We start from the raw sequence: 63,047 nt of genomic DNA on the forward strand, positions 1-63,047 counted from the left end.
GCCTTGAGGAACACCATAAGTGACTGCAGTGGTTTCTGAGGGTTTATCATTAGTGAGTATGAACTGAGATCGACCTAGTAAATATGACCTGAACCAGTTAAGTGCAGTTCCTTTAATGCCAATGACATGTTCCAGTCTCCGTAGAAGGATATGGTGGTCAATGGTATCAAAAGCTGCACTAAGATCTCATAAGACCAGCACAGAGACCAGCCCCTCATCTGATGCTAGTAGGAGGTCATTGGTAACTCTGCCGAGTGCTGTGTCTGTGCTATGATGAATCCTGAAACCTGACTGGAAATCCTCTTATAGGCTGTTTCTATGGAGAAAGTCACACAGCTGTTGAGCAACTGCTTTCTCCAGAATTTTGGAGAGAAAGGGAAGATTTGATATTGGTCTGTAGTTGGCCAAAACTTCTGGATCCAGGGTTGCTTTTTTGAGAAGAGGTCTAATTACTGCCACTTTAAAGGACTGTGGGACGTAACCAGATAACAGCAACACACTGATCATATCTAAGAGGGAGGGGCTAATGAGGGGTAGAGAGTCCTTAAGTAGCTTGGTTGGGATGGGGTCTAGAGGAGAGGTGGATGGTTTAGAGGAGGAAATGATTGTACTGAGCTCATCAAGGCTAACGGTAGAAAAACTGTCAAAAGTGTACGTCTGGTCCTCCAGCAGCCTCTAAGGCTTCTGAGGCTGTAGGTGCCATGTTGTCAGCTGATGGCAGGAGGAGGTGAATTTTCTCTCTAAGAAGGACAATTTTGTCATTAAAGAAGTCCATGAAATCTTTGCTGCTCAGGGAAACAGGAATGCTTGGTTCAGTAGAGCTGTGGCTCTCTGTCAGTCTGGCTACAGTCCTGAAGAGGAACCTGGGGTTGTTCTTGTGTTCCTCTATTAGTGTCGAGTAGTAGGCTGCTCTCGCTATACGAAGAGCTTTCTTATAACTTTTAAGGCTGTCTTGCCAGATGATGTGAGACTCCTCCAGTTTGGAGGAGCGCCATATTCTCTCTAACTTCTGGGTTTTTTGTTTAAGCTGTCTGGTTTCTGAATTGTACCAAGGTGCTTGTTTCCTTGGATTTATAGATTTAGTTTTTAGTGGGGCAAATGAGTCCAAAGTTGATCCTAAGGTGCCTGTTGCACTATCAATAAAATTATCAATTTGGAAGGGACTAAGGTTGACAACAATGTCCTCTGTAACAATTGGACGTGCGTGGGGTCTCTCTGGGTACTCCGGCTTCCTCCCACCGTCCAAAGACGTGCAATTTGGGGACGAGGCTGATTGATTCTCTAAATTGACCGTAGGTATGAATGTGAGTGTTAATGGTTGTTCGTCTCTCTATGTTGGCCCTGCGATGGACTGGTGACCTGTCCAGGGTGAACCCCGCCTCTTGCCCGTAGCTGCTGGGATAGGCTCCAGCCTCCCTGCGACCCTTACTAGTAAGGAATAAGCAGAAGATGACGATGGATGGATGTAAACTCTTTCTTTCTTGCACCAACTAATAAAACAGAAGTTACAAAAATCATTATGAACATGAAAAGCTCCCATACAGAAGGTGTGGATGGTATTTGTAGTAAAATTATAAAAGCTATTGTTAATGAAATTGTCGATCCCCTCGTCTACTGTATGAATCTCTCTCTGCATGTGGAGTGGTACCCAGAATGACAAAAATAGTAAAAATTATCCCGATATTCAAGTCTGGAGACAAAAATAATATGAACAATTACAGACCCATATCAATATCACCCACTCTCTCCAAAGTATGAGAAAAAATAGTGTATTGTAGACTTAGTGATTACTTAAAAAAATTGAATATACTCATCCCATCACAATAGGGCTTTAGAGAGAAGAGCACAACCAGAATGGCTATTTTAGATCTTGTTGAAAAAATTAATGATGCTATTGATAAAGGCGAGTGTGGTATTGGTGTTTTTCTTGATTTCTCTAAGGCATTCGATACCATCGACTTTGAAATTCTTTTAGGCAAATTGCAGCATTATTGTGTCAGAGGAATTGCACAGAAATGGTTCAGAAGTTAAATGTATGACAGGGAGCAATATGTAAATGTCAACAATAGTAAATCTCGACGTAGGGTTATTAATCATGGAGTACCACAAGGTTCGATATTAGGACCGCTTCTTTTTATCTGATATGTAAATGACTTCGAGATTTCTTCTAATATCCTGCATAAAGTCAGTTTTGCAGATGATACGAACTCATTTTTTTCTCACAAAAACATGGAAGATCTCCAAAACATCATGAATGAAGAACTGACCAAGGTGGACTCCTGGTTGAAATGTCATAGACTACCTCTAAATATCTGTCAAAATTGTATTTCGCTCAGATAGAAACCGAAATAATATTGAAAGTACACGAATTGAGATGAATGGTAGAGCTATCGAGAGAGTTGAATTTATAAAATGTTTGGGAATTTATGTAGATGAATTTCTAAATTTTGGGAAACGTATCGATGAACTGACAAAGAGATTATCCAAATATGTAGGCTTATTGTCTAAGCTGAGACATTTTCTTCCACTCGAAGCTCTCTTAACATTATATCGGTCTCTATTTGAGACACATTTAAATCATTGTAATTTTTTGTGGTGCAATACCTCTCCCAGCTATGCTGAGAAACTGAAGATTGTACTAAAGAAAGTTATTCGAGTGATATCATGGAGTAATTTAATGCTCCCACTGACCCTCTTTTCTATAGTTATAAACTTCTGAAGCTTAAAGAGTGTAACATTTTTCATAATGCCTGTGTAATGTATAATGTTGTATTTAGATTAAATGACAGACTCAACCAGCTTATTCCGATTTCTTATCCCACTCATAAACACAACAAAAGGAAAAAACAACTTTTGAAGGGAAAGAAAAGGAAACTGAAATGTACGAGTTTGAGTGTAACCTGTAAAGATCCAACAATCTGGAATGAGAGTGATAGCACGATAAAGGAGTCTGCACCTCTGTCTATTTTTAAAAGGAGGTTGAAACAGGATTTATTATCTAATTATGTATAATGCTATTAAATTATATCATATACTAAAACTGTGAATAATGGTTGAGGATCTAAATGGTTGGTTTCTCTCGTTTGAATGAAAGTACGTATGTTTCTTTTTATATGCCGGTATCTGATGTAGTATATCTGATGCAGTATATCGGATTGTATCAGGTGTAGTATCTGATGTAGTATATCTGATTGTATCAGGTGTAGTATCTGATGTAGTATATCTGATTGTATCTGTGTAGTATATCTGATTGTATCAGGTGTAGTATCTGATGTAGTATATCTGATTGTATCTGTGTAGTATATCTGATTGTATCAGGTGTAGTATCTGATGTAGTATATCTGATGTAGTATATCGGATTGTATCAGGTGTAGTATCTGATGTAGTATATCTGATTGTATCAGGTGTAGTATCTGATGTAGTATATCTGATTGTATCTGTGTAGTATCTGATGTAGTATATCTGATTGTATCTGGTGTAGTATCTGATGAAGTATATCTGATACTATCTGGTGTAGTATATCTGAATGTAACTGGTGTAGTATCTGATGAAGTATATCTGATTGTATCTGGTGTAGTATATCTGATTGTATCTGGTGTAGTATCTGATGTAGTATATCTGATTGTATCTGGTGTAGTATCTGATGTAGTATATCTGATTGTATCTAGTGTAGTATCTGATGTAGTATATCTGATTGTATCTGTGTAGTATCTGATGTAGTATATCTGATTGTATCTGTGTAGTATCTGATGTAGTATATCTGATTCTATCTGGTGTAGTATCTGATGAAGTATATCTGATTCTATCTGGTGTAGTAAATCTGATTGTAACTGGTGTAGTATCTGATGAAGTATATCTGATTGTATCTGGTGTAGTATATCTGATTGTATCTGGTGTAGTATCTGATGTAGTATATCGGATTGTATCTGGTGTAGTATCTGATGAAGTATATCTGATTGTATCTGGTGTAGTATATCTGATTGTAACTGGTGTAGTATCTGATGAAGTATATCTGATTGTATCTGGTGTAGTATATCTGATTGTATCTGGTGTAGTATCTGATGTAGAGTATATCTGATTGTATCTGGTGTAGTATCTGATGTAGTAAATCTGATTGTATCTGGTGTAGTATCTGATGTAGTAAATCTGATTGTAACTGGTGTAGTATCTGATGTAGTATATCTGATTGTATCTGGTGTAGTATCTGATGTAGTATATCTGATTGTATCTGGTGTAGTATATCTGATTGTATCTGGTGTAGTATCTGATGTAGTAAATCTGATTGTATCTGGTGTAGTATCTGGTGTAGTATATCTGATTGTATCTGGTGTAGTATCTGATGTAGTAAATCTGATTGTATCTGGTGTAGTATCTGATGTAGTAAATCTGATTGTATCTAGTGTAGTATCTGATGTAGAATATCTAACCGTCTCTGTATCTGGGCTCTGGGCTACGACTGCTTATTGTTGTGCTTGATGTTCTGTGTTTTGGCCCCCCATCATGAGCTTTAAATAGCTTCTGGGGAGACCCATTTTTACAAAATGTACTTTAAAAATTTTTTGATGTCAATTGCATTTGTATTTTAATAGACTTGTAAAATAAACTGAACTGAACTGAAAGGGAGGAGGTCATGGGAGCTGAAGGTTGATAACACTACCAGTCACACCATATCTAACCCTGTATCTGAGTCTTTCTCATTTTTTAAAGTGATTTCAACCTTTTTTCGGTGCTCCATGAACACGGTAGACTAAGGAGAAGTTAAACAGCTTGGTTATTAATTGAGCAGTTGGGCTGCAATGCATTTCACAGGCTCATTTTAGAAATTTAAACTGAGTAGATGCTGGGTTAATTAAGCGAGGGCCTTGTACATAATGATAGATGTTGACATTTATTGGCTTATTAATGGTGAAGATGTTATGGTTGGTGAGTGTGACCCAAGTGCACAGCGACGAGGAGACCTAAGTTCAGGTGAAGCCTGTGGGCGTATTTATTGAAAGTCTTTTTAAGAAAGGAATTGGGGTTGGCTCAGCTGAGCTTGGCTATCCAGAGACATACATGTTGACAGGTGAAGCTCTGGCACGGAACAACGTGCAGACTGGGCTTTGTAGTGGCAGCAGTTGATTGGAGAATAGAAGCCAGGTTGGGAAATTAGCTGAACCTCTCTACATACGGCTCTGACCTTTGACATCTGCTTGTGCCCCCTGGTGCCAAAGCGAAGGAACAGCAGCAACATCCACACAAATCCCAACACAAAACACAGCCTGCAGCACAAATAAGCACAGGTATTACATGTAGATATTTATCCCAGTCCACTATAGATTGTTGAATTGGAATTTTATAATATTATATCGAAATTCTGGTTTCCAGTTCTGGAATGTTGGATCTACATGTCGTGTCTGAGGAGTGTAAAAAAGATGTGTCAACATGCAGTTGGTGAGACTGGTCTGATGTTCAGCCAGAGAACAGAAATAGAACATCATCCATCATGCAGGAGGACTTTCACACACATTTCCTGTTTTTTCTTGGATGGGTTTTGTTTCTATGGAAGGGGCGGTGAGGCTCAGAGTCAGAGTGACAATGGAGCAACCGAAGGGTCGCTGGTTCACTCCTCACTTCCCCAGTGACCGTGCCCAAGTGTCCTTGACTAAGATACTGAACCCCTAATTGATGGACAGACCGGCGACCCGTCCAGGGTGAACCCCACCTCTCACCCAATGTCAGCTGGGAAAGGCTCCACCCCCCCACCCCCGCGACCTTTAATGAATGCGATCTAGAATAAGGATGGATGAATGTTTCTATGGAGATTTTGTTGGAGGCATGTGCATCAGAGTGATTGTTTTCTGCTTCTCATGGGTATATTTATTTCCAACACCCATAGCAACAGAGGGAGGACATGTCTAACAATTCCCAGTCATAGACATAGACATACGATACCTTTTTTTTTTTTTTTTTTTGCATGACTTGTGGCCAAATGTTTGATCCATAATTACTCGGCATGCTGTGGCAGTCTGCAAGAGGAAATTTTCCTGGTGATATTTCAACATTCAGATGACAGGACCTCCCTGCAGAGGAATGCTGTTTGTACTGGACTGCATGTTTGGGTACAGCTGATGAGTTTACAGCAGCCCCTGGTTTACAATAAGATACAGTTGTATGTTTGCATAGAACCTTTACAGCTGCTTTGTTCATCAACGTTCACGGTTGTTATTACTCCCGCGTAGGGAAGCTCGTGTTAGATATGCAAGGAATTCAGAGAGGAACAAAAGTCTTTTTAACCTATCAAACTCGTTCAAATCTTGTGCATAGAGGATGGGCTGCGGGTCAAATTAAATTATCGGATCAATTTTTAAAAAAATATAATTAGTCATAATTAAAAGGAATGTGGACAGCGTGAATATCAGCAGCATGACGAATGCTTCAGTGCAGCAGAGAGCTGATGTCATCTCCTGATTGGTTCCATATTTTCGATTTAGAAGATTAAAACATTTTGTACTTTTCAAACACAGCATGCAGACGAAAGGAGTTCCATGCAACATTGACAACCTTTTAATAAGGTACAATTCTACTGATATGTCCTGCTATGTATAATCTTTTTGATTATGTGCTTGTTTTCATTGGCATCTTAGAAAATATATTGCAATAAATAAAGTAATACAAATGTGCCGCTCTTGGAAATTAAATTCTGTAACACTGTCCTCTGTTGTTGTTTTAAGGGAAGATGTAGAGTGTCTCTGGTAAAGCTGCTGGGGAGACTGTCCAACTGGAGAACACCGCTGTGTGTTAAACCAGGGACTTTCAGCCCTGTGGCGACGACAGGCCCTTCTTTGCTCAACTGGGTCAGCCCCCCCCCCCAGCACCAAAGACCAATACAGGGATTGATCACCAACTTTATTTATTGTACATTGTTGAATGAATGAATTTATTAACTTTCAAGACGATTCTACATCTGCTACAAAGGAGAGGAAAACACAAAGCATTCACAAGATCATGAATTAAAATCTGCCAAAGTTAACACTAAGCCAGTCCAACGCTGTGAATGAGTTAACTGCAGTAATAATAATAATAATAATAAAAGTCATTTCACTTTAAATTCAGTCCTCCAGTCCTGGATGAAGCTGGAGAATTCTTCCTGACCAGCCCAGAGTTAAAGACGTCGCTCAGAAACTGATGGACTGGCATGTAACTGCGCAGAAAAGCTGCAGAGATAATAGCAGCCCGTTAGCTCCCGCACAGCATGCTAACATGAGCTTGTTTTGGCTAACGGTCAGGCAGTCAAAGAGAGCCAGGAACCAGACATCACTGCAGAAATCATTGACAGTGATCATGAAAGCAATGAGGAAACTTCATGACTGAACAACTTCCGACCAATGAAGTCAGTCGTGACACTCGGGTTTATAGGTATCTATGCACATGGAGCTCAAGGCAGGAGTCCCTGTATCAGGACAAATCTGAACACTTGTGATAGCACTGAGAACATGGATGCCCAAACAAGGGAACTGATCAATGAGTTTAAAAAAAAATGTGACTTGTGTCTGGATGCGATAACAAAGAATGAGAGGGCCAACGAAGAAGGGACCAGTAAAAATTGTGCAGACAGCCTCAAAAAAAGAGCGTCGACACTTGAGAAGAGGCTAGAGCAGGTCGTAGAGAGCATCAATAAGGAGAAGCAGAGAAGTAGACTAGAGAGGAATACTTGGGAGGTTGAAAAGACTAACTTGACCTGTCAGATTCTTGGACTTAAAGAGAGGGTCGGACAGATCGGTTGGCCCCCAAAAACACTGTGGGAATCATTCCACAACAACTCAGGAGCTTTAGTGGGTGGGTTTGTGATAGGCGTCGTAGTAGCATGTTTGACCTACTGATGCACTGACGTACAGTCAGAGAGGACTCCACATTAGATGCTGCGCAGGCACATTTATACTTGGCCTCTCAGTCAGTCAGTGACAGGACATGCTGCCCTTGGTGTCAAGCCAAAAATAAACTCACTAGAACACATCAGGTTACTGTGAGCAACTGTGTACCAGCCTGAACTACAGTACTTCAGCTGTACGGGCCAGTTTGTTTTTGTCTCAAATCAAAGTAAAAATGGATTTCTGAGCATACGGCTGATTAAGGAAGACAAAGGTTTACTGGACGATGCCCTGGAGAGTTTGTACATGGAGATTTCCAACCATCAGCTTCAAGCTAAATATATGTGGCTGGCTCTTTTTGCATTCTCGAGTCAAAAACCAAGGAAAGTGTTCCTGAAAATTCTTTTTTTTTTTTTTTTACTAACTGCGCAGAAAAGCTGCAGAGATAATAGCAGCCCGTTAGCTCACGCACAGCATGCTAACATGAGCTTGTTTTGGCTAACGGTCAGGCAGTCAAAGAGAGCCAGGAACCAGACATCACTGCAGAAATCATTGACAGTGATCATGAAAGCAATGAGGAAACTTCATGACTGAACAACTTCCGACCAATGAAGTCAGTCGTGAAACTCGGGTTTTTAGGTATCTATGCACATGGAGCTCAAGGCAGGAGTCCCTGTATCAGGACAAATCTGAACACTTGTGATAGCACTGAGAACATGGATGCCCAAACAAGGGAACTGATCAATGAGTTTAAAGAAAAATGTGACTTGTGTCTGGATGCGATAACAAAGAATGAGAGGGCCAACGAAGAAGGGACCAGTAAAAATTGTGCAGACAGCCTCAAAAAAAGAGCGTCGACACTTGAGAAGAGGCTAGAGCAGGTCGTAGAGAGCATCAATAAGGAGAAGCAGAGAAGTAGACTAGAGAGGAATACTTGGGAGGTTGAAAAGACTGGCCCTTTTTTGCATTCTGGAGTCAAAAACCCAGGAAAAATGTTCCTGAAAATCCTTTTATTTAAATTTTTTTTTTTTACTAATTATTAAGAATGTATTTCCTCAATTATCTTTTGAGGCTGCTTGCACTCGGTCGAGTTTTAAGATTTGGTGAGCTGCATACATGAAACTACATCCAACAATTGTCCATGAACAGATCCCACACATCCTTCAACAGCGGTGACGAAAACCCCCCTTTTAACATCCAGCAGATCCAGGCTCAACGGGGACGGACGTCTGCTTTGACCAGTGGGAGGAGAGGGGGATGAGGAGAGCAGAGCAGAGAAAAAGACAGAAAATAGAGAAAGACAGATATACGGAAGGAAAGAGAGGGACAGAGATAAAGAGAGAGAAAGGGAAGAGAATAATGGACGGACGGGGACGTCTATCAATCAATTCCAGCATAATATGAGCAAATTAAATGGTAGCAAACAGAATGCTGACAGTCAGTACTGATAATACTGATATAAATACTACTAGTACTCCTACTAGTACTGGTGCTCAGGGTGGCAGCTTGAGCCCCTTCAGGTCTGTAGCCTCCTCCACTGTGAGGTTGTATTACCTGTAGCTCACTGCCACCACCCAGTGGCTACATCAGAAACTGCAGAAGTACAGCAAACAAAAGTGAAGAACCACTACCTGTGGCACTCGTGGAGCCGTCCTGGCTCTTCACATGTTGCGCAACATCAGTTTTCTGGATGAGTTGCTGAAGAGCTCAAGTATTCTGGCTCGTATGCCCTTCACAACAGTTGTCACAGCAGTGTGACTGATTTAAAAAGGATTACACAGTGAGTGAAACCAGTAAAGCTGAGGTGAAGATCCGAAAAGACGGATGCATGCTTCATCATCACGAAGGCTTCTTATTTCAGTCACAGGAGAAATCCAGACCACGAAGTTCCCAGGAGTCAAAATCAGAGTGAATGAAGTCAATAGTCCTTTAGTAAGAGTGCAGCTCTTTAAAGATTCACCTTTATAGATATTTATTCCATGTGAAGTCATTGTACATGAATATGGTAGAACATATTTATACACTCTAATGTCTCTGCATGGGCAGGATTAATAAAACTGATTATGACACAAATCATAACAACATGTTAGAAATGTGTTGAAATCAGAAGACAGTCATATTGGGGGTAAATACGACCACTAGTCCTCTTTTTTTCTTGGTTGTCTTTGTCTATCATAATAAAATCCTACATCCTCACGTCACCAGATATTTCTCACTTCTCCCTCCTGTTTTTAAATTTCCTGGAAGATGTTAAATGGACAATGCAAAATTTGAATTAGACCCGCAAAGGAAAAACCATCACTTCAAACAGGCTTCCTGGTCATTTCCTGACAGCTTCCACTGGCGTTGACCATGAACAAAGCCTCCGTTCACCTGTACTGTATCTGAAGCTGGACATTGAACTTTTTTTGTTGTGTGAATGACAGCTGACCAATCAGTCGCTGTGCTGGTTTGAGCGCTGTGTGGACAAAGATCCAGACAAACCCTGTTTGCTGAGTGACTTGTTGGACTCAAAGCTCAGATCCCTGACTGCTGATTACCTCAACCTAGTGAGTGACGTTGGAAAGCGGAAAAGAAAAATCCACGGACAAAACCCCCCCCCCCCCCCAACAAAATCACAAAAGCATAACTAATTAAAGGTTCTGAACGACCCATAGATGGTCCCCTTGTCCTGATTCATAATTCAACTTGTGAGTTTAGAGGGCCAGAGAAGACTCGGCACGCTGTTGCTGGTGCACGCCTGCAGCAACCTGTAACCCCTCTCCTGGTGTCCGAGTGTCCCTCTCCCTGAAGGAGGCACAAGTGGCTCCTTAGAGAATTCCCTTCCAGAGGCTCCGATGGTCAGGGGGACACCAGGAGCGCTCCTGTTGCCTGTTTCCTCTCAGCATTTAAAGCTCGGACACACCACCCTGTTATTGCTCCACCCACCTCAGCCAGAGACACCAACGACGCCCGTGTGGAGAACGATCATCAGTTGCAGCCACGCCAGACACGTGAGCACTCACTGGAAATTTGGGGTTGTACCCTCTTGGGGCACTTTAGACCAGAACTGTATACATCGTCAGCACATCCTCCCAAATTCCAGTGAATGTTAAATTTTACAAAAGCGAACGTCTCTCCGCTGTTTTTCAGTTATTTGTTCAGTTAGTTTGACCCCTGTCATGGTGTCGTCATCGTTGTCCTCCCACACGTTTTCAGTCTCAACCTCTGATAATCTGACTGCAGTGTGAAGCTGAGATTCAGTCACACCACCCAAGAAAATCAGGTCTGAGCACCAAACCCAAACGGAGCATCGCCAACTGCGGCGTGACGCAGTAAAAGTGGAACAAATCTGATGTGACGAGATCAGAGTCCATGTGACTTGTGCTGCTGACACTGTGATGAACAGCCTGATGTGGGTCGGAGCTGCTTGGGCCTGCTGTGTGAACGCCGACCACAACACCAACCGAACTGATCACACAACAGGAAATGTGAGGGACAGAACACAAGGGCTCGGTTTCGGGGAGGATCATTCAGGGTGAACCCGAAGACGCGTGAACAAACACAGACTGAGAGGTCCGGACCGAAAAAGACTTCATCCTTCTACTCGCCTCCTCTTCTCCCTCCCTCCCTGAGAGTGAATGAGCTGGATGAATATGGAGCACGAGAACTGACACGCGACAAGAGACAGAACCCAAACATGTCCCCCAGTTCACAGCAGTTTCTGGTGTCTCAAGAAATTTAATGGGAATTACGAAACTTCAATAATCCTTCCGGCACTCAGGGGGTCAATGTTTGGGTCGCCTGCAGGTCCTGAGACACCGTCAGGAAAAGAAATTCAATTTTAAAAAAAGAATTGAAGGTTGATGCAACATATAATTGTTAAAGTTAAAAAATACCCCCCCAAAAAAACCTGAAATAAATATTCACAATATGATACTGTCTGCCAAACTTGAACTACACTTCCCAGCTGTGGTTGTGCTAGAAAGGGGTTTGGTAACTGAGGATAAAGTCTGCTTGGCTGCAGTTTCCCTTTCCTCGTGATCCAAACTACTGGTTTCCAGTTCTCCAACTTCCACACATATAAAATATTCCATTTGATAAATGTGTGTGTTATGAGGCTGCGCAGAAGTCAGACTCTGGTCGCCTGAAAAACATCAGTAAATTCAGTTGTTGTTGTTGTTTTTGTCCTCACCATTTCCTGGAAGTAGGGATGGACTTTGGATCGTCAGATAACCACATGATTGAAATGGTAAATTATTTCAAGCGGTGTGACAGTTTATCTCACTGGCGCACACACCCACTCTTATTTGTGTATCTGGAGGAAGTGGTCCGGCTGGCCAGCGCAGACAGAGGGGGTCTTTATGGGCCGTGAGTGGAGCGTGAGAGTCAGTCGGGGATTTTAAGGAGAAAATGCCTTTTTTTTTTGGAGTATTGTTCCACAGGGTGCCGTCAGTCTGCAGCACACCGGCGATTTTGCTACACGAATCCTGTCAGACAAACAAGTTTGGTTCTGCACTGTGAGATTTCCAGCAAAAAAAAAAAAAAGAAAAGTAAAGAAAAGTAAAGAAATCAAAAACCTCTCAGCTTTTTGTCTTGTAAAAGTATTCTGTCTCCCTTGAGAGGGTAATCCCTGCCCAGGAGGCGTGGTCCGGGTCTCATGTGAGCACTTTACTGTAATTTGAAGGTTGAGTGTGAGATTTTCCTCAAGCTGACAGCTGTTTCTTTGGTTTTTAGGACTTTTAATATTTGGAAGTGGCTCCGCAAAAGATTCTACAACTGACCCACGACCCGCGTCTTCGTCTTGGAGCAGATTAGTGTTTGCAAACTCCATGTGATGGCCTTTTTACTCCTGCAACAATTCGTATATAACAGACAAGAGCAGGGGCAGGAGGAACCCCTGGAGTGAGCCCAGGGACGACAGCCTCTTCCAGGGTAGAGCTCCAATGCCCCCTCCTTCTTTACTGCTGCATTAGGGGGGCTGAGACCCATGCTATTTAGCTTAGCATAATGAATGGTAGTGGGTGGGAGGTGTTAGCATACCTTGTAATTTGGACACAAAAGTATAAAGGTTGCTTTTCTATTTTTTTTTTTGCAACCGATGTTGCCTTTGAGCAAAGTGGAAATTTTCTGTCTTTAGTGAATTCCAGTGACTTCCCCCACAGACACGAGCATTCTGTCACTTCAGGGGAGAAACAAAAGTTTGGTGTCTTGTTCTTGTACGAGAACCTGCTGGGTGAGTGACAAAGAAATAAAACAATCAAAATGGATTTTTAATGACTGGCAACTCCTCTGAATGAGCGCGTTACCTCAAAGAAGTCCCTTGCCGAGCTTAAATCGCAGAATATCAGTTCCCTTTTTCTTTGCCGAACAGGTACATGTGGATTTCCTAAGTGAATGACGACAAACCCCCCCCCCCCCCAAATAACTGGCACGTTCTCTTAAGTTAAAGGAGATGAATTTAGAGAAGTAGAATTTAAAGACTGTTTGACTCACAGCAGGAGGATGAGAGCAGCATTTTGAGAGGATCCCAGCACATTAGAAGAGTCTCGTCTGCGTCACGTGTGCACCAAGTGTAGCAAACTCATCATGTATTTCATGTATGCAGTATTTATATTCAAGATTTTGTACTCCATCTTATATATTCTAGAGGCCTTCAATCCGTGGAATTCCCTTAGAATCAGGTCCTAATTTTTGCTTAAACTTCATTTAATTATGGTACATGGTCAGGCTTTTTGTAAGATTTATGAAGTTTCGTAGTTCAGAAGTAGTACTTTAGCATACATTATGTCAACATGTATCCATATGTACTGCTGCTTATACTCCCTCTGAAAAAGTAGGCAGCAAATACTTGTCTTTGTTTCCTGGACAAGTCTGGAAGTCTCCTCCTCTCCGGGGTATCAGGTTGTCAAGCCTTGTAGTTTCAGGTCTTTACAGCTCACGGCCTTTTGTTGTGTGTTTGGGTGATACTTCTGACACCGACACAACAACTAAACACATCCCAAGTAAACCAGTCCAACCAGAACAGGAGGGCCATGTTCCCTCCTGAGGGGCAGCAGCCACTTTCTGATGACCTCGCACGCTCCATGGTGGGACAGCCCCCCTCAGCCCCTGATGGACTGCAACCACAAACGGGCCAGAGCGCATCTCTTCAAGATTCTTTCACATATCACTCTGACTTTCATGTCACAGTCCTGTCGGCACCGTCTGTGACCTCTGAACTTTAAAGCCTCCAAGTCACAAACAGGAGGCATCTTGTGCCCCGCAGCTCATTTATGGAATTAAAATATTTGTGTTTGTATCTGGATGTAATTTGGATTTTTTTTTTTTAAATGAGGAAGAAGATTAGGTGGCTCACAAACTCATGGGGTCTGGCACAGAAATCTGGCGTGGTGAAAAATTTGAAGGCGTGACGGCAAGCTAACGTTCGTCCAGTAGTATTCATAGCGCTAAGCTAACTAAGGGCTAACAGTGGGTATCTTTTTTGCAATAGGATACTAAATAAATGGCTATTTACCAAAATATGTACACTTTTACTGGCTTCACTCCACTGAGAACTCTTAAATAGCGACTGACTATTGAAATACAAGCTTCTTTATTTCTTTATCCACTTTCCTAGTGTCAGAAAGAGTGTGGCAGAGGAGTGAGGAAGTTGCAAAGAAACTCTCTCTCCAGGCTACAGGAGGAGCCAACAATGATTGATAACTCCTGGTAGCAAGCTGGGCGGGGCTTGACTCCAGTGGGTGGGGTCAGATACATTTGGCAGGAAGTAAACATCTAAACAAATACAAATCAAGCCGGAGTACCGAAGAGAACCCACGCAGGCACAGGGAGAACATGCAGACTCCACACAGAAAGACCCCGGGCCTGGACTCCAACCTGGAACCTTCTTGCTGTGAGGTGACAGTGCTGACCACTGCACCGTTGAAAAAAAAGACACAATTTTAAAAGTGAAGAGTATTTACACAACATCCTTTCAATACCTTGACTGGCCCATTCAGGGTTCATGCACATTTTTGTCCCTGAGTTTTGGCGCCTTGGAGGAGGACAGCGCATCCTCTGAAACATCAGTTTACACATGAAAAATCCTCCGAGAGTCTGTGCCAAGACTTAGAGATGAGGACGGAAGATAATTTAGATCCGTCAGAGCTCGTGGTTCGATGCAGTAGAATCAGGTCTTACAGTAAATCAGTATTAATCCAAGAAGAGCGTTCACTCAGAGCCACACACGCTCTGATGTGCAGCGAACCGGGAGGAAAATGTCCAGTTCTTCACCTCCTTTCTATCCTCCCTCTTTCTCCCCTTCAACCCTCTCCTTCAAGCTCCCACCTACAGCCCCATGTTTCCCTCCACCCTCCCTTCTCCGCTCCCTCCCACCTCCCTTAAACCCCCTCTGCCTTCCCTCCTCACTTTGAAGTGAGGAGTCCTGCACTTGCTTTCGTCTACTTTTTCTCCCTCTCCTTCCATTCCTCCTTTCTTTCCTCCTCAAACTTACCTTCCTCATTACTTCGTCCATCTCCTTCAAACTCCCCTGGTAGTTCAACTTTCAGCTGATTTCAGTCTGGGTTTTCCAGGTTGGATTCCTAACTTAAACTGCTTCTCCTGCTTTTTTCTCTCTTCCTCTGTTGCTTCTGCAGTCTGAGGGCAAATACATGCAGGTGTTGTCCTCCAGCTGCACCTTCTACTCATTCAGGTGTCCTTGTGCCTCTCGTGCTACAAGTAAAAGTTAATTTTTTAAACACTCTGCTTTCACTTTCCTTCAGCTCCTCACAGCTTTGCACTGGCCAGGCACAGATTACAGGCTTTGATCAAAACAAAAAACCCCCAAAAAACACCAATGATCGGCGGAAGGGTCACGCTCGTGACCTCCTGCTCCTGGGTACTGGAGTACACAAGCGTCTTGTAGGATGTGTACTTTTACTTTGATACAAACACTTACTTTTACTGTTGTCAATTTTTGAATTAACTTTGACCAGACTGCTTTTTTTTAAAAAAAAAAGTGTGTATTTCTTCTTGTACTTATGTAAAGAACACCTTAATAGCCTGCATGTGTGGAGGGGGCTCGTCCTCATTTGTTTCCAACATCGGCTCACGAACCGTGTTTTACTCTACAAACGTCAGTTTTTAGACGGACCGAGGAGGCGCCCCCTCCGGTATTGTTCGGCCGGTGATAACGGGACATGTTCTTTAATAAGAGAAGTGCACCTCTTGTGTGTGAGAGAGCTCCTCATGTTACACAACTAAAGGTAGGACAATGATTCGTTCAGCGGGAGCTCCGTCTCTTCCCCCGTTGGCTGCATTGTACACGTCAGCAGTCAATAAGTCGTGCTGAAGAAGATGTAATATCGCCTCTTCCTGGTGTGAGCGCGCTGTCACGTTCCACGCAGCGGGGGTAAGTCACGTTAAGCTCTCAAACTTTACGTTTACACGCAAAAAAGTGGCTCACGCAGTTCGCTTTGCTCCCCCCCCACAGGTGCTAAAAAAAAGAGAACGGGCGGCCGCGGCGAACGTTTGAGGGGAAATGACACGAGTCGTGAGCGGAGACGCGGTGCAGTGAGGTGGTGCTGCTGGTGGAGGTGGAGGTGCTGGGGGACAGGCAGCCATCAAGGAACTATTGACACTTGGTTTCAGGACACGCGACGGTGGCTCGCGCTGAAAGGGACGACTTTGTTTCGCAGCACGAGGGAGGTTTTTTTGTTGTTGTTTTTTTTTCCCTTGGCAAACATTTTCAAATGAAGACGCGCGAGGTGATGTGACGGTTGTCCACTAAAAAAAAAAAAGAAAAAAAGTTAGTTTTTTTAATTTATTTTTGACAAAATGAGGTTCCGGCTGCTTAAAAGGAACTTTCTGGCGCTGCTCGCTGTTTCCTTTGTAGTTTTGACTCTCTTGTTGTCAACGCGAGTGTTGGTGGTTTCCGATAACGCCACCGGTGTCGCGAGCAGCCAGGGCACACACTCCGGTGACTCGGTGAAGTTCGACTTCAGTTCGCTGCCGCAGCTGACCCAGTCTGTTTACAACGCCAACTACAAGCAGTGCATTCTCAACGAGGACCGGTTCCCAGGGGAGCCCCAGCTGGTGCTGCTTGTGCAGGTCCACAACAGGCCCGAATACCTCAAACTGCTCATCAAGTCTTTAGAAAAAGCCGCCGAGGTCCACAGCTTCCTCCTCATCTTCAGCCATGACTATTTTTCAGAGGAAATCAACAGCATTGTGCAAGGGATAACTTTCTGCAAGGTACTGCAGATTTATTTCCCTTTCAGCACTCAGCTGTATCCCAGTGAGTTTCCTGGGCAGGATCCGCGAGACTGCCCCCGAGACATGTCCAAGGACAACGCTGTCAAAACAGGATGCCTGAACGCAGAACACCCCGACTCCTACGGGCACTACAGGGAGGCCTCAGTCACTCAGGCCAAACATCACTGGTGGTGGAAGCTGCACTTTGTGTGGGAGCGGGTGCAGGCCATGCAGGGCTACAGCGGCTTTGTCATCTTCCTGGAGGAGGACAACTACATCTTAGCTGACTTTTTCCATTTCTATAAATCAATGATGGAGTTCAGGAAGAACAGCTGCCCGGATTGTGACTTGCTGGCTTTGGGAAACCACAAGGTTTTGACTGATTTCAACAGACTGTCCAACAAGGTGTTGACCACTGGGTGGATGTCCACTAAGCACAACATAGGTATGGCCATCTCCAAGGAGGTGTACTACAAACTGATGGGGTGCAGCAACGACTTCTGTACCTATGACGATTACAACTGGGACTGGACTTTGCAGCACCTCTCAGGAACCTGCATACCAAAGACCCTCAAAGTGCTGGCGGCTCAGGGCTCCAGGGTTCTTCACACGGGAGACTGCGGGCTGCACCACAAGGAGAGCTGCAGGCCAGAATGGGCCTCACTGAAGGTCGACGAGGGCCTTCAAATGGTCAAGGACAGCCTCTTTCCTCCCTCTCTTGTCCTGAATGGAGCAGAAGCAGTGGAACACAAGGCACATGTGAAGAACGGAGGATGGGGGGATGTTCGAGACCACATTTTATGCAATAATTATGTTAAACGTCTATAAAGTGTGTCTCTCTCTGTCTGATGCTGGTCGATGTTCTGCAGAGGGACGAGCCATCCACGCGCTCTCTCCAGGTCGTCACTGTGAGTGTGTTTCTCCTCCAGCGAGGTCTTCCGCCTGGCACAACGGAATCAAGTTTGACCACGAACATCTGCAATTCAGCTTGATTTGACATCTTCCTCTCTCAACAACCCCCAACTGCACATTTACCAAAGACTTGTTTGTAGGTAACAATTCCGGTCGCAGGCATTTGTTTACCTTTGGGTGTCTTCCGGCATGACGGCGATGGCGAGTGACATCAGTGGGATCACGGGAATTAGAGAATGCATCTCCTCAACTGACAGCTCTGTACAGAATATTCATGATGAATGTAGCTTGCTAGGGTGACCTGCGCTCACGGTTTGTGCTGCTTTAAAGAAACTTTGGGTGCTTAGGGTACGATTTCAAGCACAACTCGAGGGGGACGCGCACTGCACAAACCTTTTAATCAAAATGTGGATGACAATCTGATAAAACGAGACAGCTGTGTTTTGTGGTGCACCTAATAGAACTATGTGGCAGATGGTTTATGCTCATATTACATTATGTGATATTTACTTTTTGTACATACTGAAAAACACATGAAAATACTGTATTTGGAAAAAGTGAAGATTTTCTTTTATTTGCAAAATGTTGCGAAGCCAACGTGTCCTGTATGTACCGGACGTTGCCCTCATCATGAGCAACAAATGAGGAAGGGACTTGAGCAGAACTGCTGATATCAAACAGTCCTGCAGTGATATCTTGAAAAGAGTAGCTCATATCTGCTGACACGATAACGTTCCTTACACAGAACATGAGTTACTGAGCGAAATCTTCAGTTTCCACGTGTAACAACCAGGGTCCCTGACAAGGTGGGATCAGTTTCTCCCACCGTTTGTGTCTGATTGCAACAATGAATGCTGCCATGATTTATTGACGTGCTTGTTTGCACTCCTAAAAAGTGACCTTTTGGAATCTTCCACGAGTTTTTTTTTTTTTTTTTGCTCTGCAAACATCAGTGTGTGATTCTGCGTTCCTGTAGCTGCACATTTTTTTTTTGTTTCCTTTGAATTTGTTTTTGGAACATAACATCAATTTGAGAATGCAAATAATGGTGTTTGGGTTTTATTACCAAGGAAAGATGTTGCTTTTTTGGGTTTTTCATTCAGTCGTACGTGAAGCATTGAAGCTGCATTGTAAAACCCGGCGACGCTGTTGTTGCTTTCAAGCGGACCTGAAGTGCCTTGTGATATTTTCTCTGTGCCTAAACCTGTTTTCAGGATGATTTTTAAAAGTGAACCGACAACACGGTTACCAACTAAGTACTTATTACTATTTACCAAAGCTGGAACTTCCTTTTAGAATTCCTTTGGTAGTGTCATTGTTGAATAGACATTGAATGTGAATTTTAATTTCACAAAAGTCTCGTGTAGTTATGTAAAAGTGTTGCATCACTGCAATGTTTTGCTCGTCATCGATGTCAGTGACTTCAGATTAAGGGTTCGCTGATACTGGTGTCCGATTGTGCATTCCCATAATGTGCCTTATGGATGGACGTGGTGAGGATGTTCGTCGTGAATGTTGAAGTGAAATCTCTGCTTTGTTGAAAAGCTTTCACGGCTGTTTAGGTAGCATTTGAAGGTTACGTCGGTCTTCACTGAGACATCCATGGTAAAAGTGATGCGTGTGCATGCTGCTGTGACGGATGGTTGAGAATGAGCTCGTTTTTTTCCTTTTATTTCTTTAAGTTCAATTCACATGAAAGCTGTTTATTGTTCGAAGTTTGCCAAATGAAAAAGTAAAATAAACTCTTTATTTTCAGTACTTCTGCAGACCAGTGATTAAAAAAATATCTGCAATCATTACTTTACATGTTCCAGTTATTTCACACCTCCAGAATGTACTGACATGCAAATACGTATCTTAAAGGCTTCTGCGAGCGACTCATGACATCATGTACTATTTTGTTCAAAATGTTTAGTGTCAAGTAGCCTACAGTATGTACAATTAATTTCACACTTCCTGAGGTTTAATACCTGAGGTTAGCTGATACAGACATTTAAAATCAATCCACACGCCATATTAAACAAATACTGACATTAGATTTTCATGTCCTATAGTGTCATTGTTTTCAGGAGCAACACGATTAACAGGATGGCCTGCAGTATTAAATGGTTTTGTTTTGTTGTCTCAGGAACCATCCGTATTCCACGCTGCAGGTTATTAACGCATCAGCATGATAGCTGAAGCTACACTAAAAAGCTAACTTGGCTCAGAGTGTAAGTGGCTTTTCTGTCTGCCTGATACGAATGTGAATATCAGCCGTGTCAAAGGCCTGTTGAGCGACTGGAGCTCGAACAAAAGAGCCAGGGGAGACATATGGGGAATTTTCCGAGTACCGGTCATGTGACTGACTTCTAGGTTCCCATTGGCCACCGTTACGTTCGTCTTTATTTCCGGAAGTAACTTGTCAGACTTGACGGAAGGAGTATCAAATCTCAAAAACTCGGCGTCGTAAAGGCTGGTAAACATTCTAACTCATTATATGTGTCAGCTTTGTAATGATATTTGTGTAGTTTCATGATAAGTGAGTTGTCATGTCGCTCCGATGAATTGTGTGCTTAGATGTAGCCATGGTTAGCTGTTAGCTGTTTCCCTCTGTTGCTTACGTAACGGACTTTCTCTCACAATAGAAACACAAATGAATTAATAATAATCAGTTTTAACCGTAGTGATGTTTTATGGATTTGTCAGTAAGAAGACAAAGGTCAACCAGTGTGTTGTTACAGTGCTAACAGCGACTTGTAGCGGTAGCGTTAGCCAAGCTGACACATTAGCTAGCTAACGCTGCTCTGTAAACACTGTCATTAGCAGATATCTTTCTATTAGTAAACCACATCTCTCGAAGTTAATTCTAATGGGTCTGAATCGGTTTAACGCGCTTGTCATACTGTGTCTCGCCACCTCCTCAGACGTGACCTCATCCGCAGGATGGCACATTGGTTTCACAGAAACCCCCTGAAGGCAACAGCTCCTGTTTCCTTTAATTTCTATGGAGTGGCAGGGAGCCCCGCTGCCAATAAGATATGCAAGTATGTTTGCTATCCTCGTTATTGGCTTTATCACACCGTATAACAGTGTTATCAGACTGAACTGTGACTCTTGCTTTGATTACACTCAAAATTGCATTCAGTTCAGTTACCTGATGGCTGTCCTTTGCTTTCCAGCAAGACGGCCATGCAGTGGTGTCTGTAATGATCACTTTAAAAGTACTTTATGGATTAACATATTTCATAAACGATCTGATCACACGCAGTGACTTGAGGACCACCAGGGCAAGACTGCTGGAAATGTTCACTGATGTCACCTGCAACCCAGAGATCATGAAAAATGCCACAGATGCATATTTCTCCCTCCTACAAGGTTGGTTTCAACTCGCTCACAAGCTCAGCCCCACCAATTACGTGAGGATGTTTCTCATTGTTGTCAATCAGGCTCATCTGGCATATTTGCACAGATCTTATCCTGGTATTCATAAACACAAGGACTTAAGGTGCAATGAAATTCCTTCACAGTGCCATCATGTTGTTTATCCACATTAATGGCTGTAAACGGTTCTCCTTGCGTACCCCTCTAATATTACCTTTTTAGTTTGCAACTAACTGCCCGCTTCTTTCTTTAAATTTTGTTTTGGTTCATGATGCACCAGGCTTTATCACATCCTTGGATGGAACCACACAGGAGAACAAGATGAGGTTCATCCAGAACTTCAAGTGGACTGACACTTTACAAGGAAACACTCCCAGGTACAAACACTTGTTGTGGCTGCCCACTTTGGCTGTTGAACCATGCTGGACAGTTTCAGATGTTCTTCTGCTGTGTAGTCGTGTGCTGGATATTTATGATTATTATCAGTAACGTAAAAAGAAAAAGCAGCATCTTGGCCACAGGCCTGAGACAACAACATGCCTATTTTTGGAGAAGAAAACCTCGTGTTGTAGGGATGAGGCGGCTCAGATGAGGTCACTTTATCGGACAACACGGAAGTTAGCATCTCCATTGGTTCCTTTGGCCAGAAACGAATGAAATCTTTACTTTGGACTCTTGATCGTTGTCAAAAATAAGCTGTGTGACAAAGGTGTATGAGGCAGTTTTTTTTCAGCAAGGTAATCATCACAAATGAATGCCACTTCCAAGATTTTTTGATTTTCAACTGAAATGTTAGGAAATCACGCCTCTTTTGGCGCAGTGACGTCAGTTGTCTGGTTGAGCCACACGTTTGTACCTGCTGCTTTTAAGACAGACACTGAAATTCACAAGCATGCTATAAACTGACATTCAGTGCTGTAGATCAAAAAGTCCCAAGAAGTCAATCTGGTGTTAAACACAGACCTTATTGAAGGTGTTTATATTCAGTAAGATGCAAGTGCAACGAGAAAAAACTAAGAATATATGTTTAACCTGAAAAAGACATTAAAATTCAACCGAAGCAAGGCAAGGCAATTTTATTTGTAGAGCCCATTTTCACCACCAGTTTGTCTCCAGGCTTCATGGCATCATAACAACATCCTCTGCCCTTAGACCCTCACATCGACTGAGGAGAAACTCCATAGAAAACCTTTAACAGGGAAAAATCTGAGAAACCTCAGGGTGAGCAACAGAGGAGGATCCCTCACCCAGGACGGACAGACGTGCAGGAGATGTTGGTACAGAGAAGAAAACAGTTTACAATGCAAAATGTGGGAAACACGGAAATGTTAACAGTTGAAGAAGGAAGCTTCTGGTAGGGGAGGCAGGGAGAGCAAGCCAGCTTGATGGGGGACTGGATGGTAGACTGGTTCATGGAAGGGGAGCGCAGGCCGGTGTAACAGTAGGGAATAAGAGGGGGGGGGGGCGATGCAGGCGGCGGTTGGGGCTCTGGTGGATCTGTGGAAACACAGAGAGACTGCGAGACACCAAGGCCAAACTACAAAGTGCAACAAGTAGTGGTAATGACAGTTCCAAAAATGTGCAGGGAGGAGAGGAGAGGAGAGGAGAGGAGGGAAGGGCTCCATGTAGCCTGATGTGTCCCCCAGCAGTCTAAGCCTGTAGCAGCATAGCTATCAATGGTTCAGAGCTACCTGAACCAGTCCTAACTGAAGGCTCTGTCATAGAGGAAGGTCTTAAGCCTGGACTTAAACGTAGTTAAAGTGTCTGCCTCTCTGACCCATGGAGAGATGCTGGTTCCACAGTAGAGGAGCCCGGTAACTAAAGGCTCTACCTCCCAGTCTGTTTTTATTGATACTGGGAATCACTAACAGACCTGCATTCTGGGAGCGGAGTGCTCTGGTCGGACAGTAGGGACTAATGAGCTCTTTCAAATAGGATGGAGCTTTATCATGGAGAGCCTGATGAGTCAGCAGAAGCAGACCATTAATAACGCAAACTCAGTCAGGGTTTCCTCGTAACACAGCAACCTGAGAGCAGGCAAGGGCCTGGGAAGGAAACGGTTTCAATGCATCCTGGTTGTTGTAGGCGAAGGGAATAAGACATACGAGGTGTTATTGATATGGAATAATAAACTAATATGCAATGCACTGATCAAATGGCAAACGATCCTGATGCATCAATTTAGATGACTCGTCCTCCATCAGTGCCAGCTTCTTGCTTTCCAAACTGTCGTTCACTTTGGGGAAAAAAGCACCAACTTTTAAAAAGTTTATTCACTGAGAATGTTTCCACTTACGGCTCACGCATTTTTACATTTAGTCATAAATGATCAAATTTACTTTTTGTTTCTAAGTTCATAGAAATGAGTAATTCACAGTCTATACTTGTTAATCAGTGCTTGACTCCAGGGTCGAGGGTGAGGTCACCAGTGTAAAGGCCCTCTGTCAGCAAAGACCCGCAAAAGCCAACCCTTCAACTCAACTGTGTTTCATCAATGTTCCAACAGTGTAAAGTAATGTACCCTGCTGTGCGCCGCACCTGCTGTGACATGATGTGCAAACACAGAACTGGCTCCAAAAAAAAAGTGTGACATTTCATTGTTTTGTTTTCGACCACAGTCTCAACTATCGCACTGAATCTCGCTGCAGCTGTTTTATTTTTTGAAATCATCAGATCCTTTCCTGGAAGAGAAAATGTAGAATCACTTAATGATGAATGTGTGCCTTAGACCCCGATGTGTCGGAGAAATATTTTCTTTCTTTCTATCTACCACCAGACTGCCAAGTTTTTGGAAAAGACCATCTTTCTAACAGTGATGATGTCTGCGACAGCCTTAGCTGTCCAGGAACAACTCTCAAATTCTACTGCTCAGGCAAAATGGGCCTGCAGGGGATGAAGGCAGCAACTCTCAAAAGGGAGGAAAAATCCAACTTAATCCCAGCTAACATTAGCAGGACTGGCTACAATGCATGGTGGTCTTGATTGTCTGATGTAGCCGTACGCAACACTTTGGTATTTCCAGTTGTGAAGTCGATCAGCAGCACAAAACAGCTGATTCATCGTGCAGTGAGGGAGTCAACATTCCGTCCACACCCAGCAGCGACACATTACTTCCAGTCCTGTTACTGTGTCATCAGAAGTGCTGGTAGACAAAAGAAGGTCTGGAAAAAGAACTTTTGCTGGAACTGTAGAATCACAACACGCGTCGTCTTTTCCACTATTTGAGGAGGTCCCAGCTCCATGTGGCGCTCCGTACTGAGCACCTGATTCAGGCCTTGTGTTGAAGGGGTTTGTTTAACCTGCTTCTGCTCTCATCTCAGTGCCCAGCAAGATGCCGTCTTTGAACTGGTGTCCATGGCCTTCAATGTCGCCCTCTGGTACACCAAGTTTGCATCACGACTAGCCGGCAAGGAAAAGTGCGTACTTCTGTTGGACTTAATGGTCGTTAAAAACGTTGCCCACAGTGCTGCGTTCTTCATTCTGGCTGTCATGTTTTAACAGCATATCAGAGGCCGAAGCCAAAGATGTTCACCGAAGCCTGAAGGTTGCTGCTGGAATATTCAAAAACCTGAAGGTGGGGTGATGCAAATTCCCTCTCTTACCTCTAGTGTCGGTGCATACTGACTATTGATTATTCTTAAATGATCAGAATTAGTTTCACAGATTAAGAACTTGTACTGTAACCCTAAAATGCAGCAATGTTCTAAAAACTATAGAAGCTGACACTGTGAACACCTCGTTCCTTTACTTCCCTCGAAGCCTGGGGGAAAAATAGATTCATGGCGAATGATTACCTTTAGGTATTTTTCTACAGGAAGTCCACATTCCCCGTCTCATCACCCCCGCTGAGAAAGGCCGAGACCTGGAGCCCAGAGTGATTGATGCTTACATCATCCAGTGCCAGGCAGAAGCGCAGGAAGGTACCAGAGCCACAAGCTTGTGTTCTGCACGAGTCATCAGAAAGCATCCGACCTGCGTGCAGTTTCCCTCTCTGCTGCTAGAACTGCTCTTTTGTCCTGTTCAGTAAGATTTTCTCCTGTGAGGATAAGTGCGGTCTTACAGCTACAGTGTAGAGCAGAACGCTACATCGTTCGCTCCTGTGTTCTCGGTTATTGGAGTTTGGTTGTAAATGATTGTGAATAATTGTGAGTGTCACACGACCCCTGTGAGATGACTCGCCTCACTTCTAGGATTTGATGCAACTGATCTGAAAAGATGCGTTAAGTCTTGAGGAGCTGCAGGATTATTCAGCAACGTGGCTCAGTTCATGAGACTTAACCATAGGAGTCCCTGCTAAAGAGCTTTAGGACTCAGCCGTGTGTGATGACTGCTCCATTTCCCTCCCGTTGTTCGCAGTGACAATCGCCAGAGCAATTGAACTGAAGCACAACGCCACAATCGTCGCAGCGTTGGCGTTTGAGACGGCAAATTTCTACCAGAAAGCTGGTGAGTCTTCCTCTAGCAGGACTTTTCAGAGGCTTCCAGTTCCTGTTACAGTTAGCAGTGCTGTCCTTGATTGAATGCTCTTTTTGTGATCGTAGGACATTAATCACACACTGTCTCTGTGTAACAAATCAGTAATGGTGGTTTTGTGTGTCCAGACCACACACTGAACACCTTGGAGCCAGAGTGCAGCAGCAAGTGGAGGAAGTATCTGCAGCTGAAGCTCCACTTTTACATGGCTTATGTAAGTTCAAACTCTTTCCTTGACGAAGAAGAAGGACAGTGCGTGTCCCTCTACCACTCTCCTCAGTCTCCCTCTCAAGTCCGTGTGTTGTGTCTGCAGGCGTACTGCTATCATGGACAGACACTACTGGCGAGTGACAAGTGCGGTGAGGCCATAAGATCCCTCCAGGAAGCACAGAAGTGTATGTATTTAAAGGAACACTCATCTGCATCTTTTTCATCAACTCAAGTATCCTGAATAATTCAACCGTCTGACTGCAGGCATTCTTCTCCGTTTGTGCTTTGATTTTCAGTTTTGTTTTAACGTTTGTCACCCAGGTGTGTTATCACAGTGTATGAAATCATTCTGACTCTCAGAGAAAAAGCTAGTCCACAAGGTGGTTCATTAGTTCTGGTTGTAGTTTAGCTCTTGAGATTTCTCACGTATGCCGCGCTCCACAGCTGTTTCCTGTCTGATTGTCTCTTTTATTGCTGCGGTATTTTTGCCAGTTTAACCCATATTTGTCTACTCATACTCAGCTTCCTTACTCTACTGTCTGCCTCGCCTTTGTGCTAACACGAGGATATCTTTGTTTAGGTTATTCCCGGGCTGAGGAGCTGTGTAAAGAGTACCGTCAGACCAAAGGCCCGGGCACCACAGCCAAACCGTCGGAGCAGCTGTTCTTCCTTAAACTGGGCGGCCTGATTAAAAACACACTGGAGAAGTGCCAGAGAGAAAATGGCTTCATGTGAGTCGGCCGGGACAAACTGTACACAAGTGCATTGTTATTAGCTTGAGGACTAAAAAATGTGAGTGACTGAGGACAAAGACAAAGACTTAGCTGATGGCTCAGTGGATGACGGATTACAAATGTGGAAGGGATAAAACCGGACAACGAGAATTCCATGATCAGGAATTAATGCATGTCAGTGTGGCTTAGTCCATGAACTCCTCATTACGGACACCTCAAAGGGCATAATCCTGGTTATACCATGGCTGTTCACCAAAGAATGAAATTATAAAACCAACAGTTTAGATTTTAATGCATTATTCAGTCAAAATCTAAAGTATTTCACAAGCCATAAGTCTGCCTCCATAGTAATACCAGAGGGTCTGACTAATGCCTGGAAAATTCTTTCCTATCCTGTACTGCTCTCATGCCGTGATGTTCAGTACGCCAGTAAATAGGAGGAACCATAGATACGACCTAGCAACCGGAGATCAGTCCAATCTGCTCTTGTAGCTTGTAGAGCAGTGGCTCAGTCACGAGTAGGAACCTTAACACCGAGCTGGAAAAACTCAACGTTAAGAACACAGCACGTGGCAGCTGGTGAGTTCCTGTCGCCATCATGTGGTGTTGAGAGGACGATGCACCGAAGGAGCACCTGATGACGTCACGTCCAGCTGCATTCCAGTTTGAAACGTTGTTTAATTCTCCAGGCAGGGAGAAAGAGACGTCTCATTTTAGTAATCACATGTTGTTGCCATACATTGTAAATGTAGCCTCTGTCTGGACTGAGCAGCAAATGTTTCCATCTCATCCCTGGGCTCATTCTGTGTCGGACACTACATTACAGGCACCACACGCGTGGGAACCAGGCCTAAATCGACACTCAGTGTGTGTGCAGCTGTCTGTGTCTGTTTGGGAGTGATACAGGTGAAGTTGTTGCCTTGCTTAGTGTCTGCATCAGTTGTGTGGTAACATTTACGGCTGGTTATTACCAGGAAGTGGCTAACTATATTCGCTAAAGTAACTTGGCCGTCTTATGCAGCCTGCTCAAGGTGGAAGTCCTGCGCCAGACGGTTCTTGAGCAACAGCAAGGCTGGTGACACCTTCATTTTTAACTCCTCCCTCTTCGATTTCATCACCTTCCTCAGATACTTCCACAAAGTCCCAGCTGAGGCCCCCCTGCTGGAGTTGAAGGCCAGCTACGGCCTGGCTGAGCCAGTCCCCTTCGAGCTGCCGCCCCCCAGTGAGCAGTGCACCGCTGAAGTCTACGCGACCTTTGACCTGACCAAGGGAGCAAAAAACGACAAGGTCATGCATCACCTGGGACTGTTTCAGCATACAGTGAATGATAATTCCACAAACGCGTCACCTTAGACAGAAGCTGTATTTGCAATAACCCATTCATCGTCGTGCTCTTGTCTGACCTGCAGGCCAAATCTAAAGATGAGGAGGTGAAGCCAGTGAAGGAGCCCGATCTGAAGCCTCAGAAGGACACAGGCTGCGTCGTCTCCTAAATCTTCAGCGTCCATTCTATTGATGGGTTTCGCCCGTGTAAACCTCCATAGGGAAATGTGTTTCTTTATTATTGTTTTTTTTTTTTTTTTACCATATTAATCCATTGTGTATTTCATTCATGCTGAAAAGTGTCGTGTATTGGGTATGACATCATCGCAGCTATGCCAGGTAAACATGTTCACAGATCACCGTCAGAATCTGACTGTCAGCCTCGCTGATGGGAGCTGTGGACACGTCCTGACATGAAGACCTCAAATGTTTGACATTGACAGAAACGGGATGGACGGTTCTGTCACGCGGTTGCTTCGAGCTCCTCGCAGAGTGGTGATAAGTGAGCCTTGTGAGTGACGTTGCTCTGTTAATGGTGCCTTTGGCTGCTGTGTGAAACGCTGCACTCTGACCCCTCACCAGGAAGAGTGTGAAGGGTGCTCAGCCTTCCTGTGGAGCTCTGGTCTGCACGGACGACGGACACCACGGATACAGCGGCACTTAACGTACAAAAGTACAGCTGAAACATGTCCAACTGTCCTTAGTATATTCAGTAACCTCTTACAGGGTACAATGGTTAGTTCATGCTTATTTATTGTTGAATATTGTCGAATAAACCCTAGTTAAGCATAACTAACAATTAATCCATGCTCTTTGTGACCCTTCAGTAGCCCTGGCCTGCCCAGCTCTTCATCCATGTATGCTGTAGCCTGTAAACATGCACACCAGTGGTGGATTATCACTGGGCCCTTCACTAATGCTTAACTAAGCATTAACTAACCATTGTAAAAGTACCCCTAATGTAGAGTAGGACCACATGTTCCCACAAATCAGCCTTTATTCAATCAGATACTTTCTAGTCAAATGTACTTCAAATGTACTACGGATGAATAGAAACGTAAATCCAGAGTGAGCAGAGAAAATGAAGTGTTGCTGGTGTATTTTGATTGGTTTTAGCAGTTTACAATCACTGTTCCGTTCAGATCACATGCTGAAGTCCTTTTTTAACGACCGTTTTCTACTGGTTGATACCTTACTTTTAATAGTAGTTGTTAATTTATTCCTTTTATTATGTCATATTTAAGTTACAAGCACCTGAGATGGTAAAAGTGACTCTAAGCATTTGTTCTTGCTGATTGTTCTGATGCTGCGGGTGCGTGCCAGCAGCCTGTGGAGGCACCGTGGTGGTAGCCCTGTCCTGATTGCGCACTGATGTACCTGAGGTGGGAGGGGCTTATGGCTTAATGTTTTGATATGTTGATGAAGAACTGGTCGCAGGCGTCACTCACACTGTCAGCTTGTGTCAGTTGCTAGAAACCTGTATAAACTGTATCATACGGCTCATTCATGTCTCGAGTGTATTTGCTTCAGCCGAGCAGCAGACGAGTTCAGATTCTGACTAAATTCTTGACAGAGCGTAAAGTAATCCTTGCTCATGACCTTTAGCAGAGGGCTGAAGCCTGACTCAAGGCTTGTTTGTCAACAGGGTGTGACGCATCATCACCGCCGCATCATGAAAACGCTCCTGTAGCACTTCCTCCTTCCTCTAATGTGTCCTTTATGTAACACGCATCACTGAAATTAAATTGCACAAAAACTGCCCCTTCTTGTTTCTGTGTCCTATTCTACTTTTTTTTTTTGATCTGAGTGTGGTAATCACACGCAACAGAAAGAGTGTGGTTTCCTCTAGCATCTGGGGTCAAACTCATGAAACAATGCTGACGATAAAACTCACAATACCTCAGAATATGCAAGTTCTCAGAAAGCCTGGGGGTTCTTCCTGCCTCTTCAAAATGATATATCCTGAGGGGATTGTTCATGAATGCAGATTTCCTCTTAAATTTCAACAAGGATGTAACTGCAAAATTAAGAGGAAATTTGTTCTTGAGATAGTTTTTTGTGAGTCCGGCTCCAGCTTTCTTCAGAATAAAAGGCATCGAGCGCGTTCTTTAAAGAGTTTGTGTTGCTCTTCTTCTCTTTCCCGTGGCTTAATTCAAGTACGGTTTAAATTCTAGTCACCGATTAAGAAATGCAGAGGGAATTAATGTCTGGATGTCTGTAAACTTTGTCGTTTGCTTTTGAATTTTTCAATCCTGTCACAAACAACTTGAGCTGAAGTTAGATATCTTTTTCCTGGCAACATAATCATGAGTTCAAAGCAGAATATTGCAAACATTGGGACGGGGAGTTTAGAGCGTGTGCACACAGATCTGGCCCAGCCCCTCGAGCCTGAGAGTGACTCCAGCTGAGATAAGGTTTGCACTTGTGAGCTCGGCGGCGTCTCGGGTTTCAAGACTGATCCTGTATCCTGCAGTTGTTTTCCTCCACAAAGGACAGTCAGCGTGAAGAGACAAACACTCCAGCTGGGACATGAGAAAGAATGCTATGCTGCTCTGGAGCCGCTGAGAGAGACGTTTAGTTTCTGGAAAATGAACGACAGGCACCAGGAAGTAAGTTAGTGTTGCAACCCTGAAGGTGAAGCAGCTAGCTTAGCTTGTGTCCAGTAACACTGCTTAATTTTTGACAGCTGTGTTTCGATGAAAAATCTCTTAAACTGAAAAGCAAGGGGGGGGGGGGGTTACTTATAATGTAGCAAACAAAAGAGGATCCATCATGTAAAAGCTCTCTGATATGTCAGGAAACAGAGTTTGGGTGTCCGGTGCAGTCCAAACAGAAGAAGATCATCCACTTCTCCAGCGGTGAAACTCTGACAGAGGACGACAGCGAGGAGGAGGAGGAGGAGGAGCAGGAGTCATCAAACTCAGTTCCCTTCAGGGACCCTGCACCGAGAGTGGGATATTATGTCATAAAATGTCAGCAATGCCTGCCTCAACGTACATCACAACTACCTCTTTCCTTCATTCCACAAGGCTCGGTTCTCATTCAAGAACGTGGCGGCTGTACTGGGGAGGCTGTCGCTGCTAAGTAAGAAACAGCCACAGGTGACCTCTGTGTGAAAGGTCAGCTGGTGAGACACTCACTCTGGTGGTTTTTGTTTCCACATTCAGCTTGCGATTTTATCGGCGAGAGACTCGCTTGTGCACTTGGACTCACAGCAGCCAAATACCAGTATGCCATTGATCAACACCAGCGTGACCAGCAGGTATGAAAATCTAACTAACTGCTACACCTGACGGTCAACTTGCCATGCACCAGTAAACCAACTGGGATAAAAAGCTGCCAGGTTTAATGGTTAAAGGTTTAATCTTTGGACTTCCTCTTTCTCTCTAGACAACAAGCAGCCAAACCACAAACAGCTTGAAGGGAAGGCAAGGCGAGTCAGCCCATCTCTCTCTGGGGGTGGAGGGGAGTCTTTATGGGGCCATGGGACAGAGGAGATGTCCTGCTGATTGCCCGCAGCCCTGTGATGAGACACAACCGAGCAGAGATGAGGGACGTGTTAACAGAAGCTATCAAGCAGATGAGGATTACCAGCGTTAGAATGGAATGTGATGGAACGTCGCAGCCCTGAGGCAGACTGTGTAACCCTGGGGGAGCTGGTCTACGGGTAGAACAACAAGGACATGCCGTGTTTTTGTCCTTTGTCCCCAGAGTCAGACAAGAAGCTAGATACCCTTCTCTCCCCTGCGCTGCACGAGGGAGCATCTATGCTAGTTAGCTTAGCATAATGAATGGTAGTGGATGGAAAGTGTTAGCGCTGCTCCATCAAAAGTCTTAAAATACTTTTCTGAACAGTCTTTGCCTGCACATTCATGGAACCAGGGTAATAAGGTAATAACAAATACTCTGTTTTCAGTGTCAGGCCCTTGGGCTGAACTACTTTCCTGACTCAGATCATTGATTTGATTGCACAACTTAAGATTCTGGCCAACAAAAGAAAACACGTGTCGATGGCTAGACGAGCCTGATCATGGCCGACTTGGACCCGTGCACAACTGGTGTTCAGATCCAACCAGATGTGATCCCATCACAAGTGGTCAGCAGCAGTCAGGATCTGAATTCCAGGTGGGCACAGGGCCTTCGTTAGAGGATGAGGAGGATTACTGCTGGCAAAGAATCATCCTCAACTGGATATTGGATATTTATGAACCAGCATACACAGAGGATGACCCAAAATATCAGCGTGCTCCTTTAATGTTACATCAGAAGTGAGCGAGGCAATACATCACAAACTGAGGTATTTGAGTTTGCGGTTAACGTTGGAAACCTTGCAAATTTCCAGTGGTGGTCATGTAATAAAATTTAATTGTATCACCAAAAGCTAGTGGGAAACTGTTTTATAAGGCTTATGCTGCTGTTCAGGATTGACGTCATACTGGAGTGACAATAAAATCTTCAACGACATCCTGAAATAGTGTCTTGCTCTGTAATTGTAATATTTTTTATCATGAAAACATAAAAACGATTCGACGAGGATGGGATTCGAACCCACGCGTGCAGAGCACAATGGATTAGCAGTCCATCGCCTTAACCACTCGGCCACCTCGTCTGGATGCCACATACACAACATTTAACTATATATCAATTTGAAAGAGAAGGTTTTATGCCGGTGAGCAGAAACGATGAATCTCTCGCATTACCAACACGGCTTGACGTGTGGATAAATTTAGCCAAGAAAACAATAAGTCCGCCTGCATTTGGTAGAAAATGTAACGTACCGTCGCCGGTGGCAGTTCACCAGCGTGCACGGAAGACCCGCCGTGTTGTTTACGTTAACGTTTAATCTCGTGTTTTTCCGTATATTTGTACTGTAGTTTTAGAAATGTGACTCTGCTACATTCCGAGTTTAAATCCTTTCGCGGCAGGAACAAGTAATGTAGCGTTATCCTCCACCGACCAAAGATAAACGTTGCAAAGAAAAGTCGTAGTTTGCGTGGAAATGTTCCTCCTGCTTCATTCGAAGCACGCTTCGTAACTTCGCGAGTGGTTCCAGGGTTCTCTACTCGATGTTCTATCGTGTTCCCTACATCCAGTCGTGTTCTCACGCTTCTATCAGAAACTCCTCGCGTGAGTCGATGGTGGCTGAACAAAGCCAGTGCTGGCTATTTGTCGCCATCTAGCGGTTGAATCGTGTTACTGAAGAGAAACTTTTTACAACTGTGGCTCTCAAGCTGGTCACCATGCCTGTACCTGCCAGTCTGTTTCCTCTATTATGACGAATTATTCTTTCAAAGATAAAACACACAAACAGCCCACTAGGGCTGCCCTATAATTTGAATCAGGATTAGTGGTAACAATATAGTTACAGATTAGTGATGATGGTAATCTGTGGTTAGCACCGTCGCCTTAGGTCCTCCAACCCTTCTGTGGGGTGTTTACCTGCGTAGGTTCTGTCCAGCGCTCTTGAGGCAGAATAAGGGCGCTGCCCCCCATGGATACCAGGACGGACTGAGACTACTACAGTCCTGGATGAAGAGGAACCACTTGTGTTTTCAATCCAGTTACAAGAGGACATCAGGCACATCCTGTCTCAAAAAGATGCAGAAAAACTAGTCCATGCCTTTGTCACTTCCAGGCTGGATTACTGCAATTCCCTCCTATCAGACTGCACCAGTAGGTCCCTAAAGACTCTCCAGCTGGTCCAAAATGCTGCTGCCCGCGTGCTCACGAGAACTAGTAGAAGAGACCATGTCTCTCCTGTACTGGCGTCTCTGCATGGCTCCCTGTCAAATTCAGAACAGAATTCAAAATTCTCCTTCTACCATCAAAGTCCTCAACAGTCAGGCTCCTTCATATCTGACAGAGCTCCTAGTCCCCTATTACCCAGCTAGAACCCTTTGCTCCCAGGATGAAGGGTTACTGGTGGTTCCTAGAGATTCTAAAAGTAGAATGGGAGCCAGAGCCTTCAGCTATCAGGCTCCCCTCCTGTGGAACCGTCTCCCAGTTTCGGTCCGGGATGCAGACCCCCTCTCTACCTTTAAGAGCAGACTTAAGACCTCCTTGTTGATCAGGCTTATAGTTGGGCTGCTTAGGCTGGCCCTTAGATATGCTGCTGTCGGCTCAGACTGCCGGGAGATCTCCCATGATGCACTGGGCTTCTCTCTACTCCTCTCTTCCCTCTCTGTCCTCCTATATTTGTCATACATAAATCATACTCATACATATTACTAACTCCCCTTCTTCTCCCCTCATCCCAGATCCTGGTGCTGCTGGAGGAGGCTACAGACCTGAAGAGGCTCAAGCTGCCACCTGTAGCTCCACCTGCTCACGTCCCCGTCTGTCCATCAGTCTCTTCCCTTTCTCTCCCTCTTTATCTCTGTCCCACTCTTTCCTTCTGTATATCTGTCTTCCTCCATTATCTGTCTTTGTCTCTGCCCCGCTCTCCTGCTCTCTTTTCCCCCCCAACTGGTCAAAGCAGAAGGCCGTCCCCACTGATCCTGGATCTGCTCCACGTTCCTGCCTGTTAAAAGGAAGGTTTTCGTCGCCACTGTTGCAGGATGTGCTGCTGATGGAGAATTGTTGGGTGTAGCTTCATTGAAGGAGTGAGGTACTGGACCTGCTCTACTGGTAAAGAGTCATGAGAGAACTTTTGTTGTGAATTGGCGCAATATAAATAAAACTGACTTGATATTACCTGTTAATTGTGTTGTTTTCTTAATCCTCCAGTCCATAATCCATTCTTATAGTGCTTTTGCGAGTGATTCAGCCTGAGGCTGCGATCGTATTGATGTACAGAACACCTGTCAGACATCATTTACAGGCTTACGTCAAAAGTATGCAAATAATTTCATGAAGGTACATAAAGCTACTGGTTTTGATGGTGTGTGATATGAGGAGAGTGTCGCCGAATGTTTATAGTCCTCCAGGTCACGGTGGCGTTGAGGAGCTGGGTCAGAGGCCCCTGGACTTGTTTCGGTTTTGCTTAAGAAACCTCTCCTCTCATCCAAAAGGCTTCTTCAGTTTCTCGGAGGAGTGCTGCTCATTGTGGAGGGAGTCAAATGTAAGACCGCTTTTTTGCTAACGTCTCAATTAAGTCTGAACGCGGTTCGGTCTAATTTGTTGATTTCCAGGCGAATGTTGTGAAACTCCACTCAGGTTTCACAGTCTGACCCAGTGACACATTGGTGGCAAAGAAAGCCTTCCAGCCTCAGGAGTTCCGTTTGAAGCACTGAGAAGATCCAAAGATTTCCAGCAATATCTGGATGTTTATGTATTTACTGGTGTAATATTGTCGATAAAAGACCGCATGCACCAGCAACCTTTCTCACGTGACCTTCACCAATCAGTAACACGGCTGAGTCAAAGTCCCACTGTTACTCTTTACGACCAGCGAGGTCGGAGCTTTTCCATGTGAACATTCGAACCGGCAGCAACATTTCCTAGAGACACCGAGCTGAGCGTGAGGATGCAGGGGGTTCTGCTGCTGTTTGGACTGGCAGTTGTGGCGGCTTCACATGCTGTAAGCATCCTATTTATTGTGCATGAACACAGAGTACCATGGCCGCTCGCTGTCTGGTGATGACGTTCATATTGGGTCTCTTTTATCCAGATACCGGTTTCAACTGAGGTGCACGGTAAGAAGAAGGCATCCTCGCTGAAGACATACCAGATGTTGAAGCTTGTGAACGGACCAGCGTGTATTTTGTGTTACAGAGGTGTATAAGAATGGTGAAGATGTGAACCCCATCCTAAACCTGGGTGAGATACACGCGATGATTCAACCGAACAGAGACGGACGCTTCTTTTCATTTACTGTAGTTGCATTTTTTTCCTGCAGGTTCAGAAGAAAGCCTGTTTGAGGGGGATATTTTACTCCCAGTGAGTGGGATTCAGATTATGTTGATGATGTTTGGACAGTTGCTGCTACACACTCACCTGTCCGGCTGCTGGGACCGTCGGTCCTTCTCACGTTAAGCCTGCATGGCATCACTGGACTGGTATTTGTGTACTGTAATTGGTTGTGTCTACGTTAGGCTGGGTCATAATACACTTTCTTAAACAGCTCTTTTGTGGTTCAGGTAGGGAGGAACGCTCTGATTGACAAACACTACAGATGGAAATTCCCGATCCCCTACATCCTGGGAGATGATCTGGGTGAGTTTGATATTGAGCGCTAGGCTGTGGAGAATGTGTGGCTCAGTCCTTTAGCCTGCTCCAGTGCATCAACGGTATATGTGAGACCAAACTAACCTAAACTAAACCATGCTGATTATGTGAGAGTGTGGTCTCGATAGACAAGCCGGTCAGAGGAAGAGTGTGGATGTGCATCCTCCTGGTCTTGTTTCCGTGCCATTATTAACATTCCAGCATTGCGCTTCCAGAGACAACATTTTCTACTACTCTACTTTTCGAGAGGCGTCTTTTAATACATGAGGTATTCAGGAGCTTTATTGCTATTGGGGAGGGGGGGGGGCAGTAGAGCAGTTGGAACTCATTTCCGATTGGCTCCATAACTTCTGAAATTCTCATAGTGGTTCTAGGTTGGAGGACTACAGCCGCAGGGCTCAACCTTTCAGCTCATGAGATACAGGGGGTCTCACCGGGCTTCCAGTTGGTCCTCATCAACGTGATGTATGTTGCCGTGACACCGGCTGGAAGGCTATCAGTCAAAATGAAGGGTGTCAGATGTTTGAGAGGAAAAGCCAACACATATAGACAGACAACCATTGGCTCTCCCAGCCACGCCTACAGTCAATTTAAAGTCTGGATTAACCTGGTCCCTCTTGATGTCTTTGGACTGTGGAGGAAGCTGGAGTACCTGACAGAACCCACGCAGTAACAGGGAGAACGTGCAGACTCCACACAGAAAGAACCCGTGCTCAAACCCAAAACTGTGCCGCCCATTCTCAAATTATATTTTAAGGATAGCCACTGGATCAAAAAATAGGTCTCTGCACAGATACGAAGAAACCAAAAGTAATCAAGATTATATACAGAAGCCTGAACCTCCACGACATTCAATAGCCTTGAACAGTCTACAGCATCGAGTTCTTCACATTTTCTGTCAGGGGTTGGGGGATGAGGGAGTAGACCCAGATGCAGACTAGGGGAAGGGTGCACAAAAGGTTTATTAAAGAGACTGGTGACTTGAGACTGGGCTTGAGAATTGGCTTGGCTGGCAGCTCATGATTGGGACTGTGGCAACGCTTGAATAGACTTCAACATCACGGCACAACAGTACAATAATGACCCAACAAGGACAAGGGGTAAACACAGAGGTTAAATACGCGAGGGAAAATGAGACACAGGTGGTGCAATCAACCAGGTGAAACACATGAGGTAATCACAGGAGGGAGGTCAGGAAGACAGGACATGACTACAAAGTAAAACAGGAAACACAAGACAGGGATCGTGACAATTTTCCCAGTAGAATTTCCCATCTTTCCACCAAATTTAGTCAACACACACGCATCCACTTTCGAGATAGTCGGCAAACAAACAAGCAAACGGACACACATTCATACGAGCTCCTCTGAAGAGGTCAGGAGGTAAGAGGATGTCCAGGCTAACATGATTTGATTTGTGCCATCGCTGATTCAGGAGCTTCTACCGAAGGTGAACATGCTGTGACTGTTTCTCTCGCTCCTCAGACCTGAACGCCAAGGGCTGCGTCCACCAGGCGTTTGAGATGTATCGGCTGAAGTCTTGCATCGACTTCAAGCCTTATGAGGGAGAGAGGACCTTTATCAAGTTTGAGAAGAGAGGAGGGTATGACTCCAGCTGTGACGCTCACTTTTTTTTTCAAGAGTCGATCGGCGCCGCAGTACAGATCTGTCCGTGTTCACGACGTCACAATGTTGCACTACAAACCTCACAACGTGTTCCCTGAAAGTTGAAACCAAGCTTTTGGAGTCACTTCAAGCTACAGTTCTCTTCTAGCTGGAATAAAGCCTCCATGTCTGCTCTGACAAGGGTCACATACATGTTTTTGGACAATGCTTTTCAAGTCAGTGATGTCATCAGTATTGAATCAACATTTATCTGAATTTAAAAGAGAAAACCTTTGTTCCATGGGAATGTGGTTTGGAAAATCAGCCAACAAATAGAAGGAATTAATTGTTTAATGGTCCCTAAAATTTTTGCCGCTTGACAAGTGACACAAAATTAGAGATCATTAAACCTCTGCTGCTTCAGTTTGGATCGTACTTTTTGAAACCTGGCTCTTGTATACGGCATTTAATGGAATGTCCATCTATTGTTTCTATCTGCTTTTTCGTAACACGCCATTAACTGACTTGTGCTGGCTGTGGCGTAGGTGTTTCTCCAGTGTTGGGGACCAGCAGACAGGTCAAATTTTGTCTTTGGGAGAAGGTTGTGACCACAAGGCAGTGATTGAACATGAGCTCCTCCACGCTTTAGGCTTTTACCACGAACAGTCCCGCACGGACCGGGACGACTATGTCGACATCTGGCTGGATCAGGTTATTCCAGGTACGCTCATTCATGGGATCTTTCTTTACTAGAAGTACAAAACGATGTTCAAAGCAATGTTCTTGTTCTGAGTTGCAGGAGTGACTAAATGGAGGTTTTCTTGCAGGACTTGAGCACAACTTCAACAAATATAACGATGACTTCATCACAGACCAAAACACGCCGTATGACTATGAGTCCGTCATGCACTACAGGCCCTTCTCTTTCAATAAGAACAACAGCATCCCTACGATCACTACCAAAATCCCAGAATTCTATAACATCATAGGCCAGTACCTGGACTTCAGCAAACTGGATACCCTCAGACTCAACCGCATGTACAACTGCTGTACGTACAGTTAACATGTGAGAGTAAAACTCCTGTGTTGACCATTTTTACAAACGAAGTTTAGAAGTAGTTGACAGTGGATATCATCTTGATTTTACATGCTTTATATCCCCTTGCCTCCCAAAACCATCCCTCTCCACCCCAGCGGGTCCCCTCACCCTGCTGGACCAGTGTGCCTTTGAGTCTGCCAGCATCTGCGGGATGATCCAAGCCTCCACTGACGACGCTGACTGGGTCCATACTGAGAGCAGTGTGGCCGCAGAGGATCACACTCTCCTGGGACGATGCAGAGGTAAGACTCACCTCAAACCGGAGAACTGCGAATACCAGCTTCACTAAGCATGAAGAGAATGAACAAATTGAAGTTTCTTGTGTGACTTTCTAGATGCGGGGTACTTCATGTACTTCAACACGTCGACTGGAGATGCTCAAGAATCAGCTCTTCTTGAATCTCGAACTCTCTACCCCAAAAGGAAGTTTCAGTGTCTGCAGTTCTTCTATAAGATGACCGGAAGCCCCAAGGACAGGCTGGTGATCTGGGTCAAGTCGGACGATGGCACAGGCACTGTCCGCAGAATGAAGAAGATACAAACCTTCTATGGTATTTCAAAGAAAATTCCATTTCATTTCCATCCAAGACTCGATGCTGGAGAGTTGCCCATATGGAAGCTGTAGCCATCTCCATGTCAAAGCACTCTTATTCATTACTGGAACAATTTAACCAATCATTTTAACTCAAACAGCACGATGCCAAAGAAAAGCGCACTATCACCCCCACACATACAAACGCGTACACAGTAAATTAATCACTTTGTCTTTTTTTTTTCCGTTGTCCAGCGGATTCTGACCACACATGGAAGATCGCCCACGTCCCAATGGAAGTGGATGTGAAATTCCGCTATGCTTTCCAAGGAGTGCGTGGCAATATCTCTGCATCACTGGGTGGCATCTTCATTGATGACATCAGCCTGACAGAGACACGGTGCCCCAATGCTGTGGTCAGGATCCCAAACTTCTCCAAGATCATGGAAACAGCTACTAATGAGACGGTTATCAACAGCGAGCCCTTCTACAGCCCCGAAGGCTACCGTTACGCTGTCAGTGTCAAGCCCTTGTCGGGATACTTTGATTACACGGGAGGCTACACTGGGCTCTACTTCCATCTAGTCAGCGGGGAGAATGATGCGGTGATGCAGTGGCCGGCCGTGAACCGACAGGCCACTATGGTTGTGATGGACCAAGACCCTGACATTAAGTTGAGGATGTCCACCGCCCGAAGTCTCACCACTGATAAGACACTGAGTAAGCACTTCAGGGCAATTCAAGAACACACTGTCTTGGAAGTCTTGTTGCCTGAGAAGAAGTTTCATAGTCAGAGGAGTTTTCATGAACGTTTTTTTTTTTTAGTTACAATTTCAAAAATAAGTAGTAGTAATGGTCGACCATCTGACATCCTTATTCTAAAAACACACTCACAAGCTTTCAACAAAATGTAGTCAGGATCTTTTCTGATGACAACATGACAGTGATTTCTGTTGTTTTAGCATCAGATGGACACTTTATGTGGGACGATCCCACCAAGGTGGGGTGGTATGACGAAACCTGCCAGTGCCACCGAGGGCCGATGTGGGGCTGGCGAAATTTTGTCAAGCATTTTGACCTCAAGCGTCGTAATTACCTGAAAAATGACGATCTCATCATTTTCATTGACTTTGAAGGTTGGTGTTCTTTGTTCAGCATTTAAATGTGAAAATGATCTGCCGCTCATTTCAGTCGAAGAGGAGACAAGTCTTTTCTACTTTTTGCACACAGACATCACATCTTTGATCAAAACAGAAGTTCCCATTAAACCATGGGAGTGAAGTCATCTTGATGAGGTCAGACCTTGAACATCTTTATTTTCCCATGTGGAGAATACCAGTGTGATTCTTTGTGTTTTCATTTCAGCTCAGCAGGTGGAGAACATAGAACCGGAACCCCTGAGGATGAAGAACGGATGGAAGATTGCTGCTGTGCCACCATATCAGCATAATTAGAACATGAAAAAGTAAAGTTACACTTGCGGGGTAAAATCAATGTGCAAAAGTTGACATAGCATGTCAAACATTGTTTTTCATTGAATTGTCTCAATTAAAGTTAAATTAAAGTTCTGTAGTTTGTTCTTATTGAGATGAGCACGTGACATCAATGAAGCAGGAAATTATTTAAAATATATATACGATTTTCCTTTATTATTCCCATTTCCAGTGCATCTTAAACATAAGGACATGTAGGAGCAATCTATCCAATGTAAGGAGCCAACAGCCAAATATATACCCATATTCTTAAAAAGGTTATATTATTTTTCACATTTAATTTTCAGTAGTTTTACAAAAGTCCAGTCCAGTAAGTATTCATTGTTTATTAGGTTGTTGTTCAATGATTTAGCAATGAAAACAAATTTTATAACTATTAAACATAATTATTAATTCAGTGGGATTCATCCAGACATCCATTTTCTATACCACTTATCCGTTGAGGGTCGCGAGGGTGGGGGGAGGGTGGGGGCCTGGAGCCTGGAGCCTATCCCAGTTGACATTGGGTGAGAGGCGGGGTTCACCCTGGACAGGTCACCAGTCCATCACAGGACCATCAGGAGGCCCAACATATTCTCGTCACTGTAGTCTGGCGGTACTGAGACCTGGTCTTGATGCGGTTTTGTATCTGACCAAATAAAATAAGGCAGAGAAAAGACCGTCAAATATTGTGTTTCAAAATAACCCTGACATGATCACGACAGCTGTGGCCGAGAGACGACTGTGGCGAGACGTTTCTCTCAAAACCAATCGGTTCAGACTGATGCTTGAATGAAGGTCTGCCCTTAAGTTCATTTGTTCTACAACATTAAATACCAACTCTGGGAATTTTGGAGGTTTTATGTGGCTTAAAAATGACAGTCGCTAACAAGTCACTAAATGAGAATACAGAGGTCGTCAAGGACCCGCTTCCACTTGGGGGGGTGGCCCTGTGCAGTGCTGAAGCACAGCTCTGCAACATTTTTGCCGTACAGACAAATATTCTCTGTAGTGTGGCAATCGCTCTGCTGCTGTCCATGCTCGTGCATGACAACTGTGCCAGGGCCAAGGAAGTGTCCTGCACCCAGGCGTGGAGTGATGACACTCGCCAGACCATGGAGGCTAGTCCAGAGTCACACAAGCACAGTACGAGCTGGTTTTCTGCAGTAGTACAAAGTCCAAGACCACAATCCCACTGGTTTTTGTTGAGGTTTCCCTTGGTAACTTCTGGGTTGGCTGGCAACAACCCACCATCCCTGCAGTGCTCTACTGCAAGAAACATTTGGAGCTAACCTTGTGGGATTTTCACCCACACTGGAGAGTAAACGCAACACCCAGTGTTTCAAATTTTGACCACTTCCTTTCAAACCCTCGTCTTGAGAGGCCCTGAAATTCATAAATGAGTCTCCAAAGGCTTTTATGTCAAGCAAATCAGCTGAGTTGACATTTAATGAGTAAAAGCTGAGCTATTAATAGATAATAAAACAATGCAACATCAACTTTATCCCGTTTTTGATCTTATGGTCTCATTAAAAAGGCCTTATCAGCCCTGCTATTAGAACGCATCAGATTCAGTAAACATCAGCTGGATTCATGACCTAACCTGGAAGTAAACTGACTTACTAAACGAGTTCAATCTGCATCAGAAAATATTCAAAAAGGGTGATATTTTGTCTTCTGTTGATTGAAGGTCAAAACTTCCCGCTCCTTAACTGTGAAACATGAAACTCGCCTTTTGAAAGGTGGAGGAGGAGCAAGGTCGTGCTAGCTTAGCAACAACACTCTTACGAGAGCATCTGATAACAGACATTTTACAGTCTGATATCTGGAGAGGTTGACCTTGATGTGTGTCTTTGCACCACAGATTAAACCCTGAGTGTGCTGCTCACCTGAAGTCCTCATCCCTCCAACAACACTCGGATGACTCCAGGTGGATGTATGAACTGTTGCTGATGCTTTTTACCCAGTAAACCACTGACACTCTTGATAAAAGTGGCACGCGAGGTTGAATGGAGGGTGCCTGGCCACACAGGGTCAGAGGCTGCATTACTGGATTATGATATAAACTGAGATGAGTCTTTGCTGGTTCCTTTGTTTCTGTTCTTACTTGTTTGTGCCAGAGCAGCTGGCGCAATGTGAAGAGCGAGTCCGGCCACGTGTGACTCGTCGGTTACTCATTAGACACCATTAAAGTGATCAAAGTTCCCCTCCAGCTGCTGTCGGTCTTTAGCATGACAGAACAACACGTTTCTGCCTGGAGAACAAGATGGGGTCTGGAGACAGCGCGATGAGGATCGCCGCTCTGGTTGTCGCGTTTGGGATTTTGGGGGTAGAACATTTTACAAAGAAATTGATGCACTTATATTTTTTTATTGAAATGTTGCACTGACAAAAGGTCTCGGAGGAAGCTTTCAAGTGGAAACTGTGTTTGTGTTCCAGGTGCAGGCTGTCCCGACACCTACTGGTTTGTTCTCGTTTACTTTACGGTTCACAGTGTGTTAGCTTTTTCCAACCCCTCACAGCAAACATCTCTCTTCCAGTTGATAATGTAGATGCTGGTGAACTAAGGGACGACATTCCAGAGATCAACAGAGGTAAAGTCACCGTCCACCTCACTGCCAGGTCTTCCTCAATGATATCCATACAAACTGAAGATGTGTTTGAAATGTTTAGGCCTGAGCCGTCTGTTAGAGGGAGACATTGCTGTTGACGTGAGTACACATAGTCAGAGAGACAGAGATTTATGTAAATCAAAACCATTTCCTCAACACTGTCAATGCGTCTTGCAGCACAGCAGAAATGCGATCCTTGATCAGACAAAAAGATGGACATTTCCGATACCCTACATCTTAACGGATTCTCTCGGTACGCTGAGCACAATAGAAGGCATTTCTACCAATCTGACCAAGACGCAATACTTACCTTTTCACTTGCATCACTCTAGTGCTCAACGCTAAAGGCGTGATCCTCCAGGCTTTGGAGGAATACCGTCTGAGATCCTGCGTGGACTTCAAGCCGTATGAGGGCGAAGCCAGCTACATCTCCTTCACGAAGCTCGACGGGTGAGCTGCAGCTCGTCTCAGGAAGGATCTCCGCCGCTGCACGTTATAAACTGCTGATGAGTTTAAATGCCACTTAACACTCAACACAAACGAAAAAAACAACTTGGGTTGGTAACAGTTGGTGTTTCCATGCTGTCAATCCAGATGTTGGTCATTTGTTGGAGACTTCAAAACAGGCCAGAATGTGTCCATTGGAGCCAGGTGTGACACCAAGGCCATTGTTCAGCATGAGCTCCTGCACGCTCTTGGCTTTTACCACGAACAGTCCCGGTCTGATAGAGACGACTATGTCAAGATCTGGTGGGACCAGATTGAGGAAGGTGGGTCACACTTCTTTATCCTGGGATTTTTCAGAGCTGTAGCCAGGATTTCACACAAACCACGCCCAACCATTGAGAGTTTGACAAGCAAAACATCACAGGTGTCAGTTTTAAATTCAGTAACTCACCTGTTTATATTGAAAAAGGCTGAAACAAACGAGCTGAACACCTTAACCAAAAACTAAAAGGACCTTCTGCTGATGTCGGCTCACAGCTGGAGTTTGTTCAAACAAAAGCTGGCACTGATAAAAACTCCGAAGTTAAGTTCAGTTTTATGAACTCTCATTCATAGATTTGCTCAACTGACATCAAGATACGACAAAATAACGCTTGATGGCGTTTCAGTCATAAAACACTCTAGTTTTGCACTGTGGCTTGATGAAAGTTGAAATACTGCAGTCAGTAAAGGTACTCGAATGTACCAGGCCTCAAACAGCTGGTGGTTGTTGGTCCTCTGCCTCAGCCTGATTCCTTGTTAGACTTTTGACTAAAATAATAAAAATCGAAAACCAGCTTCCACAAGCACACATGAAATGTAATAGTAGAGTGATGTGTATGTAGTACTGATACTGTGACTCTCTCGCACAGGGATGGAGCACAACTTCAATAAATACAAGGACGACTTCATCACAGATCTGAATACGCCGTATGATTATGAGTCCATCATGCACTACAGGCCGCTGTCCTTCAACAAGAATGAAACTGTCCCCACAATCACCACCAGCATTCCAGTCTTTAACGAGATCATCGGCCAGCGGCTGGACTTCAGCGCCGTCGACATCATCAGGGTCAACCGCATGTACAACTGTGGTGAGCACAAAGACTGAAACCATGATTCTTAACTGTTCCAGGTCGGCTGAGATATGTCCAACATCCACCGCGTGCTCTCTGGCCTGTAATCGGGGATTCAAAAACAAAAATGCAACATTAAAACAATACTTCATCCTAAAGTGTACTTTACCTTTGAAGTACCATCAAATAGCTGTCTTGAGCTCATGAAGGTGTTTTTTTCCCCATCCTGCATTAGTTCTTTGTGAGTTTAGAACACAAAAACAGCCACACACGTAGCCGTAGCATGGAGCTAATGAAAAAGGGACCACCAACAACAGCAAAAGAACCAAAACCATCCATTTTACAAACCCTCAAAGACATCTTGTGAAACGTTTGCGGGAACAACTGGGAAACAGTTTACTGTCTTTACGGCTTCACTTCTAAATGATGAAAGTACATTGTTTAGAATAATTAATGGTAATTTAGACCTGCCAGTACTGCGGCAGTTACTCAAGTTATGCTCAAGTTGAATATCAAATATAACCGTGGGTGCATTCCTGGTCCAGTATATCCTGACCAAGGTGATGATCGTGCTTTAAGCTTTGTCGGTTGACTGTCGTCTCCTGTCCCTTCGCAGCCAACACCCTGACTCTCCTCGACCAGTGCTCCTTTGAGCAGGTCAACATCTGTGGAATGATCCAGAATGAGGGGGATAATGCAGACTGGGTCCACGTTCTGAGTAGTCCTGATGAAACGGATCAGACTCTTGCAGGACGCTGCAGAGGTGAGAATTTTGTGGATTATATTCTAAAATATTTTGAAAAAAAAAAAAAAAAAGAGGCTTCACACATTCAAATGGTGTCACTTAGACCGGATTATTAACCAGGGCGGCCATTTTCCGTGAATGTACACAGTGTTTACAAATGAGTTATTTATTTGTGTCTGAATTAAACTGATGATATCCAACACCAAGGACACCACCTTTGCTCAGCTCTCTGTACATTATTCTGTATTTCTGCCATTGAAGCTTCCAGTCCAGCTGCACTGGGGCAACCCCTCTTGGCCTTCGAGTCCCATTCATTCTCTGTGGAGAGCTTGTATGGTGCATTAATCTGGAGCTGCATTGCCAATGCAACAAGTGCACTGACGGCTGCTTCTCTTTTTAGATTCTGGCTACTTCATGAAGTTTAACACGTCGACAGGTGAAGTTGGAAACAGCGCCTTGCTGGAGTCACGTATCCTCTATCCCAAGAGGGACGAGCAGTGCTTGCAGTTCTTCTACAAGATGAGTGGAGCAGCTGGGGACAAACTGGTGATATGGGTCAGGACTGATGATGGGACTGGGACGGTTCACAGTGCCAGGAAGATACACACCTTCACAGGTATGCTCATTTAGTCAGTATACATTCAAAGTGTGTCAACATGCGGTTGTCAGGAGAAAACAGGATGTGAAACTATGGCTGCCCAAGACCAAGACAAAGATCTGGAGTTGGTTCCCTTGCCCCTCCCATGGCGGCTGTCTGAGGGTACAGGATAGGTCAGATACAGAGGACAAATTTAGTTGTATATTCTTCTGCTATCAGGGAGAGCTTGAGTTTATTGAATGGCTGTAAGACTCATTAGTACCATAACTTTCAGTACTGAGTCGGGTACAGTCAAAAACTAAATCACTCAATAGCCCGAATGTTTTTTTTTCTCTCTCCAGGAGACGGAGACGATGTCTGGAAAATAGCCCACGTAACTCTCAAGGTGTCAAAGAAGTTCCGCTATTTCTTCCAGGGCATCAGAGCATCATCCAACTCCACGGGCGCCATATTACTTGATGACATCACTCTTAGTGAGACTGTTTGCCCCAGTGCCGTTTGGCAAATCCGAAACTTCACCAACCTCCTCGCCACCACCCCAGCTGGCACTCCGGTAAAAAGCGAGTGCTTCTACAACATGGAGGGCTACTCATTCGGGATCACTGTTTACCCAAATGGAAGTCTGGATTTCCCCAACTACATTGGCGTGCGCATGCACCTCTGCAGCGGCGAAAATGATGGAGTGCTGGAGTGGCCAGCCAAAAACAGACAGGTGACCATTGTTGCCATGGACCAGGACCCCGATGTTAAAATGAGGATGTCCTCAACCAGGAGCTTCACCACAGGTACAGCTGGCCAAGTACACATCGCATGTAGCCACTGAAGCAGACAAGGTATGCTAGCGAGTGGCATGTCGGTGTGAAGCTAGCTGCAGATCCTAATGTGTAGGTTTTACTTTGCATCAGACACACTGTTCTTTGACAGTGACTCTAGACCCAGAGGTTACAGAAATACTGCATTGCAGTTGCATGCCTCTGCTCTGTGCATATGTGAAGTAAAAGGCCTGAGATATCGTTTCGTTTAGGCAGCAGTGACCTTGACCTTTGACCGCCAAACTCCTCAGCTTTTAATTGGCATTTGTGCCTAATTTGGGACGTTCCTTGAGACGGACAGGCATCCAAAGACATGATGCTTTCACGGTACAGAGGCACAAATCTCTGGCATCATCTCTGTAGCACTGTCTGTGATTTTAACAGACATCACCACAAAATAAAACTCCAAAGCAATAGTTCACCCAAAACATGTATTTTTGCCTTTTCAAGTACTCACAGGTCAGGTTCCTGATCATGCAAAGATATTTTTTTCCCTCCTACTTTGCTTCTTTGTGACTCGTGAAAGCAGAAAGAGCCAGACATGAATATTTAGCTTGAAGCTAATGGCGCCTGGCCGCTAACACCAGCTAAAGGGCTTCAATATGTCTGATTAGAAACTCTCAAGCACATTGTTCAGTGCAACCCACATCGTCTGTATCCAGCTGTATGCTCAGCAACCCGCAAACTTTTGTTTGAGCTAAAAACAGTTCATTTAAACCAAATCATTTGCGCTTTTTTGAACCTCTTAAAAGGCAACATACACATTCTGGATGAAATATCGCGAGAGGAACTCATGGTTATTTCAACTATTTTTAGGAGCTTTGGTTGTTTTTACCATGTACTGAGGGTACGGTGCTACTTTTTGTGGTTTTCACCTCACAAAGCTCTGTTTCTCTTCCAGGAGCACATTGATTGTGTCATGTGGAGTCAGTGAATAATAAAGAACCCATTATTGTGCTGTACAGACAATTTGAACAACACATTTATGATTTCCTCTCAACTCTGAACATGAATAAGTGGAACATAACATAGAGCTTTTTTCCTTTTAGCTCCAAATGTGTCATTTTATCATTCTCAGCAATCACACCGTTTATGTTCTTTTTTCCTGGTCAGACTCGGATCCCCACTGGAACAAGCCAACAGCCACGTCAGGAGCCGTGTGGGACCCCGCTTGTCAGTGCTACCATGGTCCAGACCGAGGCTGGGTCACCTTCATGTCTCACAAGCAACTGCACCGGAGGAGCTTCATCAAGAACGATGATCTTATAATTACTGCTGAGTTCAATGGTTCACGTTCCTTCATCTCGATTTACTTGTCTGATTCGTAACAAGTCTCTAGTCAATATCTTACATGAGTATTCAACTGCTGTTTCTTCATTAGACTTGACCCACCTGGTCCACAGCGAGGTGCCCGTCAAACCCGCAGCACCAGTAAATCACATCCCAGATGAGAAGCCACTCAACATGGAGGAGAAAATAAGACCAGCGGACCCAAAACACAGAGAAGCACGAGCTGCCAGCCCTTGTCAGCCCAACCCTTGTATTAATGGAGGGGTGTGTGTGGAGAGAGAAGGGGAAGCCTCATGCAGGTGTGTTACCTGGGGGTACAGCACATGTCAATTTGCAAGGACGAGCGTGATTGAGAGATGCCAACTTTGGGCAACCAGCTGGAATTAGTTTTTTTTAATTATTCTGTGAGCGGTTTGCTGTTTTTATTCAACACAACCAATTGATCTGAATCGCTGGAGGATTGTGTTTGTGTGGAACTGTGACGGAGTGCACCAGCGCTCAATGCCCTCGTGGGCCTGGCTCTGTGGCGTTGCGGTCAGTGATCATATGGACCCAGATTTAAGACCAGGGTGGGGTGACTGCCCTCTGCCTTCTATGGTGTCAGAAGTCAAGTCAAGTCCTGCAACAACGGTGCCGAAACCCTTCCTTTACCAGGCAGGAACGTGGCGCAGATCCAGGATCAGTGGGGACGGCCTTCTGCTTTGACCGGTTGAGCGGAAAGAGAGCAGGAGAGTGGGGCAGAGACAAAGACAGATAATGGAGGAAGACATTTATGCAGAAGGAAAGAGTGGGACAGAGATAAAGAGAGAGAGAAAGGGAAGGGACTGATGGACAGATGGAGACGTGAGCAGGTGGAGCTACGGGTGGCAGCTTGAGCCTCTTCAGGTCTGCAGCCTCCTCCAGCACTGACGGCTGAAGGCTCTGACTCCCATTCTACTTTTAGAGACTCTAGGAACCACCAGTAACCCTGCATCCTGGGAGCGAAGGGTTCTAGCTGGATAATAAGGGACTAGGAGCTCTGTCAGGTATGAAGGTGCCTGATTGTTGAGAACTTTGTATGTTAGAAGGAGAATTTTGAATTCTATTCTGCCAGAAGTGGCCCAGTAAAAGCCAAAAGCCCAGTATGTGAGGTGAGAGATAGGAATGTGTGGGACACCCTAGGATTTCAGATTTGAGGTTGAGGATGCGTTCAGTGCACAAGCAGACTTCCTGAGGGAGGCAGTACTGTGACATAGTGCTGTCACCACCGTTGAAATTTGCACTCTGTCACTGAGTAATTTTTGGTACTCTGTGGACCTGGACCTGGGTTCAAGACCAGGGTGAGGCTTCCACCACCTCTGCCTTGGCGACAGGTACGTACAAGCCAAGGCAATTAATAACTGATGGGTGATTCTACTTTTCAGATGTGCATCAAGCCAGACCACCTTCTACACCGGGAAGAGGTGTGAGCAAGTGAATGTGGACAGGAGCATCATGGGTATTCTGGTGGGTGGCGCTGCTGGGATTGTCGTCTTGACACTGGCCGTATTCACTGTCATCAAGAGAGCCCAGTGACGGACAGCAGAACGCTAACCAATGCCAGTACTCAGGACCAGTGCTAGTATTTGTAGTCTTGTCATAAAATTTGGACTACAACCCATGGTGGTGTGTCAAACATATTTAATCTGAACCAGGAGGCACCCCTGTCTCCCAGATCTAATCTCAGACCTGAATAGAAATAAAAGGTTCACTTTTAAAATTAAAACTATTTTGATGAAGTAGAAGCAGCTGTGAATTCAAATGTGGGACCCCCCCCCCCCTCAGTATTTCTGTGAGTCAAAACTATACTTGTAAAATAAAAGTAACTGTATGTAAACGTATGTAATTCTTGTATTAAAATCTTACTTTTGGATTGCACTTTCTCATACTTCTAAAATATTTAATGCTACATAAAAGCGCAGATTGCGTCAAACAGAGTAAAATGAAGGTTCACCACAGAGGAAAAGATGAAACCAAGTCAGTGTACTTTCTTACAAAATGTGTGTCATGTTTATGCAGTTACCAGGTACATTCTGGGTGCGCAGCACAGGAACACAACAATGAAGCGCTTGAGGTATCTAGATTACATTTACACAGTAGTTGAGTTCTCATTGCAAGAGCACAGGAATCAAAGCAGCGTCTGCTCTTCAGAGGACAAAAAGGTATTTAAAGCTACGCATGAACTGTAATTACATTCTTATTACATACACAACATTACTGGAGCATGATTTCATAGAATGTGTCTCAGTCAAGGTGCCACTACTGCTCATAGCAGTGGTTTTTAATCCAATCCACACGACCCAACATCCTGTCATTATGACAGCATTTCATAAGGAAAAAATGATCCGAGACAGCGATGTCACAGCTGCGTAGGACCGATGTGGCAGCAGGCGCTACAACCGCACGTGTGAGCTGCAGTTTCCTTTTTTACTCTTCCCAGTGCGAAATGGAGAGATGACCGACTCACATTCACACACCAGCGAATCAAAGGTTCCTGTTCTGCACAAAGATAATTCATGAATCACACAGACCAATAACGGGGGGAAGGTTACAGCAGGGGTGCCTCCCTCCGGGGACAGAGTTGAAATCCAAATAACACAAGCAAACGTCCGTGGGGGCTGTAATTAAACAGCTCCCTTATGGCCGACTGGAAATGCCACTGATCGGACCTGAAACGATGCTACAGGACATATTTAGATGCAGGGAAAACCAAGTTCTCGAACAACTCATCCAGCGACCAGTCGGATGTTTGAATGTAATCTTCTAGTCAACAGAACGCTGCAGGGAAGAATCATTAAAAGTACAAACGTATGGACCACCCAGTTCATCGTCACCACAACGAGCGCCGCGCCTCTTGTAACTCACAGGAACTCTTCCACACTTCCACTGCCCTCTGTCTTCACTTGTCTTTTGTGTAGGTGGTTGATGTGAAGTTCTTCGTGCTGTCACTCTTTCCTTTAGTTTTGGCCTGGCGGAGCGAACGCAGACATGAGAGGTTGAGCATGAGCTTCACTTCACAGCGTAACTCCAGATTTGCGTCTGAATATTAAACCCACCATGATGAGATGAAGCAGCTCCTCCCGAACCTGCTCATAGGAACGCACACAAATTAGCTTCACACTTGTCAGTTCGTGAATGAAATATATAAAAAGGTCAATTACAGTCGGTGCCTGGTTGTTGTTTTTTTTGTAGGTCTGTGGACCTGACAGGAATGAATGCATTGTTGGAGTACTAGTATTATTATTATTATTATTATTATTAAATTCAAGACATGATAAACTCACCTTCTGCTCTGCAAAACATCCTGTCAGCAAAATAAAAACTCCCTGCAAAACAGCAATGGAGCAGGTTTCAATGAATCGACTGTACAAAACTTCTGTAAGAAAACCAGGTCGTTTCTTTCTGACTGAAACTTGCAACGAGCAAACAAGAGGCATCGGGAGCATTTCTTTAACCTTTCACACACAAATACCTGTTGAATAGAGTCAGTATTCCAACTTTTGTTAAGAATGTTCTCTTACAGATTAGAGATTCACAAAATAAAACTAGAATTCATTTGTCGATCAAAGGAGATTTATCTCATATTTCTAGAATATCTTAGGCTCTCCGTGAGTGCTCAGGGGGCTTTGATGGCTCCCTTCTGCCTGCTGTAAACAATCATTTTAATCAAATCCAGGCAGTGAGGAAAAGTTCACGCTGGTAACACTGGAACAGAAATGTCGAGGTACGCAAGAAAGAAGGATTGGTGCATCCCTGCTTTCAACACTCTGGTATGAACATTACCTGGAAAGAATTGAGTATCGTGAAAGCGTAGCTGGTGACAGTGAGCATGGGATGGCCTTTGTCCAGTATGAGCAGGAAGAAGCCGATCACCCACGTTACTCCGAAGACGGGCGTCAGAACCAGAACCACCTTAAGGATGCCCTTGGCCGTCTCCTTGTCATCTGCCTTGCTGCTGTCGGGGACCGAAGTCTTCACCAGAGTAACAATGACCACCAACATGGAAAAGAGATTTGCAAACGTAATGGTTCCCACCGGAAGGAGGAACGCATGTATGGAGCCATGCAGGAGTTTTTCAAAAACAAGCCAACATGTTGCGGTGTCGTGGTAAGGCTTGCTTGTGTATTTGCAGTACACATAGCTGCATCCCACGATCAGGACTGGGCAAAGGTATCCTACGATGCTGGAGAGGAACATGAAGACTCTTTTCCTCAGTGGGCTGAAGACAAAGATGAGCTGGTGGACGAGCATGACGCTCATGACCAGCATCCAGCAGAACATGGCCATGAAAAACAGGTGCTTGCACACGGCCAAGACGAAGCAGCTGGTGTCAGAAAGAATCTCTGGAGAGGTGGAAGCCAGGAAACTGATGTCAGCAAGCAAGAGGAACATGGCGATGTTCACCATGGCTGTGTGACGGAAGTGTGAAAGGTTTGTCTTGACCACAGCCGACCAAACCAGAAACTCAACGGTGAGGAAAATCAGCAGAGAGCAGACGGACAAACCCAGACCCACGTTGGTAATCAAGTCCAGCGTGTCGTCAGACGCGTCATCCCCAGACATGAGGACAGAGAATGACGTCAGGTGGTCACACTTGCACACCGTATGGTTTTCATCAGCCATTTGGACAAGGCATCCTTCATCTGACCACTCTCCTCCTGTGGTGTTCCAGAAGACACAGAAAGGATTCGTGTAGTTCAGCTTTTCCTTGGGAAACTCCAGAGTAATTCCTAACTGGGAATCATTGCAGTCTTCCAGCGTGACTGACAGTAAAAGGCTGCTGTGCTCCATTTCGTGGTAGTTGTTTCTTAATTTATCCATCAGATTTTTCACGCCAACAGTTTTCATGACCCCAGAAGTCTTGTTCAGATTGACATTGATGTCAAACACCGACAAGTTACAGTCGGTCCCTGAGCAGAATTTCAGGTCCACGTTTTGGCTGTTTACTCCCTCTTCGTTGCTCCTGTTGACTTTAATGTTCCGCACCAGACCTTCCAGAGACTGAAGGTAACCTGATGACATCTGCTGGATAACAGAGGTGTTGACATGAGCCCAGGTCTCGTTCAGCACATTACTGGCCGCGCTGATGAGATCCTGAAACAGAGCGAAGAACAAATCAGTGCTGTGGTGCTGGTATGGGAATATTCACCCAGAACTCACCACGACTGACACCTGAATGACTACATTCATTTCATATACCTCAGACTTCCTTGGCAATGGGTGCACTCGAGTCGATAGAGGCTCATCTCTGCATGTTTCAGTGATTGAATATTAATAAGTAACTGACAAGGGCTTACCGGTAAGACATCGCTCGGCAAAACCATATTTTCAGACGCTTCGGACATCGTCTTTAGAACTTGGATTGAGGCAGCAATGTCAGCCGTAGTGTCAAATGAGACTGAAAACAATGTGGAACTGTTCTTAAGGCCCTCAAATATCGCCAAGGCCACCGTCAGGGTGGCGTCTACTCCCTTCAGGAAGTTCTGCAATGGACAAAAAACAATCGTATTTCCACGCAACAGCGTGCCAACGCCAGCAGATACGTTCATGGCATCCAGATAAGGGAATAACATTCCATTTGATCCAAAGAATTTGAAGTTTTCACATCCAACAAAAAGTTGTTTTTTTATTGGCAGAAATAAGAACTGCTTGAGTCACGCATGTGTTCTACAACAGTGGACCCTCAGTGTGGACAAAACCCTGCCTCTCCTCTTCTACGCGTACTTTGATGTTGTTTTCAAATGAGTTCTGATCAGAGCTAAAGCTGCGCACATATTAGCTGAGAACTCATCAGAAAAGTGCTACTGAGTGACACAGAGAAGCCAAACAGACTCCAGCCTCTCAACTGGGATGACATAGCCTGATTTTTCGTGACGCGTTATTTAACAGTTGTGGATTTTGGGCTGTTTCCTAAAGACTGTTTGAAAATTGAAACATAAAAGACGAATGAATCACGTTTCTGCTGATGATGGCATGATATTTCAGAACAAAAAATGTTTGAGTTGTGTGAGGGATGCTAGCAAGCTAGCTCTCGTGAGTTATGCTGAAGCTACAGATCAGAGGGATATTCGTTAACTCTCAGTTATTTCAGCTTTATTTCATGCCATCCATTATGTTTTCATTAATATTTGGACGGATGAGAGCTTAGCCGACAGTAATGCACTAAATTTGTATTCTTTTATTATCTGACAGCAGTTGAGAAACTAGCGACTGCAGCTGGAACCTCACTCTAGCGAGTTACAGACATTTTAAAACATTCTCAATTTTATGGTCACATCAACGCAGGATCTTGATGATTTCCAAGTGGGCAGCTCAAACAAATCAGAAAGGTTAATTGAATTTAGTGTTCGGAAGTGTAAAGCCGCACTTACGTCAGACGTAGTTAGGATTCCCATCAGCTGCTGGTTGACGCAGTAGGAGAAGACGGACATCCAGGTGGTGCCGTCACAGGTGCGGGCCTTGTAGCCACGCGTGCCCTCGGGGCACGTCTGAATAACAACTGTGCTTCCAGCCGGGGCTTTGGGCCACAAGTCGCCTTCTAGGGTTTCCTCGGCGCAAAATGGGTCACCGGCTTGGAGAAAAAGAACAAGTTGATGGCAGAAAAGACATGGAGGAAAATCAAGCGCGCTACACTCAAAGAAAACAGGTACCATAAATTACTGGGATGTCCAGATGAGCGCTTTTCTCTTGATGCTTGGTGTTTTTAAAGGTGACCGTGACATATTGTGCTTCTGGGGTTTTCTGGCAACTGATAGAAGCTTTGAATTTGTAGAGCAGGTAATTCTCAGACGCTGAAAAGAAAGACGCATATACGTTCCAGGAACAAGTTTGTGGTCGGACATTTTCCAGTGGTGTGTGGTGTTGGGGTTGCTCTTACACGTGTTAACTAGATTCTCCATCACTTCACTCCTGTAACTCCACCAGACCACAAAACTCTCACTGGTGTTTTGGATGGTGGCAGTGACGTCTACTGTAATGCTTCCAGTCATCGGCATGTCTGAGCAGTCCACAGTAAGAGGCTGGACCGTCATGGAGATCTCATCAGGCAGGAGTGCCACTTTCAACTGGGCTCTGGCTGTATGTGTGACCGACCCGATGGTGAAGCTGCATTCATACGTGCCTGCAGGAAACACGTGGACGACCCACAGATGATGAAACACAAGAGGGTGAGGAGCGTTTAGGCTCAGACCAGCTGTTAATATTGAAGAGCTTCATGTTTAAAGGATGTTTTAATGAAGTCTTCAGAGGTTCAGCATTGATGTAGAAACCCAGAAGGACCTGGAACCAGAGTGGACGGGTCTACGATTTGAAGGCTGTAACAGATGCAAGTGCTGAACCAAGAAAGTCAGAACTGAAGCCTTAATAACCGACGCAGTTTTTTGTTTTGTCACGATCATCCATAGTTCCTCCTTTCGAGTCTCCTCTGAATCGGACTTTGAGTCTAAGACGAGTTTGAAAAGCAAATATTTCAAGTTTTGCAATGTTGTTATGTGCAGAAACGTTGACTCTGGTTGAGGGAAATCACGGGGGGGGGGGGGGGGGGGAACATCAGAGTTGGACTACAAAAATACTTCGTCCCCACAGCACTCGATTCACAGATTATATTTTCGTTTACAAGTTTTGAACTTGACACACACGAACCAAGAAAGTTGGGACAAATAAAACGAGTTTTCCTATCTTGCTAAAAGAAACAGCATAATTCAAAGTTATTTGATCTTTAAAGTCCACAACCCAACACGACTTCTGCTGTTATCATCTTTGCTCTCTGAGATGAGACCCCTGACCTCTACCGACCAAGATCCTACACTCAGTTAAACAGACCTGGGATCAGCTGAAATAGAACCAGACTTTGACTTGAATGATTGCAGACTTGTCAACATGAAACCTCTGTACTTACCTGCAAAAACCCCCGTCACCTGCTGCATTGTGACGACAGTGCAGGACTTGTAATCCTGCGTAGCGCAACTGTGGTTCAGTTGCACGATGGTGCCGCTGCCGAGTCCTACGCGCTCGTCGTTCTTGATGATGCTCCAGCCAGCGTCATCGGTCGCCTCCTCGAAGGTGCATGTTAGTGTCGGGACAGACAGGTAGCACACTTCAGACTGTGGCGCCTGGATGGCGACCAGTCCTGTGTGGACAGAACACAACAGTGACTGATGCTGCGTCCGAACTGCCAAGTGGCAACCTACGTCCTACTGCTACGTCCTTCCACTGCAGCCTCCTTCTACAGCCTAAACACGGCGGCATCATTCACACCCCCTCGAAATTGGTGGTGAAGCGCGACCTCTGCTGGCAGAGCACCGACACCGCAAATAGGTAAACTGCACCAACGAAAGTCCCCACCTGCTGGCCTGACTGTCGTACTGCACTCCACTCTGAACGCACCTTTCACTCATTCTCTAGTAGTAAGAACATGAACACACCTTTAGTCATCAATGACTATAAATGTTGGTGTTGCATAAGAATGGGAGACTGTCGGTGGCGCAAACTTGGCTTGCGCCTCCACAAGTTTTTAGGGGACGAAGAAGAAGTCCGCGGTGCATTGTGGGCCATAGGTAGTTCCGTAGGATGCACCTGAACCGATCTACAATGTGGGCGTGTTTAGGCTGGAATTTAGGTTGCGAAGTAGGTCGCTACTCGCGCCAGTTGTGGTTTCAGACAGCCTACGACCTACTTTGCAATTCGGACGCAGCACGACGAGTCATTGTGGAGGCACAGGCACAGCCCACAGTAACACATGTCAATCCTACGTCTGCCAGCAGAGGGCGCTCAAAGTGTAAAGACTGCAGAGTCAATGACAGGAGAATGAAAGGAGGGATTTATGATAAGCAAAAGGCATTCTGGGGGATAGTATTACATTTCTCTAAAGTTGGTTCATAAGTTTATCAAACAGTTGTGTAATTTATTTGACATGAAGCAAAATAAAATCGTATTTATTGTTTCTATTGGCAGGCACCTGTCGAGTCAATGACGTGTGATCAACAAAACAGGTTTACAGCATACGTGTTCCTTCTTGGTAGCATAGCCAAGCTTTCATTATTTAAAAAAAACAAATCGTATTACTTAAGTTCATAGAGTTTCAAAACGGAGACGATGGTCTCTGAAAGAGCCGAGTGTCAAACAAAGACCATGAGGCTGCTTTGCCAGTGGGGGTTGGCCAGCGCCAGCTGGGATGTGCCAGGAAGGAAAATTCTTTATTGAATACAGAAATGACAGAAATGCTCAAAGTGGAGTTCGTCTCATTGTACAGCAAATAGTTCCCCTGGAAAGCCTGCTGCTTCACATACAAAAGGCCAACTGTCACTTGTCAGGTAAGACACATGACAAAGTGTTGCTTTGAGCTGTGACTGGAGAATTAGTGCTGGTGATCCCAGCAGACGTTGTCACTGACCGTCAGTGCTGACCAGAACGACAGCATCCAGACTGGCCTCCAGGGATGTCATGACACTCTGAAGTCTGACAGTGTCAAATTTGACGCTGAAATTTGCCTCAAAGTCAGCAACGCTGTCGCCGAGCCTGAGGAACGGGACATCAGCGTCAAATAAACAGTCGAGATCACAACGTTTGTGGTGTCAGGTAATAACAGGGATGTGAGATTTTTCAGACTGTTGACCGCTGGGGACCAGGTTAATCCAGACTCTAGATTGAGACTGTGGCTGGGAGAGCCAATGGTTGTCTGTCTCTATGTGCTGGGATAGGCTCCACCCCCCTACAACCCTTAACAGGATAAGAGGTAGAACATGGATGGATGGAAGGATGTTGATCGCTGTCACAGTTTTTTGTTTTTTATGCTGTGAAACCTTTCTGTAAAATTGAGCCGGTGGCTGTGACCAATATAGCTTTTTTTTCAGTTGATCAAATCATCACTACATCAAGTGTCTAGAGGTTTGTGTGTGTGTGTGTGTGTGTGTGTGTGTGTGTGTGTGTGTGGACCAGGGGAAAAAAAAACACTTATCTGAAGTTTATCACATAATTGGTTTTGAAAACATGCCATATTCCATAAATTTGCACTAAAAATAATCTGTTAGCATCTTCCTTGCTTTATCACATCACAGCTCTCTCTCTCCCTTGCTAGTGTGAGATGGGTCAAGGGTTAATACTGACACAAACATGCAGACACTCAGGCAAGTAGAGACACACACAATCAGACACAGACACACACACACACACACACACAAACACAGACAAGTAGAGACACATACACAATCAGACACACACAAACACACACACACACAGACAGACAAGTACAGACACATACACAATCAGACACAGACACATGCACGCACACACACACACACACTCTCTAACCCTACGTGTTTTGTACTGGGAGACATTTGACACCTTTCCTCCCGTGACAGTCTCAGATTACAAGAGTCCACTGGAGATGCCTGCAGTTTTACACAGAGGCCTTGAACTCTGGGTTCATTTTGCTTTTGGCAATTTGAAAATAATCAATTTGAATGAAAAAAATGCCTGCAGTAAACTTCCTGGGCTTCATAGTTCCGTCTCACTGGCTGTTCTTCCAAAGAATAAAACAAAAATCAACAAATAAAGGATTACGATACCTCAGATCTGTAATGGACAGGTTCCCAAAGCCGTTCAGGTCACGGAGGGCAGTTTCAATCTTGAAAAAGAGAAAATATTAAATAATGAACGTTCAGTTTAGAGCCTCAGTCATCGACACCTGCAGGTTTATGCTGGATTAGATTGTGTTTTGAGATGAAAGTCAGATGTACCTGTTTAGTTTTGTCATCATCCCAAGTGCCTGCAGCGAGTGTCACCATCCCACTGATGTCAACTGAGTTGGAAAAATACTGTTAACACACTGAAGTGATGTCAGCCTCCGCTCCACACAGGCAGTGACTGGATGCTGATAGGACTTGATGTTTGTGTGCAACATGTACACATCCATCAGTGCAGTCCAAGAAGAGGATCGATGGGAAAGGGCGATGTGTTTTAGGGTTGTTTTTGTGTAGTTTCATTGTCATTTTTTGAAATTTAGATTCACTATGAGGTCATGCAGGTAAAAAAAGTCATTCTTAATCGATTAAATACGTGCAGGGATGAGTAATCGATAAATAAATGTACACTTTTGGTGCTGTAAACCTGCTGTTTGAGCCGGCAGTCAGAGTCATGACAAACCAAGTCTGGAGCTGCTTTGAGCTGTTCATCCAGACCTGACGGCCTGCACACACACAGTCTACAGGGTTTCCATCAACCACATGGGCGGTGCAGCGGTTAGCACCGTCGCCTCACACCAAGAAAGCTGCGGGTTTGAGTATGGATCAACCATTGGCTCTCCCAGCCACGCCTACGGTCAATTTAGAGTCTGGATTAACTTCGTCTCCTCTTGATGTCTTTGGACTGTGGAGGAAGCTGGAGTACCAGAGAGAACCCAGCAGGAACAGGGAGAACATGGAGACTCCACACAGAAAGACCCCGTGCTCCAGCCGGGGCTCCACCCACAACCTTCTTGCTGTGAGGTCACAGTGCTGACATAAAAATTGAGATTTCTTTTAAATGTCACAAAAGTAAAAAAAAAAACAGTCTTGCAGTGTCCTACCTTGGACTTTGGGAATGCAGAGAGGGTTCATGTCCAACACGTTATGTGTGCACGTCATTTCGCTGCAGCAGGTGAGCGTGCTGTAACACACCTCGTTGCTCCACGTGTAACCGGCAGAACAGGTGCAAGAGAGTTCATCCGACACCATCGTGCACTCTACAGACACAAACACCACTACTGCTCAGGAATGTTGTTGTTTTTATAGCTGAAATCCTGGTTGTTTCACCCACTGGTAGCCTGCTGAGATGGCACCCACACATTTAAGCGATCCACCCCGGAGGAGTAGAGCGCATCAGAAATACCTGCAATCACTTCTTTGTGTGTGAAGGTCACCATGTGGGAAACCCCCAGAGAGTTGGTCACTTGGATGCTGGGCGTACTCAGAACTGAGAGGATGGACTCGGAATCCAGCGTGACGTTACTTTCCACCATCAGCTCAGCGACGTAGACGTCCTCTACAACCGCTGGACACATTTTTGGTTGTTAGCAAATGTGGTGATCAGTTTCCTTCCATCATACGCAGGGTTAGGGACACACAAATGATCACTTGTTGCTCTATGCCTTGGAAACACTGTCCAGGCTGGTAAATCACCGTGTGTCGCTGTACAGCGTTTGATGACCAGCACTTTAAAATTTTATGAGCCGCTACGAGGACAAAAACGTATTTGTGATTGACAGGTGCATGTAGATGCATGCATGGAGCTACATTTCGACAAAAAATGATGTTGGGATGAACGGTTTTATTTTAGGACGACTGTCACGCGAATGAATCTCAAAGAACTACAAATCTTTACTTCTTCAGAATATCCAGGGGCAAACATCGGAATTGGATTGTGAAAAAAAAAAAATCCGGATAGGTGGAACATAAAGCGAACCACATCGCGGGACGCGTATGAGTGAAAGCCTCACTCCTAACAGAGGTGATGAGAGTCTGGGCGTTCTGTTGGAGGATAAACGGATGCGCTGTGGCGGGAGCACAGGCAGGTCCAGGGGTCCAGCATGAACGCAGCTGAGTGACTCACCTTCTGCTGCTTTCACCTGCAGGTGTGAGAACAGGACAGAGTTCCCATCGTCATCGTTGGTGCATTTCACTGCTGTGTGTTCATAAAGCCACACACACGTTGGTAATATTATATAATAATATTCCTGCTGCCTGAGTGTGTAATGGGACTCTACCTGAACGCACGCGTACACAGATCCAATCAGAAACAGCAGCATGGTGGAACCCATTTTACTCCTGAAGGATGAAATACAGCAGCACATTGAGTCAGGAGGAGAGAAAACGCACCCACAAGTGTTTGTTAAATTCACTTACACTCGTCAGCAAACACAGATTTTTTCTGCTTCTTCTTTTTTTCCGACAGCAGTTCAATTTACATCACTTTGCATTTGGAAAACCACAGCAGGGGGGGTGGTTGTTTGGACTGCTTCTTGTAACAGTGCGGCGTTCCCTCCTGCCCACAGCCGTGGTTCAGACACACGGAGAGGGTGAGAGCTTGTTGGAACAGGACAGGGCTGTGGTTTGGTCGTACAGGAAATGACCAGCTACTCTGGCTCCGTTGTCCTGACGCACTGCAAACATGACCAGAATTAACACGAACAAAAACAGCTTAAAAAATAAATTCATATAATAATAATAATGTCAGTGATAGCGTTCAGTAACGCTGAGTAGAGACTTTATTGCGATTGTGTCAACTGATCCTGCAACTGGAAGAAAGAATGTGAACCAGTGAAATATTTACAGGTGGATTATTCCGTCAGATTAGATGAGGTAGATTATGTCCATCAGTGGGAGGCAAGCTGCTCTTTGGTGGGGACGAACAGTGTTGGGCACATTACTTTGAAATAGTAATTAGTTATAGTTACTTGTTACTTCTCCCAAAAAGTAACTGAGTTAGTAACTGAGTTACTCCACTACGAAAGTAACTAGTTACCAGGGAAAGTAACTTTTGCGTTACTCTTTTTTCTTTTAAGTTTAAAATGTCAAAGAATTTGGAGGGTTTTTTTTTTGGGGGGGGGGTGCCTATGAGGGCTCTGACGGAGTCTGAATCACCTGCTGACAACGGCAGCCTGTTTTCAACATAAAGGCCTATCAGTTCGTTAAGTTCTGTCTGTGTCACAAGTTTTTGTGGAGCGGGGCAGAAAAATCCTGCTGTGGCTGCTGGGACGCGTGGCTCCTGTCCTTCTCTGTTAGCGGAGCTCACCTGAACAGCACCTGCTTGCTATCACCACTAGGGGTGTCAATGCAGTTTCTGGCCACTAGTTTAGTAGACGAAGAGTAGGGCCGTCGAGAGGCGCTTCATTAAATTGGAGTTGCTGACATTGGACGTTGACAGCCTCTTCACTCTCGCTCTGGGACGACATAACGCCCCCTCAATATGTACGTTTTGACCTTTGACCGCCACGAAGTTAAAGTAGTGCCTCTATTTCCATCTAGAAAACGATGTCTTTCCCCCAGACTCGCCGTCGCTGATAGTTTGCGTGAGTGCTGCTCTGTGCTGTGTTCCTGAGTAAACACCCGCCCACCTGATGTCTCTGGTTGGCTCAACGTGAAATCTTTACTCTATCTTAGCCAATCAGCATTAGGCGCTTATCTCGTCCCGCCCCTCCCCCGCACCAAAGGAGTAAAGCAAAAAAACACGCATTTGCGGCTCCTGTGTCTGTGTGAGCCGAGCCGGATGGCAGCTTCAGTGAGTCGCCTCAGTAACGCGGAGTAACGACGTGTTGGTAACGGTAACGGCGTTGTAACGATAGACAAAGTAATTAGTTAGAGTACCCGTTACTGGAAAAAAGTAATGCCGTTAGTAATGCCGTTTATTTTAACGCCGTTATTCCCATCATTGGGGACGAAGCCACGAGAAAGAGGAAACCACGCAACTCTTTATTCTCGGTAGTT

The 63,047-nt window shown here is 44.8% G+C and overlaps 6 protein-coding genes and 1 non-coding gene across 10 annotated transcripts; 5 read left to right on the forward strand and 2 right to left on the reverse strand.

The window, feature by feature from the left end:
* Window positions 1–15,928: 15,928 nt before the first annotated feature.
* Window positions 15,929–19,796, forward strand: LOC147242244 (alpha-1,6-mannosyl-glycoprotein 2-beta-N-acetylglucosaminyltransferase). The gene is made up of 2 exons (XM_086189131.1): window positions 15,929–16,221; window positions 16,303–19,796. The coding sequence occupies exon 2, from the start codon at window positions 16,647–16,649 to the stop codon at window positions 17,889–17,891; it is 1,245 nt and encodes a 414-aa protein (XP_086045257.1). The 5' UTR covers window positions 15,929–16,221; window positions 16,303–16,646; the 3' UTR covers window positions 17,892–19,796.
* Window positions 19,797–20,333: 537 nt separating this feature from the next.
* On the forward strand, window positions 20,334–29,860 carry brox (BRO1 domain and CAAX motif containing). Of its 2 annotated transcripts, none has more exons than XM_086190154.1 (13): window positions 20,334–20,429; window positions 20,882–21,001; window positions 21,226–21,332; window positions 21,619–21,715; window positions 24,659–24,754; window positions 24,840–24,912; window positions 25,153–25,258; window positions 25,695–25,784; window positions 25,940–26,025; window positions 26,125–26,206; window positions 26,602–26,752; window positions 27,883–28,042; window positions 28,165–29,860. In XM_086190154.1, exons 2-13 carry the CDS (start codon window positions 20,901–20,903, stop codon window positions 28,246–28,248), a joined length of 1,233 nt encoding a protein of 410 aa, XP_086046280.1. In that variant the 5' UTR covers window positions 20,334–20,429; window positions 20,882–20,900; the 3' UTR covers window positions 28,249–29,860. The 2 variants fall into 2 exon arrangements, with proteins under 2 accessions (XP_086046280.1, XP_086046279.1); XM_086190153.1 differs by having other exon boundaries at window positions 20,345–20,433.
* A 587-nt stretch (window positions 29,861–30,447) lies between these two features.
* On the forward strand, window positions 30,448–34,696 carry LOC147242246 (uncharacterized). Its single transcript, XM_086189373.1, has 6 exons — window positions 30,448–30,687; window positions 30,876–31,028; window positions 31,108–31,162; window positions 31,246–31,340; window positions 31,469–31,511; window positions 34,336–34,696. Exons 1-6 carry the CDS (start codon window positions 30,667–30,669, stop codon window positions 34,665–34,667), a joined length of 699 nt encoding a protein of 232 aa, XP_086045499.1. The 5' UTR covers window positions 30,448–30,666; the 3' UTR covers window positions 34,668–34,696.
* trnas-gcu (transfer RNA serine (anticodon GCU)) lies at window positions 32,606–32,687 on the reverse strand. Its single transcript has one exon. It is a non-coding gene; the product is annotated as a tRNA-Ser (tRNA).
* A 776-nt stretch (window positions 34,697–35,472) lies between the features above and the next one.
* mep1a.1 (meprin A, alpha (PABA peptide hydrolase), tandem duplicate 1) lies at window positions 35,473–42,948 on the forward strand. 3 transcript variants are annotated; one of them, XR_015110587.1, is made up of 15 exons: window positions 35,473–35,597; window positions 35,688–35,712; window positions 35,792–35,836; window positions 35,916–35,956; window positions 36,157–36,232; window positions 37,729–37,846; window positions 38,394–38,569; window positions 38,676–38,897; window positions 39,043–39,189; window positions 39,283–39,498; window positions 39,735–40,199; window positions 40,442–40,615; window positions 40,710–40,774; window positions 40,845–40,944; window positions 42,816–42,948. XR_015110587.1 is itself a non-coding variant. In XM_086189342.1 (14 exons), exons 1-13 carry the CDS (start codon window positions 35,544–35,546, stop codon window positions 40,757–40,759), a joined length of 1,809 nt encoding a protein of 602 aa, XP_086045468.1. In that variant the 5' UTR covers window positions 35,473–35,543; the 3' UTR covers window positions 40,760–40,774; window positions 40,845–40,990. The 3 variants fall into 3 exon arrangements, 2 of the variants coding, with proteins under 2 accessions (XP_086045468.1, XP_086045469.1); XM_086189342.1 differs by lacking the exon at window positions 42,816–42,948 and having other exon boundaries at window positions 40,845–40,990; XM_086189343.1 differs by lacking the exons at window positions 35,473–35,597; window positions 35,688–35,712; window positions 35,792–35,836; ... (1 more) ...; window positions 36,157–36,232; window positions 42,816–42,948 and adding an exon at window positions 37,494–37,626 and having other exon boundaries at window positions 40,845–40,990.
* A 252-nt stretch (window positions 42,949–43,200) lies between these two features.
* Window positions 43,201–50,139, forward strand: mep1a.2 (meprin A, alpha (PABA peptide hydrolase), tandem duplicate 2). Its single transcript, XM_086188809.1, has 14 exons — window positions 43,201–43,280; window positions 43,391–43,415; window positions 43,492–43,545; window positions 43,625–43,662; window positions 43,741–43,816; window positions 43,896–44,013; window positions 44,158–44,333; window positions 44,922–45,143; window positions 45,742–45,888; window positions 46,271–46,486; window positions 46,810–47,253; window positions 48,394–48,567; window positions 48,662–48,869; window positions 49,974–50,139. Exons 1-14 carry the CDS (start codon window positions 43,218–43,220, stop codon window positions 50,122–50,124), a joined length of 2,112 nt encoding a protein of 703 aa, XP_086044935.1. The 5' UTR covers window positions 43,201–43,217; the 3' UTR covers window positions 50,125–50,139.
* A 489-nt stretch (window positions 50,140–50,628) lies between these two features.
* adgrf3b (adhesion G protein-coupled receptor F3b) lies at window positions 50,629–60,625 on the reverse strand. The gene is made up of 14 exons (XM_086190475.1): window positions 60,454–60,625; window positions 60,152–60,307; window positions 59,325–59,386; window positions 59,154–59,212; window positions 57,980–58,104; window positions 56,486–56,716; window positions 55,466–55,708; window positions 55,239–55,379; window positions 54,960–55,159; window positions 53,886–54,071; window positions 52,372–53,682; window positions 51,873–51,914; window positions 51,645–51,674; window positions 50,629–51,556 (listed from the first exon to the last, which is right to left on the reverse strand). The coding sequence occupies exons 1-14, from the start codon at window positions 60,623–60,625 to the stop codon at window positions 51,488–51,490; spliced, it is 3,027 nt and encodes a 1,008-aa protein (XP_086046601.1). The 3' UTR covers window positions 50,629–51,487.
* Window positions 60,626–63,047: the final 2,422 nt, after the last annotated feature.

Source organism: Aulostomus chinensis, chromosome 20, assembly GCF_037954235.1.
Source record: "Aulostomus chinensis isolate RoL2024-O1b breed Wild chromosome 20, RoL_Achi_v1.0, whole genome shotgun sequence".
In the NCBI taxonomy this organism is placed as follows: Eukaryota; Metazoa; Chordata; class Actinopteri; order Syngnathiformes; family Aulostomidae; genus Aulostomus; species Aulostomus chinensis.

Coding starts and splice junctions, on each gene's coding strand:
- LOC147242244 (XM_086189131.1), top strand. CDS start 16,647: ATGAGGTTCCGGCTGCTTAAAAGGAACTTTCTGGCGCTGCTCGCTGTT.
- brox (XM_086190154.1), top strand. CDS start 20,901: ATGGCACATTGGTTTCACAGAAACCCCCTGAAGGCAACAGCTCCTGTT. Junction 24,913..25,152: donor GAATATTCAAAAACCTGAAG/GTGGGGTGATGC, acceptor ATTTTTCTACAG/GAAGTCCACATTCCCCGTCT. Junction 28,043..28,164: donor AGGGAGCAAAAAACGACAAG/GTCATGCATCAC, acceptor TCTGACCTGCAG/GCCAAATCTAAAGATGAGGA.
- LOC147242246 (XM_086189373.1), top strand. CDS start 30,667: ATGAACGACAGGCACCAGGAA. Junction 31,163..31,245: donor GGGGAGGCTGTCGCTGCTAA/GTAAGAAACAGC, acceptor TTCCACATTCAG/CTTGCGATTTTATCGGCGAG. Junction 31,512..34,335: donor CAGCTTGAAGGGAAGGCAAG/GCGAGTCAGCCC, acceptor CCCTCATCCCAG/ATCCTGGTGCTGCTGGAGGA.
- mep1a.1 (XM_086189342.1), top strand. CDS start 35,544: ATGCAGGGGGTTCTGCTGCTGTTTGGACTGGCAGTTGTGGCGGCTTCA. Junction 35,957..36,156: donor AGGGGGATATTTTACTCCCA/GTGAGTGGGATT, acceptor TTTGTGGTTCAG/GTAGGGAGGAACGCTCTGAT. Junction 39,190..39,282: donor TCTCCTGGGACGATGCAGAG/GTAAGACTCACC, acceptor GTGACTTTCTAG/ATGCGGGGTACTTCATGTAC.
- mep1a.2 (XM_086188809.1), top strand. CDS start 43,218: ATGGGGTCTGGAGACAGCGCGATGAGGATCGCCGCTCTGGTTGTCGCG. Junction 43,663..43,740: donor AGGGAGACATTGCTGTTGAC/GTGAGTACACAT, acceptor TGCGTCTTGCAG/CACAGCAGAAATGCGATCCT. Junction 48,870..49,973: donor GAAGGGGAAGCCTCATGCAG/GTGTGTTACCTG, acceptor TCTACTTTTCAG/ATGTGCATCAAGCCAGACCA.
- adgrf3b (XM_086190475.1), bottom strand. CDS start 60,625: ATGTGTCCAGCGGTTGTAGAGGACGTCTACGTCGCTGAGCTGATGGTG. Junction 60,308..60,453: donor ACACAAAGAAGTGATTGCAG/GTATTTCTGATG, acceptor TTGTGTCTGTAG/AGTGCACGATGGTGTCGGAT. Junction 56,717..57,979: donor CGTTCTGGTCAGCACTGACG/GTCAGTGACAAC, acceptor CTGTCCACACAG/GACTGGTCGCCATCCAGGCG.